Here is a 71,845-nt window from a genome sequence, read left to right on the forward strand (position 1 = left end):
CTGTAAATGCATATTACAAATTCTAGGGTACATTAAAAAATTTTTTTAAAGACCTATAATTGGGTACCTCCCTGGTGGCCCAGTGGCTAAGACCCCATGCTCCCAATGCAGGGGGCCTGGGTTAGATCCATGGTCAGGGAACTAGCTCCCACATGCCACAACTAAAAGATTGTGCAGGTCACAAGGAAGACAGATCTCGTGCCTCAGCTGTCACCTGGTGAGCCACATAATAAATACTTGTTTTTAAAAATGTATAATTGGTATGCTAAGAAAAGAAAGATAAAATGGAAATATAAAAATGGATCAATTAAAATTACAAAGCCAGAAAACAAGTAAAAGAAATAAGAACAAAGAATAAGGATAATGAATAGAAAATAGTAACAAATATGGTAGATATTAGTCCAACTATATCCATAATCACTTTAAATTGTTAACAATCTACTACACCAAGTAAAAGATACAGATTGTCAGAGTGGATAAAAAGCCAAGACCCAATTATATGTGGTCTATAAAAAACACTTTAGATATAATATAGATTCTATATAAATATGATTAAAACTAAAGGGAGGGGGAAAGATATACTCTGCTAACAATAATTAAGAGAGTAGAAGGGACTTCTTTCACTCAGCATAATGCCTCAGAGATTCATCAAGATTGTTTCCTATATCAATAGTTTCTTTTTTTTTAATCCATTATATGGATGAACTATAGTTTTCTTTTAATCTATTTACTTACTGAAGAACATTTAGATTGTTTCAATTTTGGCAATTGTGAATAGGGGTACTATAAATATTCCTGTACAGGATTTCATAGGAACATAACTTTTCATTTCTTTAGGGTAACCACCTATGAGTGCAATTGCTGGTTCATATGGTAATCTGTGTTTCATTTAAAAAGAATTTGTCCAGTTGTCTTCCAGTATGGCTGCGCCATTTTGCATTCCTATCAACAGTGTATTGGAACAACATTCCATTGTATGAGAGCAACCATACAATGGACTTGGTATTGTCAGCAAGCACTTGGTATTGTCAGTTACCAGTATTTTTATTTTAGCCATTCTAACTAATACCAGACCACCTGACCTGCCTCTTGAGAAACCTATAGGCAGGTCAGGAAGCAACAGTTAGAAATGGACATGGAACAACAGACTGGTTCCAAATAGGAAAAGGAGTACATCAAGGCTGTATATTGTCATCCTGCTTATTTAACTTATATGCAGAGTACATCATGAGGAACACTGGGCTGGAAGAAGCACAAGCTGGAATCAAGATTGCCGGGAGAAATATCAATCACCTCAGATATGCAGATGACACCACCCTTACGGCAGAAAGTGAAGAGGAACTCAAAAGCCTCTTGATGAAAGTGAAAGAGGAGAGTGAAAAGGTTGGCTTGAAGCTCAACATTCAGAAAACAAAGATCATGGCATCTGGTCCCATCACTTCATGGGAAATAGATGGAAAAACAGTGGAGACAGTGTCAGACTTTATTTTTTTGGGCTCCAAAATCACTGCAGATGCTGACTGCAGCCATGAAATTAAAAGACGCTTACTCCTTGGAAGGAAAGTTATGACCAACCTAGATAGCATATTAAAAAGCAGAGACGTTACTTTGCCAACCAAGGTCCATCTAGTCAAGAATATGGTTTTTCCAGTGGTCATGTATGAATGTGAGAGTTGGACTGTGAAGAAAGCTGACTGCTTAATAATTGATGCTTTTGAACTGTGGTGCTGGAGAAGACTCTTGAGAGTCCCTTGGACTGCAAGGAGATCCAACCAGTCCATTCTGAAGGAGATCAATCCTGGGTGTTCATTGGAAGGACTGATGCTAAAGCTGAAACTCCAATACTTTGGCCACCTCATGAGACAAGTTGACTCACTGGAAAAGACTCTGATGCTGGGAGGGATTGGGGGCAGGAGGAGAAGGGGAACGACAGAGAATGAGATGGCTGGATGGCATCACCGACTCGATGGACATGAGTTTGAGTGAACTCTGGGAGTTGGTGATGGACAGGGAGGCCTGGCGTGCTGTGATTCATGGGGTCGCAAAGAGTCGGACACGACTGAGCGACTGAACTGAACTGAACTGAACATGTGTTGTGCTAGTTCATGGAGGTTTTAATATGCATTTTCCTAATGATTAATGATGTTGAACATCATCTCATGTGTTTATTTGCTTTGTTTATCCACTAGCAAAATGTTTAAGTCTTTTACTCATTTTATTGGATCATTTGCCTTCTTATTGTCAAGTAAGAAACATTTGAGAATTCTTTAGATATTTTACACAACTATTGCTGGACATACAATTTGCAAATATTTTTCTCCCAGTCTGTAACTTTTCATTTTCCTTAACTGCTTCTTTTATAGCAAAAGTTTTTAACTTTGATGAAGTCCACTGTATCCATATTTTCTTTTTGGACCATGCTTTTATTGTCAAGTCTTAGAGCTCTTTGCCTAACTTCAGGCCATGAAGATTTTCTTCTATTTTTTATCTGAAAGTTTTGTTGTTTTATGTTTACATTTAAATTCATGATCCATTCTGAGTTAATTTTTATATAAGTTGTAAAGTTTGCTTTTCCTCATATGGATGTCCAACTGCTACAACACAGTTTCTTGAAAAAAAGCTATCCTTTCTGCAATGAACTGTGTTTGCACCTTTGTAAAATATCCATTGACTGCATTTACATGTTTACTTCCAAGAGTCTCTATTCTGTTTCACTGATCAATGGGTCTCTTCTGTTGCCAATACCACACTGTTTCGAATACTGTAGCTATGAAGTAAGTTTTAAAATCAGGCCAAATTTGTATTTCTTTCAAAATTGTTTTAGCTATTCTGGTTCCTTTGCTGTTCTGTATAAATTTTAGAATCAGATTTTGTATCTATCTACCAAAAATCCTCTGAAGTTTTGATTAGAATTTAGTTAAATCTACTTATCAATTTGGAGAGAATTAAATCTATATAGTGAGTCTTCTAACCCCTGAATATGGTATGTTGCTCTACTATTTAACTGTTCCTCCATTTCTTTCATCAGTGTTTTATCATGTTTGGCACATAGATCTTATATATGTCTTAAGAGATTTATATTTAAATATTTCATCTTTAGCTATTGTAAATGGTATTGGTTTTAACATTTTTTATTTCCAAATTTTATTTCTAGTATACAGAAATATGACTGATTTTTATGTATTGACCTTACATTCTATAATCTTGTTAAACTCACTTATTAGTTCTAGGTGATTTTTGTGTGTGTGTATGCAAATTCTTTGGTCTTCTTTGCGAATCGGGACAGTTATATTTCTTCCTTTGCAATTCACATTCCTTTCATATCCTTTCTAAAATCATAACCGGATGTTTAATTCTGTCAAATGCTTTGTGTGCATCAACTGCTATCATCATGTTGCTTCTTTGCTTTGGGTAGTGGAATGGGCTGGATAATCGAACATTTAATGTGGCAGCATAACCTGATTGAGAAATTAGTCATATCTGGTTTTCTTGGTTGTGGACACTTCAGAAAAGAATGTGAAATATTTTTCCCACATCCTCCCAGGACGACAGCTGGGACTTCCAGTCCTGGAGGTCACGGAGGATTGGGGCTAGTTTTCCAACTGGGAAATGGGAGTAGCCTTACCTGTGGGGGGCCACTGATTTCTGGTACCTGAGAAGAGGGTGGGGGATCATGAGCATCCACAAGTGGCAGAAGTTGAGATCCAACTGGAACACACACAGCCTCCAGCCTCTCAAGATGGCAAAACCTGGTATGAAGATGGCCATGAAGGGGAGGCAGGAAGAAAGACCACTAAGTGGTCAGCGGTTGGGAGAGGACTCTGTGAGTGGGCAGCCCAGAAGTCTGACTGGAGAAGCAGTGCCCACAGACAGAAGGATCAGCATTCAACACCAGGTACAAGGAACAGAGTCACCAAGGCTGTCTCCACTGAACGAGGACCAGCTTCCCCAGTTCTACAAGATCAGGCTCTTGGTGTGCTTGTCTGGGGAAATTTTTTTTTTTTTTTTGGAGTTTTGTGTGTTTTTTTAAAACCCAGTGAGCCAACAGATGTCTATCACCCTAATATGATACTAAAATTCTTACCAACTGTAATGGTGCTTGGGACCTGATTAAATAAACCGGGAAAAATAAAGAATATTGGCCTTTCTTTCCTATCCAGTATCAGGGGGCAATTCATTCTTTGCTGACATGCAACATCATGAGGAACACTTGTTGTTAAGTCACTCAGTTGTGTCCAACTTTTTGAGACCCCGTGGACTATAGCCTGCCAGGCTCTTCTGTCCATGAGATTTCCCAGGCAAGAATACTGGAGTGGGTTGCCACTTCATTCCTTAGGATATCTTTCTGATCTGGGGATCGAAACTGCATCTCCTGCTTGGCAGGTGGATTCTTTACCGTTGAGCCACCTTGGAAGCCCAAGTAGCTAAATTTTTGTTTTCATCCTTGCTAAGAGGTGGCAAGCTTGCTGGATCAGTCAGCTCGTGGATTAAGCTCCTTGGACTAAGGGACCTGTACCGGACCAAGACAGATAAGGGTGAGGGAACCTGGTTCTAGCCTTCACTGTATCACTAATGAATTTTACAGCTCCCAAACAAGTTTCTTCAACCTCTCTGTGCCTCCGTGTTCTGGTCTATACGATTCTCAAAACGAACGTGTCTTTGCCTCCTGGGAGCCTTCAGCCTGCAGCAAGGGTGGACAAACACACTGGTAAATTAAATGACACATGCATGGAAACTGTAAACACCGCAATATGCTCCCATGTGCTCCAGTCAAACCAGACTGCGGGCCATGTTCCAGAACATACTGTTAGCTTCCACACCCCTAAAGGTTTGCTCCTGCTGTTCCTTCCATCCAAAATGAATGCCCCTCATTTCTGCCTTTTGAAACCCTACTCAGTCTTTGGGAGTCAACAAAAACAACTCTCCTCCACAAGTCTGCTTCCAATCCTTACGCAGAAAACCATCTTTCTTCTCCTGCAGGCATCATATGCCTTTGGCTATAGTCACGGGGAACATTTTACAAGCTCCCTGAAGGCAGAGGCTGAACCTCATTCATCTCTACATCCACTACAGGACCCAGCCTAGGATTCTGCAAGTTATGGTGCAGCCAAATGTTTGTGGAACTAAATTTGGGACCTGGGCCTAGGCTTGGATGAAGTTTCAGGCTATTTCAGGCCCTGAAATGGGTGGGGTAGGGAGGGGAAGGCTGGGGCTGGGAGATGAAAGTCCTGAGCAGGAATGTGGCCTGGGCCTTACTCACTGGAAGGGCCTCTCTGCCCTCCTCCTGTCCCTACCCTGCCCCCCACCATGCCTCCTCGCCCAGCCTCTACAGGAGCAGGGAAACACTGTGTACTTGGGACTCTCCTCTATCAACTCCTTGGGACCCTGAGGACCCTCGCCCCACCCACACCTTCCCTGGTCCCTATAAACAGGGCAAAGGCCTGAGTGGGTCTGTAGGAAACGGTTAGGGTGCAATGGAGCCAGGCCAATGTCCACGCGCCTGGATTCTGGCTTGGGCCCCGCTCTTCGTCTTCGTCTGAAACATTGTGTTGACCCTTTGTCCGACTCTGTTTGGAGTGTGGAAGTGGCATGAGCTCATGATGGAGGCTGAGAGTCTTTCCTCACTGCTGCAGAATGGGACAAATGCTGAGGGTGGGGATGAGGGAGGTTAACTCTTTTCCTGGGGAAGAGGCAAGGCATTCGTTGGGGAAGGTGGGGCCTCCAACCCCCAAAGGGCTGCCAAGGCAGAACACCTGTGCATCATGAAGCAGAAGGGAAGTTTTTAAGGTCTGGACAGGCAGGCTTGAGGGACAGCCTTGGGAATCCAGGTCTGCTAGAGGGAGGCCCAGGAGGATGAAATGGTTAATGGTTTGTTGAAAAACAGGGAGCGTCCCTCCTCCAGGGGCCCAGCTGGCTGCAAAGCCAGGAGCAGAGGCTCCAAGGGTGATGCAATGGGGCCCGCCCTGCACACCAGAGAGGGTGAGGAAGGCGAGTTCCCACCCAGCAGCAGCCTCCACACAACCAGCAGCTGACCACTTTGTCTCCTCCAGCTCCAACAAACTGGCCACAGGCAGGGCCTTTGGGGTGAATGGAGGCAAGACCCTGGCCACTTGAGATTGGAAAGTTGCAGCTTCCACCTGTCCCGCCAGTCCCAGTAGTATCTTTCCAATCAAGGCAGATGCCTCTGCTAGCTCCCAGCAGGGTGTCTAATTGACCTGGCAAGGAGCAGGTAGCGGGCAGTGGGTGGGGAGCCGGTATGTGTGAGAGGCACAGATAGGCCCTGCTGCGCCTGCTCTTGGCACCTCCACCAGCCCACTCTCCATTGCCTTGGGAAAGGATATCTGTCAGGGAGACAGTGTTCTAGAAGCTTCTAAAAGACTCAGGGCAACTCCAAGGGTTGGTAAGTCAATCTGAACTCAGGCTGGACTGCTGTCCTCCTCCCCACCCTGGGGTCTGGCAGTGTCTCAGAGACATGGAGAAGATGACTTTTACTTCTAGGAAGGACTTTTCAGGGTGGGGCACAGGGAGAGAGTAAAGACGAGGGCTCCTCTCTCAGAAGGAACCCAGATTTGGAACCCAGATTTGGTGACCAAGGCCGGCTATTGACTCTAAGCCCCATGAAGACAGGAAGTGTGTCTGTCTCGCTGACTTTGGGCTCCCTGGCACCTAGCAGAGTTGGTGATCAATAAATAACTGACTAGCAGAGACATGGGCGGAAGCTGAAGGCCAAAGCCAGTTTCACAATTCCTGGAGTCTGCCTTTTTGGTAAACTCCTCACCGTAAACACACATACACAGAAAAGTACACAAAGCAGCACAAAGAATCATCAGAACAGATTCCTTGAACATTGTTTGCAATTACTGGATGACTACTTAGCCTTAATTTTTATGAGCTTCAGCTTCAGAAACTAAAAAAAGATACTTCAGACTCTCTGGTCCAACCTAGAAAAAAGTACCTGTGGAAGTCTGGAGAGGCTGCTAGACACACAGTAGCCAGACCCGGAGCCAAGTTGAGCCAGAGAAGTGACAGCTGTTCACTCCTGGAACAGGTCTGGCCCTCCTTTTCAAGGAAGTACAATCCCAGTGTAAACAAGTACTCAGGATCAGCAGTGACAATCCTTTTCTGCAGCCAGCAGGTTTCTGTTTATTCCTATCATTCTGGGAAGCAGGGCACAGAGAGAGTTCCAAATTCTCAACAGTAACTCCATTCCCACCCAGATTTCTAGCCTGGACCCACATCTTAATAACAGACATTTGCACAATACATGCAACTTGTTCAAAGCTCTTTGATATTTATTATTTTGTTGGACTGGATCATCACAAGCCCTAGATGGAGAGCTATCATCTTGTTTTGCATGAGGAAGCAGAGACCAGGAAAAACACAGGATTCCAGTGGCCAGCTTGGTAGTCAAGACTGGAGGCCACACCTCCAGAATGCCTGGATGCCCAGCTTCCCTGCACACGATGCAGCCTCCACATGAGTCAGCCCTCGTGAGTTCCAGGCAATGGACCTCACATGCCCTTACGGCCAAAGTGTGACTTCTCCCAGGCCCTGTTTACAGCCAGGACAATTGACCCCACTGCTTAACATTTTTCCTCCTTCTTTCCAGCAGGACCTGGTGCTGTGACCCTGGCTTGTTGGCTTTGCTTGAAAGCCATTCCCATACTGTTCCTACCCTGACACATACTCTGTTTACATTGCACTGAGTTGGAAAGAACTCTAAGAACAAGAGGATAACGGTTAAGCAAACTCCTATGGCAATATGATGGCACCCTTGGGAAGCACTGACAATGATAAGTATGTAAACAATCTCAGTATGTGGTAATGTGTTTTCGAAATACTGTAATTTGACCAAAATGGAATGACATGTACGTACCAATCACAGGTATGCAAAAGTGCACTTCTGCAAACTGAGAAGAACTGCAAATGAATTTATGGAGATCAAGAGAGTTTCATCTTCATAGGTTTTTCCTTCCTCTAAAGATTATGTTCAAAGTGAGCATAAATAGTAAAATAAATAATACATATGATCATCATAAGCAGAAGAGGAGGAGGAGACTTTCTCCTTGGCCTTGGCCATCGGAGAGTCTTCCCAACAGGGCTGGGATTGCAGAGAAGAGCAGGAAGGAGGCTAGAAGAGGGGAACAGGGAATTGAGGGAAGTAGGAGAAAGGCTCACCGGGGGAGCCAGCGCCCAGAGCCACAGAGGTACAGCCAGCAGTCTTGCCCCGGGCGTCCCTGCAGGGCCAGCAGGGCAGATCAGCAATCCAAAGCCATGTTCCCAGGGCACCTTTCACATGACTTACTATACCTATGGTGCCTCCCAGGGTTGCACAGTCAGGCAGCTCTGGGGCAGAAAGAAGATGGCTAAAGTGGGGCCAGTACCACAGGAGGTGAAGGGGCCCTGGGGAGAGCACAGCCCTGCTCTGGAGTGTGCCAGGCCAGCAGGGAGCAGGCAGGTGTGAAGGGCGCCACCCTAGGATCGCTAGGGCCTCTGGGATATGTGTGTACTGCACACACATATAAAACTCAAACGGCTCAAGTTCACTCCTTATCTCATCAATCTCTCCACCTGACCTGCTTCTCCTCCTCCTCGAGTTCACCACCACCCACCCACAGCTCACCAGGCTCCATAGGATCTTGCTCTCACAGCAGCTCTCATTCCACCCAGCCCTGCCCCACCCACACTGAAATCTTTAAAGTTCTCCTAATATGCCAAGCCTCAGGGCCCTACCTTTTCTCAGGCTATTCCTTCAGCCTGAGACACCATCTCTGGCCTGTCCAGCTGCTTATCTGTCAGGAATCGGCTGGAGCAGCATCTTCTGTATACAGCCTTTCCTCCTTACCCTCCACCCACCGTCACTCCCAGGTGGAGATCGGGATTTCACTCGTCTCTGCGGTCCCAGCTTCTAGTACTTCTCTGAGCACATCTTCAGCAGTCACGGTGTGTGTGTGTGTCAGTTGCTCAGTCCTGCCTGACACTTTGTGACTCCATGGACTGTAGCCTGTCAGGCTCCCCTGTCCATGGGATTCTCCAAGCAAGAATGCTGGAGTGGGTAGCTATTTCCTTCTCCAGGGAATCTTCCCAACCCAGAGATTGAACCAGGGTCTCCTGCATTGCAAGCAGATTCTTTACCATCTGAGCCACCAGGTAAGCCCAGCATTCACTGTAGATTGTATGAATTGAAAAAATGAATGGAGTATAATTTGGGGGGGTAGAAGAATGAATTTGATTAAGCAGTCCCAGCCCACCTATGGTACCTGTGTGCTACCATAATGTGGTGACAGCATCTCCTAGTTCACCTCTCTCTCCTCAGACTGCTCCTTTCTAGAGCATGGCCTCCCTCTGATTTCTAGATCCTTTGGAGACTACTTCCCTTCACCACACACAACAGGTGCACCTGTCCTTGGGTCCCTGCTGTCCTCAAACCTTGGGTCCCCATAGCATCTGCTGACTCTGTGGGGGTAGTGCGGTTCAGGGGAGTAAGCCCTGACTCACCCACCTGACTCAGCATAGAGGCTCAGTTCAGAGAGCTGGGTGGGTAGGCTGGTAGCCAGACCCAGGGCCAGGTTGGGTAGGATGTTTATTTCTTTCACACATAAGCAGTCACAGCCATGGCCTTGTGGGGCCATCTGGGGGAGGAGGAAGCATGCAGTGGTTCTCACCAGTGTCTTGTCATCACACTCTGACTGGGTGAACTCTTTGATCTGCAGCCCATACATGGCAGGTGGGATGGCAACCACCCATGTCCTCTGCAGAGGGCTGGTTTCCAGGAATGCCCTTGGTGGCTCTTGCCTGACATAAACCACCTAGGCCCACTACCTTTCCACCAGGGCAAGGAGTGCTGGTCCTCCCATCTTCAGGATAAGCGCTCTGACTCCCCTTGGTCAGCCTCCCCAACCTCCGTTTGGGCCAGGCACTCAGGTAAGTGAAGTCACATCTGTCGATCTTCTTTTGGCTCAGACTGCAGAGTTACTGCTTCTTCTAGGTCTGGCCCTATTGTCACCATTGTCCACAGCAGCAGCAGGCAATTCTGTGAGTCTAGTATGAGGGAAAACCCGTTACTTTGGTTCAGGTGGAATAAAAGAGAGGCTGAACTTCAGTCCCCAGCCAGCTCTCTAGCAGTCTGAACAATAACATGCATGGCAGAGCTGGGGCTGACACACACAGCTCTCGGACAACAGAAATTTTAAAAAATCAAATCCAAAAGACACCTATGCTTTTTTCTTTTTTCAAATAAGCTAACCTAAGTCACATACTTTTGTATTCATGGGATATGGAGTTTTCACCTCTGTTCTAGCTGGCTCTGTCTCTGTTCTCTAAGGAGACAGCTCTGATCCCTGGACGCTGACAACAGTTTGGGCAAACCCACACGATGAAAGCTACTTCAGGCCATATAGCCAAAGAGTCCTGGGTGGGCAGGCATAGCTCCTGGCCCCAGCTGAGAAATAAGAAGAAAAGTGCCAGTCTGTCACCCTTATGGATCAGTCTTGTATTCTGCTCCCCAATCTCTTTGTCCCTTCTGCAACACGAATACTTCTGAGAGGGAAGTCGAGGGGCCTGAAAGAGTAGGCATAGGCGGGGTTTCCTTGGTGGTCCAGTGGTTAAGACTCTGTGTTTTCACTGCAGGGGGCTTGAGTTTGATTCCTACTCAGGGAACTAAGATCCCACAGGCAGGATGGCGTGGCCAGAAAGAAAAAAAGTATTTACACCACCCACCCGAAACTAACAGAACATTGTAAATCAACTATATTTGAATTTAATTTTTTTAATTAAAAAAGAGTGGGCAGAGGAGAGAATCCTAAAATGGAGATTTGCATAAGTGCATCCTTCCAGACACTTCCACAACCTATTTCAAACAGGCAACCTCATGGGGCTGGGCGGTTGGAACATGGGATTCTCTGACTAAGACTTCTGAGGCCCCAGAAGCAAGTATTTCACACTCTTCCCAACCTTTTGTAAACCAGTGGGGAAAACGTTACTTCAAGCCACAACTTCTTTCTTCAGAGTTGACCTGCTGGATCTCTGAGGTGGGAGGAAGAAGGTGGGATGGGAGGAATTTAGGAAAAGGGCCCTGGGAAGTCTTGAATACTCAGCAGAGTGGAGAGGAATCTGACTTCCCAGTCAATCAAAGAGGGAAGGGTGAAGCGGTGGGATGGGAAGGGAGGAACAGGAGGAAGGGGGATGAGACAGGCAATGGACTAGGGAGCTTTGTGGGGTGGTGGGGCTAATGAGAAGTCCCGGGTGACGAGATGGCCAAAATAACTTTTCAGAACATTTCAGAAATGTGACTTTAAATTGTTTGTGGTGTGATGTAACCTCTCCCTCGTGGCCCACAAAACTTCATTAAAAGTACTGCTACATGTTACAGCATTATTTTTGTGGTTGTTTTGGAATAGGGGTGGGGGTTGAAAGGAGAAGGGACTGTTCTCCGCATTTGAATTGACAAGCAGGAACTAAACAAACAGCCACAAAGACCAGAATAGTGACTAAAACTTCAGATGAGGCAGAAAACGAGAGCCAGAGGTAACCTTGAAAATTTCTGTCCCCCCAGTAATTCACAGAAATCGGGGAGAGGGGAGCATTGGACTTTCCACAGGACGTGGAAGTTTGAGCCAATGTCATTTGAATGTCAAAGGACAAGCGACCTCAGCTGACATTGCCTCACCAGCTGGACTAAGCCTTTAGAAACAGAAAACGAATTAACACACATCTGTACTATCCAGGGCCTTGGCACAGGGTTAGTACATAGCCGGGCCCAGTAAAAGCATAGGAATAGTTCATGAGTGCCCTAGTGCTGCCCTGGAAGCTGGCAGAGTGAAACGCTTGGGGGTGGGGGGATGGAGGGGCACGTCAACTTCTCGTCCCCTCCCCCACCCCTTTTCCTCTCCCACCCTCGTACCCATCATTAGCCCTATCCCATCAGCTCCGCGACATGAAGAACTTGTAAACAGGCAAGGCCCAGCGGAGACGGTGGCAGAGGAGGTCACAAAGTGTTGCGCAGAAACCACACCGCTCTGGTTCTGTTCTGTCCACTCTTGCAGGGTCAAAGAGGCAAACGCTGCCTCTTGGGAAGGAGGTTCTGGTTCAAAGAGCCTGGGCATGGGGCAGTGAGCGAGTGGGCTACCTAGGGCGCGGGAAGCTTCCTAGGACTGGCTGTGTTGTGTAAGGCTCTGGTACTCCTTCCCAAGCATCCCTACACCCTTCTGAGGCCTCCCCTGGCATCCCGCAGTCCAAAGGCCCTCCAGCACCGCGGCAACCTTGCAGGAACGGCGCGCTGCTCTCAAGGTAATGGCGCCACCTGGCGGCATACAAGGGCGCGGCTCACCCCTGGAGCTTCCCTTCACCCGAGAGCGAGGAAGAAAAGGCGGCTTCAGCGGCCCAGTCCGGCGTGGTGACGTCATGACAGAGCGCCATTCTCCCCGCCTCTCCCCCCGCCCGCTGGGAGCTGCCAGTACTCGACGTGGCGTCACCGCCCTCTACCCTTACTTTGCGTCCGTGTTTGCGTGCGGCGGAGGTGGCGGCGCGGGCCGGTCGGAGCTCCGCGTTGCTGCTTCTTCTGGTGCTCTTGTCGCCGCTCTCGCTGTCCGGCTGTCTTGGACCGCGGAGCAGAGGAGGCGCGGGCCGCAGCACTTCAGCACCCGACGCGGCTTGGCGCGGGGCCCGGCGGGAGGGTGGGCGAGCGCGTGTCGGAGGGCGCCGCGCGGGCAGGCGGGCGGGCGCCCGTGAGGGAAGGAGGCGGGGGCGGCGGGTCAGCCGCGGGCCCGGCCGGCCGGGGGATGTCGATGCCTGACGCGATGCCGCTGCCCGGTGTCGGGGAGGAGCTGAAGCAGGCCAAGGAGATTGAGGACGCCGAGAAGTACTCCTTCATGGCCACCGTCACCAAGGCGCCCAAGAAGGTGCGGGGGCTCTGGGTGGCGGCGGGGGTCCGGGTTGGGGCCTCGAGGAGGGGGCGCGAGCCAGCCCCGGCCCCGGACTCCAGCTAGTTTGGGACTTCAGGGGCGAGGTTTCAGGGACCCAAGACTACGGACGGGGTGTGAGGGGTGGAGGGTGAGCGGCCCCAGGCCTATCCCAAGCTGGAAAGGCCGACCCTGACCTCACTTTCCTTTGTCCCTCGGCCCAAGTCCTCCGGGATCTTTTCGAAACCCGGTAGGGCCAGGCCTTAAATTTGCGGCTGACTTATTCTAGATGAAGGGCCTCAGAGACGGGAGTGGGAGAGAGGTGAACGGAGTCGGCTGACCCCAGTGACCAGCCCCAGGGGATGAGGGTATACGGGAACTCTCCCCTCAGGTGAGCGGGTAAATCTGATAGTGCTTCTTTGGGAGCAGTGGCCGGCTTATCCAACAACTGCGTGTGATCTTGGAGGCAAGATGGGGAAAAAAAAATGCGTGGATCTAGCTAGGTCTTTTATGCAGGTGAAAAGCATGAGGGCAGCATGAAATTGAAGCCTAATTTTCATCTTCTGTGGTCGTCTGGTTGCTTCGACACATGTAAGAAATTAACATTTGGAGGTTGGTGACAGCAGACACTGTCATGGATACAGGTTGATCGTAGAGTCGTGTGAATAGATCACTTCGGCATCCCTTGAGAAAGGAGCTTGGGTGGGTTGGAGGGGTGGGTGGTAAGGAGCGATTGCTCATTCTTTACTGCACTTACTGAGGCAGAACAAGTTTAGTCTATTATGCTGTGGGTTGAACTCAAAGAACATCCTTCTAATTCTTTTATTTTGGAAGATTAAATGGCAGCCTTTGGAAGTATTAATCTAATCAGCTCTCTGAGTGGTGGAATTGGGATCCTTGGTGCTTTCTGAGTGTTTGCTGCCAACCACATTTTGATTTTCTACATCACTGGCACCAGTTAACGGAGAACAGGAGAACCTTTGCAGAGAGGTGACCTTTCTGAAACCAGTAAGAACCTGGGTAAATATTTCCCTCCTATATAAAGACAGAGTTTCAAGGCTGTCCCCACCTGCAGTGTTTGATGGGATGCACTGCTGGTGTTAAGCTGCACAAAGCAAGATTTGTAGATAGTGACAGTCCTTCAGGCTGTGGGAGAGATGATTTTTTTGTTTGTTCTTTCTTTTAAGGAAGTTAACCTACCACTCCAGAAATCTAATACAGGATTGAAAAGATAGGTCACCACTGTGTGCTGTAGCTCTGTCTTCCCACAAAATTTAGATCTTACCCAACAGAATGCCTTATAAAACCTCGCAGAAGATCCCTTGATTCTAAGAAGTCTGATTAATCTTATTTTTAGTGCTCTCAGTTCAGCTGACTGCTTTCTTGGAGCAGTAACCCTTTGAAATCCGCACTAGGTGGAGACAAAGTGTACATATGCAGAATGTTTAAGGATAGTACTTGTGATGAGTTAGGGAGAAGAATGGGAACGCCCTGGTACCCTCATTCCCTGAACTCTTCCTCTGCCCGTTGCCTTTTGTCGGTCTAGTGGCTTCAGGGATTAGGCCTCTTTATTCTTACTTGCCTTTATTTTAGTAAGGTTTTATTCCTGCAGGTGCCAATAGCAATAACACAAAAGTTTGTATTGTAGACTAAACTCCATAAAGGCAGAGACACGTGTTCACTATTGTATCCATCGTGCCCTAGCCCTGTACCAAGCATATAGTAGGTACGCAAATAGTAATTGCCCATCTGGCTGGCTAACTGGTAATTGAAATGTCCGTATGGCTGCCTACCAGGAATGAATAACTCTTTTTTCCCTTTTTTTCCAAGGAGGAATGTTGCTAATGTGTATCACTGTCAGGCCAAGTACTAATGATTTTAGAGATTCATATTCCATTAGCTGAAAGGAGTGGTCCCTGCCAGGAATGTGGGAAGACCCTGTTGTAAGTTTCCGTTTGCTGGTAAAGGTACCCCTGTGTTTCTTATTAATCTTGCTCTTTCTGAGCTTTGTTGTTTAGTGTTTGCACAGCACTTTCTATTAAAGTACTTTATGATGACTAATTACCCTTCCGCTAGTGATGATAAAAAAGGCCTTTATTTAGTTAATGGGTTCGTTGAGGACTAGTCAAGGTCACATAGCAAGTCCTAAGTAAACTGTTTTTTCATCACTTTAGCTGAACTGGACATTATGACTTAGGTCACTTTTGTACTTCTGCCATGTGGGATAATGTGAGAAGGCATGAGCAAAGTAAGAGAAAAAATTTTATCTTGGCATGTATTGAATGGTGTGGGAAAAGGCCTCTTCAAATAGTGCTGTCCTTTGCCTGTGAGAATTCAGCATGGCTCTAGACCAGCTAATCCTTGGATCATTCTAAGCCTGAGCACCCTTAGGAAATGAGGACATTTCTGGTGCCAGCCAGAGGCTATAGGTTACTTCAGGGTGACCCTAATGGTCTTCAGTCAGATCAGATTCCTGTGTAACTTGTGAAGTTTTATTCACTTTGGGGAAGTTTGGGTGTCCTTCCATTAAATGCATAAATCGCAAGATTCTAAAACTGTAATCACAAGTTACTCATTTTTGTATGCCGTGAGATCTACCACAGTACTATGCAGATAATATGACTGCACAGTCTCCTATTCAGAGCTTGATCTCAGTATCAGAAAGCCAGCTAAATGGGTCCCCCCTTGAGCAAATGAGCTTCTGTGCCTCAATTTCCTTATCTGCCAAATAAGTGCTTTGTGTTTAGAACATGTGCAGATAGGTAAATGTTGGGAGTAAGCAAAAATGATTTTTAAAAAGAAATGTATTAGTATTCTTATACTCTCTGTCTTTAACGAGCATTTGAAATGACTTACAATACAGGACACATACAATATAAATGAGGAATCCAAACTATAGAAAAAAGGTAAAAAATATTGTTAACCCTGAGGGCTAAGACAATTGATGAGACCGACTGATCATCACATGCAACCCTAAGCTTCCCAGGAGGTGGAGAATGAATCAGAATTACAGTCTTGTTAGCAGACATGGGAAATAATCTATACCAATTCCTCAGAGAGGCAACTTCTGCTGACCCTAAGTTCTAAAGGATATTTTCATGTGATAGTATTAATAGCTATAGTATGATTTGTGTGTTAAGTCTTGTTTGCCAGCTGTCACTGGTGATTTCAGATGGAATTGCCAGGAAAATTTGGGAGAGAAAAGGAGACCTTGAGTTGTAAGGTCCATGTCCGTTGTATCACAGCTGAAAAGGATCCTTGTTTAATGTTGGCAGTTATCAGTCAAACCAGACAAGTCAGCCAGGTCTCCATCTTCACTGGGTATTCATCCCTCTTTTTCTGCTACTTTGTATTACAGTGGTAATATTTGTCCTTGGGCCTTTGGAAATTGGGATTGTGTCAAATTGGGTTGTTGGTTTTTTTTAATTTCCCCCCATAATGTAAACCCAAGCTTGTTGATGCAGCCTCCTGAGATAGACATGTTTCTTTGGAAGGCCTGTCAGAATATCTGTACTTTTGAACATATGGAGTGACTCTCTAGAGTGAAACATTAGGCGTTTGACTAGGATCTATACAGTCAAACCTTACCACCAACATAGTAAGAAGAGAAAAAGAACACGACAGAACTACTTTTGCTTGTATGATATTCTTTGTAGGATATATTTGAATAAAGCATATGTGGAACTAATTCATCAGAAGGGTCAGCTGAGACTTAGGAAGCGTACCAGGTAGAGACCCAGTAAGTAATGCTTAGACATTTAACCTATTAGGTGAAATCCAGATGATTTTTTTTTTTAATCAGGGTTTTGTTGTGGCTAATTCTTGGTGCAATTTTGTAAAATTCACACCAGTACTTCTTAGATTCACTGAGAAGTGATTTGATAGATTGGCATTTCCTGTCCTCTCCACATCATTAGTATCTGTTACTTATCTTCAGAATGACCACTGTTTCAGTGCCAGTCTTTAAATAGGAGTCAGAGGTGTAAGAAGATCCTATCTCTTTTAGATTTCTCTACAGATACTGGTTACCTCTCTTTTTCTTATTGGATTCTGTTCAGTTTGTCAGGCACAGTTTTCATACTACTTTGTTGTAAGTTCCTTTAGATTTTCAGCTTGTAACAGAAATCTGTTCATTGTCTACATTCCTTGCTGTCAGTATTATAAATCTGTACCTTTCGTTTCTTGAGGAGGGTGTCCTCTGGCTCCAGTGTGTTACTCAGTATAATATTCTTGTAATATTGTTTGTAAAAGATATTTCGATACATAGAATCATGTCGATCTTTAGTTGCCTGTGACTCCTAAAAGTTTATTCTGCCACCTCAAGTAGTTATAATCTGTAAATAAACACTTTAATGCTCTCTTGAAGCTGTTACTTAAAGGAACTAGCCAGTAAAGGAGAATCATGTATACCTGACTGTTTCTCAAGTTTGGAAATTTGAATATTAAAATTTTATAAAGAAAGGCCACCTTTACACTGGGTATAATAATTCAGAATACATCACATTGAGGTGGGTCAGAAGCACACCCCTCATGTATGAAGAACAATCCATTCATATAGACTAGAATTTTTTTCCTGAAATCCAAGAATCCAAAGTTAAAGACAGATTCTTACCACAAATTTTCCTTCCAACTCTTGTCAGTGCTGTCAGTGTCTTGAACATGGTAAGTATTTAAAAATTCACATTGATTTCTATTCACATGAATTCTGTTCTGATTCCATATTTCCCTTTGTCTCATTTCCCTTTGTCTCATTCAGGTAGTTCTCTTGTGATCCCACTTTGGTTTCGCTGTTACATAAGACCTCTTAATGTCCCCTTTCTGTTTCTAAAACTGTGAGTAGTAGTACAATGTAAGTTAAGCACTTGATTTTTGGAATAAGGTTTGCCTTCAGAATCTGCCACGTTGAAGTTGTGTGACCTTTGGACAACTTGGGTGGCTTATCCTGTTTGAACCTCTATTTTTTTCTTTTGTAATCTGTGAAATGAGAAATAATGACAGTAGTACAGGGTAGTTGAGATTAGCATTTAATAAAGACTAATTAGTGTATTTATTTGTTTCTAACTAGACTGACCATATGTCCTGGTTTGCCTAGTACAATTCTGGCTTATGCTGTTATCCCAGCCTGCTATTCAAAGTGCCTTCTTACACAAAAGTACCCTGCTTTATATGGAATTTCAAAATACTCTCAAAGAGCCAAAACAAAGATGTTTCTATTGGAATATCTTTCAACAGGAAATTTCCCTGACAAAAATGTTATTTTATGTAGAGCTCAGTCCTGTTGAACACTAGACTGTTTGAGTTCCAGGAGGTACATGGACAGTGGGAGAGCTTAGAGCTTGTAATGGAAATGAGGTGGGTTCTACCCGACCACTGCCCCACCTCTTTCCCTGTAACACACAGTGTACCTCGAATATGGGTGTTTGTCAGACATTGGCCTAGCTGAGTCCAGGAGTTTATTTCCTCAACCTGTAATCAATAGTTTGGGAGTCTTCCCAAACTAGAATCCTTGAATCACATGAAACAATTCCAAAGGCTCTTCTGAGCTGTAACCTTAGCTTTTTATATACAGTCACCTTCAGATCCCATCCCTCTATACCCCAGCTCCCTCCAAACCCACTCAGGTTCTGTTTCTCTCTCCTCTAACAGCCTGCTCTTAATTATGTGTAACTGATTTTCTCATGTAGAAATGTGTGGCCTTTACTCCACAGCAATTACAGACCTAGGGTGGCTCACCCTTTGCCTTTGTTGACAGTAATACGGGTTTCATTTTTGTTCCTATCTGTTCAGTTTTTTTAAAACAATTCAGTCAAGTACTTTAATCTCAGAATGTATATAGTGATTAGTACTGCTTAGCAATGTACGTGGGGTTAATCATTTACTACCCAAACAGGACACAAAGTAAAAAAGTGTAATGAACTGCTGGTAGAAGGTAGTATCTGTGATGTTGGGTAGAGATTGAGAAGGGACTGTGACAGAACCACAGATCTTGGACTGCAAAGCTTGTTTCTGCTTTCTTGTCTTAAAAACCCCAATGCCTCAGCTAATGTGCCTCTGTACTTCATTTCTCGGGCTTAATGGGCTTAAAGTGTTCTCCTTTGCCAGCCCAAACCCGTTCAGTTCTTTTAAAATGGGCACCCTGTTCTTAGTTGTGTGCTAGCAGGGAGGCTTAAACAGGAAGGGTTTGGGACTGCTCACTGTTCCATGCTGTTCATCTTGGACCTGCCTCAAGTTTAGTTCTTTACAATCTGAAGAACTGCCCAGCTCAAGCAAGCCCTGATATTTCCGTGTTTGTCTCTTCTTTCCTAAACCTGTGTGTGTGCAATGGCATTAGTGGGATCCACTGTGCCTGTGTGCTCAAGGTACCAAGGGACGTGCTCACTTGCTGGTCTGCGGTGTGCACAGCTCTGAGCTCTGGTGAGTAGCAGAATGAAGGGGCTGAAGGCCTGGAGTGGATGAGTGTAACCATGTTTCATTCGTTTTGTCCTCCCTAATGAAGCTATTCACATCTCCGAGCTTTGAACAGTGTTAGGATTTTGGAAGTTCTGTTTTTCATAAATGGCTCCACCTCTTTTAGTACTTTTTAATTGTATTAAGGTGAACCTTTGGAGTATAGATTTCCATGGGCATAATGGAAATCACTGTGTCCCTTTACCCCAGGACTGGCTTGACTGCTAGTCAAAGTTTTGGGGCTATGACCTATTCCTATTACAGTTTGAGGATCCTAAAGTCAGAAAAGAGACCTTTCAGGAAAAGTTAAGAGGACCAATTCTTCTCCATCTTCTTTGACCACGTTGCACTGTTTCCTTACTCAGAGGCTTTAAGGGAAACCTTTTGGTGCTCTTATGACGGTTAGCTTTATTTTGGGCGTGTAGAAAAGAGCTCTTTGCTTTGAATTCTCAAAATGCAGCATCCTGTGTCTAACTTCAAAAGAGAGATCAATTAGTAGACAAATCTGTGTGAAAGCTAAATAGTCTTTTGCCAGTTTGAGGGAATGCTCAAACTAGTGAAGTAGTCACTGGATTAGAGACTCTAGAACAGTGATTCCTATCTTTTGAGTCATGGATCCCTTTTAAAATCTTATAAAAATCACTGTTCTTTCCTCAGCAAAATTCCAGAGCACAAAAACTTACTTATGCTTTCAGAGAAGTTATGGGACTCCCTGAAACTCATCTCTGGATCCTGGCTTTAAAAACCTTGATTCAGAAGGACAGGGCTCTAAGCCATGGTATCTTTCTCCCTTACAGATTCAGAAACAGCTGAGATTAAATTTCCAGGCTTGCAGTTTGTCCTTGGAACAAAGCTGAGGTTGTTCGTGTTCTTTTCACCCCCCTCTTTGGGATGCTCCTCAGCTTCCTAAGAGACTCATTATCAATGCCTTGAGGGTTCAACTCAGGAACTTGTGCACACTGAAACCAGCATTTCAGTAACTTTGGGGGTTTTTGTACCTTCTCAGCCCCATTGCCCTCAAATGAACTTTTGATACCCTAAGAATTCTAGAGTTCATTCCATGGCAGTATTTAGAATAAGGGGTTCACATCTTTAGGCTGAGTATCAAAACTCAATAAAGTAATTTGCGCCACTGGGTATCTCAGAAGTAGGTTTGATTTCAGTGTAGTACTTTTCAGACTGTTTTCAGTACTGACTTGATATCTGAACCTTACTTTTCATTTGATTTCTTTAGACCAACTCTATCAAGGACAAGGGCCATATCCCATACATATGTATAGTATGAAGGGCTGGGCTCCCTACAGTGTCAGTAATTGTTTACTGAGTAAAATATTGTGAGATGATTGTCCCTAGGAGAAAGTGGGTTGGACTCTCTTGGTGACTTTGGCTTACTTTCCCCTTCAGCTGGCCAGTGTTGTTTTTCTTGAACCCCTCTAATGTGAAAGATAATGGAGTATCAAGAACTGCAGGTAAGAAATTGATGGGAATTATTGGCAGCTTAGTAAATCCCTTTGTGATGCCAGAAATAGGTAAGAGAATCTTTGGAGCTAAGATGATGAGAACCACAAGACAGTAGGCTAGAAACTTAGAGGTGTCCTTAGACATAATGGGAAAGGTAATTTGAATTTCCCACCAAGTTTTGACCACTTAACATTAGAAACATTGCCCACAGAATACCAGTTGAAACTTGATTTAAGCTTACTCTTAGGGTGCTTGAGATTTGGGGGCCAATAATGAGTTGAACAATTTCATTTTGGAGTCTGTATTGGAATCCTAAAAGTAATAAACATAAGCTCTGTCTGGCAGTGCTGAGTAAACTTGTGATTCTTCTCACTCTGCAATACTGACTGCCCTTTCTGCACCAAAGGCTGAGCTCTGTGCTCAAAAGCTATATGTGCCCTTGTTTTTGAAACACCTTCCTCAAAGTCAGTCTTCAGGGAGCTGGGCTAGTGCTTGCTGTAATGAAGAACTTGGACTCTGGTTGGCACTGAAAATTCTGTGTAGGTTGTTTTTCTATAGTAGGTAACCCAGGCAGGATTCAGGGGAATGGAAGACCTCCAGAATTTTTCAGCTTTGAAAGTAGAAATCTGCTTTGTAGAGGTGGCAGATGTTCACTTGTTCTGGTAACTAATTCAGTTTCCTATGGGTGGCCAGGTGGTATCCAGCCTCCAATATAGTACTTGTTTCTAGTGTCCAGAGCACCAGACTTCTTTGCAAGCAAGACATGAAGATTCTCAATGTTCAGCTCTTATGGAGAGTAGCCCAGCTGGCTTGTCATACTGAACTAGATGAATTGTGAATGTTAATTATACTGATCAATACAGTGACCTTGGTAACAGGCTTGTAGCTGCTGTAGAATCTGTTTACTTCGGGTTTGTAAAAGAAAGAGACCAAGCTGGTTGGGAACATGGTGTTCTAAGTGTAAGTCCAAGCAAGATGCATACTGGACAGACTGACCCTATCACACCCCTTCCCCGGAATTTCCCAGAGGGAAGCATTACTCTGGTGATGGTTTCTGTTCTTTTTTGTCAGATCAGAATGATCAAGGTTGGCAGAGGCTTGGTATTCAGTGTGGTGGGGTAAAGGGTGTTTACAAATCATGAAGGTTAAAGAGAACACCCATGTTGAGGGGCGCCTCCTTTCTCTACCTTGTTTGTAATTAGCAGTGGAGAGTTGATGGGATTAATTTCAACCTTTACTTTCAGGAGAAGGAACCTCTCCTATTTGGAGAGTAGAGGGTTCAGAATTCTGCACATTCTTTTCTGACTCCACAGGGAGGGGATTAGCTGACCACTGGGCATGCTTGGAATGAGAATACCTTGCCAATTTTTACTAAATTTGGACCAACCCATTGTAAAAATATAGTCTCTTCCTTAGACAGGCTCTTTGTCATGTTCTGCTAAACCTCTGTGGATCCATCTAATGGACTGTCCACAGCTGACAGATGGAGTTGGTATTAAAAGCAGATTTTCTACTTCCTTGGCCTTATTTATTTCTGAAGAATACTGTCTAACTCGTTTGTTCCCTGTGTTCCTTGAGTCACTTTATCAAGAGCCTGGCAAACTCCATGTGCCTGTGTTTGCTTTTTCAGATCCTGCTTAGATTGTCTCAGATCAGTCCTCCTTATGCAGTAGGAAGGAATAAAAGGTATCAGTCACCTAGGGAGGTTATCTTTTTTTCCCCAAAAAATATTATTACCTATTCATTACTGGAGCCTTAGCCTAAACCTACTTAATCAGAATGGGGAGGGGGTGTGAAAGTAAGGGGCAAGTGGAGAATGGGATGGGATGTGAATTTTGGTACAGCTTCCTCAGTTAAACTTGAGAGATCCCAGACTTAGAACACTCTTTTAGATTATCTAGCAAGGCTAGTCAAAATTTTGAGATCTGATATTTGGATGGTAATGCAGCTACCACCCATCTTGGATGACTTTGATCTTGAGAGAAATCTTGTGCCCCATGTGAGAGGTCCTAAAAACAGCTTCTACTTGCTCTTCTTTTCCAAGGTGTATGGAGTAAGCCATAACCAGAAATCGTGCCACCCTGTCAGCTCAAGGTGGAGGACCTCCTGTGTCCCCAGACCTGTGCCGGTCACTTAGGTCACACCAGTGAACCAGACAAGCATCCCCGTCTGTCCTGTGGCGTTTACATTCTTCTGAGGTTATTACTTGGGTCACATGAGTCTGGGGTAGTGGTTCTAACAATTTGGAGTTTAGGGCCCTATCAGAGCTATGCTTATCTTCCAGAAAAATTACATATATATAACAGTTTGCATATAAGGGGAAGTTGGCAGCCTGAAGCCCATCCATGGACCCCAGGCTAAAAACCTAGAAAACTTGCCTGGAATTGAGAAAGTCGTGATCGGGATAAAGCAAGGCCAGGAGTCTGGGTGTTTGGACATTTTTTTCTCCTAACAAGACTGGGTTGTGGTTTCTTCCATCTATAAAGCCAAGGCAATTTGCCAAGAATTCAAGGGTGCCTCTAGAAAAAGTATAAGGAATGGTAGAACTCCACAAAACCAATAGCATTTCTTTAGTCTGTGTTGTCTTTGAAATGCAAAGAATGATTTTGACTATCCATCTGCATTCCCACCTCTAGCTTCTGGTTGGCAGAGCTTCCTGCACTCAATAGATTAAAAATCAGGTCAGAATATAAGATTTCCTTAACATGGTTATTTATATTGTGAATTCCTGGACTGAGGGTGATAGTAAAATTATACAAGAGGACATTTTCGTGAAATTCTGGCTTCAAAACTTAGAAAAATCACAGGAGTTGATTGAAGGGCTGAGGCAATAGCCAAAGAGTAAAGATTGGAGGTGATGGAATTCCAATTGAGCTATTTCAAATCCTGAAAGATGATGCTGTGAAAGTGCTGCACCCAATATGCCAGCAAATTTGGAAAACTCAGCAATGGCCACAGGACTGGAAAAGATCAGTCTTGATTCCAATCCCAAAGAAAGGCAATGCCGAAGAATGCTCAAACTACCGCACAATTGCACTCATCTCACACGCTAGTAAAGTCATGCTCAAAATTCTCCAAGCTAGGCTTCAGCAATATGTGAATCGTGAACTTCCAGATGTTCAAGCAGGTTTTAGAAAAGGTAGAGGCACTAGAGATCAAATTGCCAACATCCGCTGGATTATGGAGAAAGCAAGAGAGTTCCAGAAAAACATCTATTTCTGCTTCATTGACTATGCCAAGGCCTTTGACTGCGTGGATCACAATAAACTGTGGAACATTCTGAAAGAGATGGGAATCCCAGGCCACCTGACTTGCCTCTTGAGAAACCTGTATGCAAGTCAGGAAGCAACAGTTAGAACTGGACATGGAACAACAGACTGGTTCCAAATAGGAAAAGGAGTACGTCAAGGTTGTATATTGTCACCCTGCTTATTTAACTTATATGCAGAGTACATCATGAGGAACGCTGGGCTGGAAGAAGCACAAGCTGGAATCAAGATTGCTGGGAGAAATATCAATAACCTCAGATATGCAGATGACACCACCCTTATGGCAGAAAGTGAAGAGGAACTCAAAGGCCTCTTGATGAAAGTGAAAGAGGAGAGTGAAAAGGTTGGCTTGAAGCTCAACATTCAGAAAACGAAGATCATGACATCTGGTCCCATCACTTCATGGGAAATAGATGGAAAAACAGTGGAGACAGTGTCAGACTTTATTTTTTTGGGCTCCAAAATCACTGCGGATGCTGATTGCAGCCATGAAATTAAAAGACGCTTACTCCGTGGAAGGAAAGTTATGACCAGCCTAGGTAGCATATTAAAGAGCAGAGACATTACTTTGCCAACAAAGGTCCGTCTAGTCAAGGCTATGGTTTTTCCCGTGGTCATGTTTTTTCCCGTGGTCATGTATGGATGTGAGAGTTGGACTGTGAAGAAAGCTGATCGCCGAAGAATTGATGCTTTTGAACTGTGGTGCTGGAGAAGACTCTTGAGAGTCCCTTGGACTGCAAGGAGATCCAACCAGTCCATTCTAAGGGAGATCAATCCTGGGTGTTCATTGGAAGGACTGATGCTAAAGCTGAAACTGCAATACTTTGGCCACCTCATGCAACGAGTTGACTCACTGGAAAAGACTCTGATGCTGGGAGGGATTGGGGGTAGGAGGAGACGGGGACGACAGAGAATAAGGTGGCTGGATGGCATCACCGACTCTGTGGACATGAGTTTGAGTGAACTCCGGGAGTTGGTGATGGACAGGGAGGCCTGGCGTGCTGTGGTTCATGGGGTCGCTAAGAGTCGGACACGACTGAGCGACTGAACTGAACTGAACTGAACTGAAAGATTGGAGAAATATGGTAGAAGAAAAAGGAGGGCACAGCTCAGAAAGACAGTTAACTAAGCTGGTAAGCCAGGTAGCCGGCAGAGCAGCTTCCTCCTTAAGCCAAAGTGAATGGATTTGAGACTCAGACAAAAGATTATTCCGTTTTAGCCCTCAAGGGGCCTGTCACTATTGCTTTATTTATCAAATAGAACTCAGGATGAAAAGGGAAGGGCAGATAAGGTTTGGCTTTATTGATACAAGTATTAACATGTCTATCCCTAGAAAAGTTGGTGTTTGACTTGCATGAATGGCCAAACGATTGCCCAGCGTTAGGACAATGTATACCATACTACAGAAATGTGAATGAAATTTCATTTGGGCTATAGGAGAAAGAATTACATAAAAAAGACACAGCCAGATTTAGAGACTGGAGCACAATGCACTGCAGAACCCTATGCCAATTCTCCCTTTACTGCCCCGAAATCTAACCTTCAGTATAACCACAGGCCAAGACCTCTTTAAGGTGGTCTTTACAGGGATATTGTTTCTAAGGGAAACTTTCTAGACCCACATTGAGGGATTACTGAATAAGTGCTGTATTCAAGGCCGTTCACGCCAAACTTCTGTAAATTCGGAGAACAGAGATCGCAGTCCTTCCCAGAGGAGCCAGGAGTCTCTGGATAGTTCCAGTTGTAACTGCTCTAGCATATGGAGAAACAGTTCTGCTGTGTAACCTTACAGCCTGCTCTTTAACATAAAAGACATCTCATTGTTTGTTTAATGATGCATTGAAGCCAAAGCTACCTAATCTAGTGGAATATAATCATACCACCAATTATCTTTGTTTTCTATTTTTAAAGAAACCCTTTAAAATTATCAAAGGAATTTCAGACCTCACTTCCTGCATCTGTTTAGATTTGTTTTGAGGTTCTATTCAGCTTACGAAGCTTTATAGTTAAAACCTGCTCTTAAGTTTTTGGAAAAATTCTGTTCTTAAAAACCATATAGCCAAAATTTTTTTATTGATTCATTAAATGAGTACTTTAAATAATGTCTACCATGGATATGAAACCAAGATCCAACAATCACATATCATATCATGTAAGTCTAGAATACTTACAGAGTTAGAGAAGTCGTACCAGAAAATGGGAAAGCATCAATGACGAAATGTGTTTTTATTTAAAATTTTTACTGGGAGGTCCCCAAACTTATTATAGCTCATTTTGAATTGGGAAAATGCAACCTCACTTGGTCTTTCAGACATTTTACAAAGTACAAGGTGAGTTGAGGTGGGTGGTGTTTGAGTGGTATGCCACAGTTGAGAAAAGAACCTAGTAGACTGTTCTCAATTTTAGGATGTGTGCTCTAACTACGCTAAGTGTTGGTCTGTGAAAGAAAAGTCCTCCCGTCACTATTCTACACAGGATAAGTATTAACACTGATAAAATACAAATTTAAGGTATATTCTCTTTTGCATGTTTCAAAGCACGATCATATCTTATGAAAATAGCCAGCAGTTTTCCAAAATGACACCCCAAAAATTATTATTCAGTTTTAACCATACCAAATTGAAAATCTCCTTGTATAAATAAATACAGGTGGAGTTTTAAAATTGCCTTTGATTCTGATGGTAAACTCTGGGGTCATTTCTTTCATCCTAGTAAAGTGTCAGGATTGTACATTCTCCTCCTCCCCACTCCATCCCCAAAAGACAGTTGGAAGTATATATCAGAGTGGAGCTTTTTGCTTCCACAATGTTTGGGCTTAATTTGTCTCCTCACCCTTTCCAAGTCTAAAGAATGGTATTTCTCAATGGCAATTCATGGACAACTTTAAAATATTTTCTTTGCATTGTTTCACTTGTCCAAAATCAGTCTGAATTTTGGAACTGAAAGTTCTTTTCCCATCCCAAAGCTTACCATGTTCAGAAAGCTTACCATGTTCAGAAAGCAGTAGTGCAGTAGTGGAGTGTTCTGTAAACTAACCCTTTGAAAATAAAGGGAAAGATGCTGCTTCCCCTAGACTATTCCAAAAGAAGGATAATAGTACCATTTTTGGAGGGTTTTTTGGGGGGCGGGGGGGTTGGTTGGTTTGTTGTCTTTTACTCTTTGAGTTTTTGTTCTTGTTTTAATGTTAATGTTGGTAGCAGATTGCCTTGACCAAGGCACTTAACCACCATCCCTGTTCTGTTTTGTCATCTGTAAAGGGTAGGTCCAACAGTCAAAGGATTCCAAAATGTTTTGAAAATACAGATCCTCTATAAGAAAAATCTTAGTCACATGCCACTAATTTTGAAGCAGGTGCTTAAACTAGAAAGGCATAGAAATCCTGGCATTCAGAACCTTGGTTTTCACAATACTATTAAGTGTGAATTTCAAACTTCTAATGAGTTTTACGTAAGAATTCTAATTGAGTGCTCTCAGGTGGTTTTACTTGTTCTTTGTATGTCAAGATTTAAACAAAAATGATGTGAAAAGACATTTAGATTAATGTTATTCTAGCAGTGTTACTGGTAAAATTTGCTGAATAACTTCCTATGCAAAAGTTGATTTTGACTTTTCATTTACTATACAGCCTAAAGCAGGAGACCTTTATCCTTGTGCATCTGTCCGCTTTAGTCATTAGAAAATGGCTAGTCAGGAAGTCATAGATCAGGAAAACCCAGACTTTGTCGTCTGGTCTGGGAGGCAGAGAGTGGAGGGGGATTGTACTGTATTCATTCTGGAGCAACAGGTATCTCTCATGTTTCAGTAGCTCCAAAGAAGTTGCAGCCGACAGTTTCTTTCAGCCAGCTTGTTTCTTATAGGCTATCTAAGGTCATGATTTTAAGCTGAGATTTTTAACTAAAATTGAACATAAACACCTCAAGTTAGAAAGTCAAGAAAGACAGCAAATACTGCCTCTCTACAATTAAAAATACAGTTTTGTTTTTAATGTGACTGATTATCTTTGATAGATTCTTGTCCATGTATTAATGTCTCTACTCTCCCTCTAGAAGCTTAATATTACGTATTTTATTTTTAAGAGCTGGGAAACTTAAGCTTGTGCTGCTTTATCTTTAAAGTGGTTTCACCTTGTGCATTGAACTTGAAAATATCCAGTCTAACTACTGAATGGATTCTGAAAGGTTCCATTGACCCCACTCATCTTTGGAAACAATACCTGTTACCACATAGTATTTAATGTTAGGCCTTTAAAGTCAGATTATGTTATTTAATATTGAATTTTGATGGCTTTTTCCTCCCTTGATGGAAAGCAGTAGATGATGACTAAAAAAAAGTCTTATTAACCTTTGTTGAGTATTAGTCTAGGGTTCTGGAAACTGATCCTTTTTAGACTCAGCTGCTACTTATTTGGAGTTACTTGTATTCTTCTGCCATATCATAGGTGGGATTCACTCACTCAGATGAATATGTGAAGAGAATTTGTTTAAGTTTCTAAGATGCCATTGACTTTCAACTTTATTTAAGCTAGCCTTCCAAATCAAGGAAGGAAGAATTAATCTCGTTCCAACTTGATAGGCTAAGAAATTACACAGATGACATTTATTCAGTCTATGTGGCTTTCCTTCCAAAATGCCACAGACTCCGTCTTCCTTCTAGAACTGTCCACTGATTACTTGCTTTCGGTGTTAACTTTTTTTTCTCATAGCGATTTGTTTGAAGAATACAGATTTGCCTAATTTGTAAGCAGTTGACAAGTTTTCATCTTAAAGAACATTCCAGCATATTTTGCAGTAAGGTTCGCCAGTTTAACATCTTGTACGTGCGTGTACGTGCTCAGTTGTGTCCAACTCTTGCAACCCCGTGGACTGTAGCCCACCAGGCTCCTCTGTCCCTGAGATTTTTCCCAACAAGAGTACTTGCTTGGGTTGCCATTTCCTCCTCCAAGGATCTTCCCAACCCAAAGACTGAACCCACAACTCCTGCATTGCAGGCAGAATCTTTACCACTTGAGCCATCAGGGAAGCCCCTAACATCTTGTGACCTTCCCTTAAAATCAGTATTGGCACCAAAGAGCAATGATGATTTTTGAGTACAACATAATAAGGTTTGTTTATGTCACCAGACTTGGTTTTTCCCAGCATTCAAGAATTGTTGATTCTTGTACTCTATGAACCAATACAAATGATTTCTAAGTGAAAGAAAAAAAGGTGCAGAATATTTGAGCATGCTACCTTTTCAGAAAATGTAGAAAAAAAGAGAAAGTAAGAATATAAATTCATATTTGCTTTCCCCACCTCAAAAATGAACATAAGAAGTATAAACCAGAAACTAATAGAGGCGAGTGAAACAGAGTTGGGGGGATAAGAATGAAAATGAGACTTCCTTGAGTATATCTTTTAAATTTGAGATGTACTTCATATGTCAAAAATAAAATTAGAGAAGACAAGGGAAACCTTAAAATTGTGTATAAACAGACAAATGAACCTAACTACGTATCTGGAAGATTACATAGTCACCTAGAAAAAAAGTACTTCCTTATGCAATACTCTTTGTGAAATATATTCCTTTTTTTTATGAAATATATCCTAAGGACAATAAGAATTTCAATGAAATAGTGACACTTCACTGCAAAGATTATTGTTAATAATAATATTAGTCTTGTAATTTTGAAATTATGTGCATTATAGGCTAAAGCAAATAAGTAAATATGTTATTGCTATTCGAAGTCAGGATTGTCACCAAAGAGAAAAGATATAAATAGGAAAATTAGAAGTTTAAAAAATGAGTGTTAAATTTGAAATAGAAGTATTGGTATGAATTCATGAGTAAAACCAAAAGATTAATTTCTCTCTTTACTGCAGGAACCTAGAAGCACTGACACCTCTCATAGCAATGGGCAGAGCTTGTAACCAGATTTTAGTTTCTAAATACCTTTTCCCTCTGAAAGATGTGAGGGCTTATTGGAGAAATGACTGATTCTAGATTGGAAGCAGAGAAAGAACAGGATAAGCCTGATTCTTATGTCAGAAAGAGAGGAGTCATTTAAAGGCGATCATGTCAGAAGAAAAGTCATTTTAAAGGAAGTTCCCACTGGCCCAGTTTGGGACAATTGGAGCGTTCAGTGCACTCATGCAATTGAGTGTAACATAGATAAATAAAAATACGGATGACAAGTTAAAAAAAAGAAAAACTTCTCTTTGCAAAAGAATGCCAGCAAATATATGTGGAAGGAATGACAGAAATCACAGTTCTATAACCCCCCCCTCCCCAATATAACTGACTCAGGCAAGGATAATGAACAGATGGTAAAGTCACTAGGGAACAGGACATTCACCGGCTGACAAGGATCACCGCACAAATTAACCTTTGCTTGCAAAGGAGAAAATATTCTTTTCAAAGACTGATGTTAATCACTGTAACCAAGGGTTCAAGTTAGTGTCCCTGATAGTGGAACAACCTACCTGACTTTTGGTGCCTCCTGATGGGCAAAGTAAAGTATAACATCAACTATGGAATATTCTTGCCGAATTTAATCTCTCTCTAATCCAACTTCAAAGCTGAACTTTCAGTTCACAGGAGAGAAACAATCTGAAAAATTCAAAATATGGGGGATTCTATAATGCAACTGACCTGGACCCTGGAGGAAAATTATGGGGGTGGGGGGGGTGGGGGGAGGGCAGGGATGGAACTTGTTTAGATTAGCAGAGACCAAAGGAACCTAACAACCAAATGCATTTTGTGAACCTTGATTCCATCCTGGGATGGTAGAGTTGAGTTTGCAACTATGAAGGATATACTTGAGAAAAATTAATTTGAATACAGATTGGATATTTGATGATATGGAACTGTTAATGTTCTTAAGTATTATAATGTTATGGTGTCTGCAGGAGAATAGCTCTGCTAGAAAGTATGCATGTGTGCATATAGAGAAAGAAATCTAATATGAAAAAGGGAAAAGTTTCAGTCTAGACGGAGGATATACAAATGTCCTTTATATTAAATTTTTATGTTGAAAATGATCATAATAAAGATAGACAAAGTGCAAGAGTGGTGATGGCGGGGTGCAGTGCTTGGGTTGGGGAGGAGTTTTGGTGTATCTCTGAAGACATGGGTGTTTCAAGAACCTAGATTTCTTCAGTCACCTATTACCCACTCCCCCAAAAAAATTAACCTGGAGTTAATGATAATTCAGTGTCAGGAGAAAAAGAATGATAGGCATGTTTTCATACAATGTTGGTATTGATGGAAGACAGGAAACTAGGGACTGACCAGGCAGATAGCTAAATACCCTTTGAAACATAGTCTGGATGCATGTTATGTTCTGTTGTAATTTGTGGTTTTCAGAAGATTAGGAAGCCTTTCCTCCTACTTGTTGCCATTTTTTAAACCTATCAATTTTACCTCTAGTTGGCAGTCAGAGGCCTAGACCACTCCTTTTCACTGGTGCGTTTCAGAGATAATATCAGTAGGAAGCCTGTGAAATGCACAGTCTGGCATGAAGAGAGGGCGAGTAGCTTATAGGGTAAATCCGCTCTTTGGCAGAGTTTTTCAAGCTCTATGTTCCTTCCTTACATTTGGAAAAGGAAATGGCAACCCACTTTAGTATTCTTGCCTGGAAAATTCCACAGACAGAGGAGCCTGGCAGGCTACAGTCCATAGGATTGCAGAGAGTCGGACATGACTGGACAACTTTGATTTCACTTAACCATTTAAGTGACTCAACAGCGTGGGCCTTGCTTGGTGTTGCCTCACCCCTTGCTCCCAGCAACATTAAAGAAGGATCAAGTTGAGTTCCATTTTGAAAGGAATGTTTCTTCTGACTGTAGATTGGCTTCTGGCTGTGCTTGCGTGTTTGTGTATGTGAGTTATATTCTATTACTGTTGAGACACTGTTTCTTCTGACTGTAGAATTGGCTTCTGTGTCTGTGTGTATGTATGTTATCTTGCTACTGTTGAGACACAGTGTTTCTTCTGACTGTACAATTGGCTTCTGGCTGTGTATGTGTGTGTTATATCCTATTACTGTTGAGACACAGAGCCAGGTGGAGTGGGGAGGGAGAATTGTGCTGTGATTAGTCAGCTTGCCTACCCTCCCCCCTCTAGAAACTCAGGGCCCGTCTGGGGAAACTGAGAACTTAAGAAACTTGAGACAGGGAAGGAGGAGAGGGTGAGCAGCCAAAACCTACCAAGTCTCAGAAGACTGGTTTCTGCACCAGGGAATGGAAGAAATGACTGGAGGTGGCTCTGGATTTGACTATGTGGCCTGAGATCAATTCCCTTGAGATAAGTTGTTTTCTGGTGTACCTGCAGGCTACAAGTTGAGAAAAGGATGTCCTTCATCTTTGGGAAATTTCTTTTGCCATTATAATTGCAAGTCTGAAAGATGTTCAGATTTATATAGTCCTTGTACCAAGAAGCTAGTGTTTATTGATAACTGTTTCTTTGGATTCATTTGAAATGGGAATCAGACTGATCAGTGGTAAGTATTAAGAACAGTTCTTGGACCTTTTTATCATGATAGCCATATTCTCTTCTTTTCCTCTGAGGAAAAAAAAAAAAAAAGGCAGATGAGAGTAAAGTCTGTAGAAGAAAGAATAAATTAGTCAGAAGATGTGTGGAAAAAAAAGATTAGAAAAGATGTGGTAGGAATCCTGGAAGGTGTTCTAGCATACTGCTTAGTAATTGCCTTTGTTAAAATTTCTAGCTTCTGATAGTCACTTTTTTGCTCAGTTGCCAAGGGTTAGCTAAGAGATGTGCTGACCATAATTTCTAAACAGAAATGATTGCACAGATAATATGCTGGAGACAGTGGGACATTATGTAAATTTGAGAATATCTCAGCAAACCAGTATTGTACCAGAAAAGGTATAATGGCGCCTTTCAAGTAATCCTCAGCAATAAAGAAGACCTAACCCTCTATTCACTTCCAAGCTATGCTTTCTTAATGATGTGTTTTCCTAATAATTGCTGTTTACCTTTGAGCCTAGTTCTTCACCCTTAGGGAGAAACCTTTCTGAGGAAATTAAAAACTATTTGATAAGCATGTGAAATAGCATATTAATAATAAGTTGTCTAGCCTAACCTCTGGTTTTTGGAGGCCTCAGTTAAACAATATCCAGATTAGGCTGTGAAGACTACAGTATCTAGCATGTTCCTAAAGAAGCAGCAAAATTCTATGACAAAGCCATTTGTCATACGGCTTTGGGTTGTTATCCTGTGGATCAGAACACATCTACAGATTGTAAGGGACCATATTTCCTTTCATAGCTCTTTCTTCTAATAGCACCAACAACTTAGTTGGGGCCTCCTAGATGTGTTGACTAAATGAATGTAATACTCTGAGTGTTACCCTGATCACTGTCCGTTGGCCATAGTGTCGTAGTAGAATTCTCGTGGCTGTTAATTCTCTGATTTAGGAGATAAAAAGCAAAATCAGGTGGGACCTGGGAATGAAATGTAACTAAGCTATTTAAATATTTCAACAGATAGACCATGTGTTTGTGGAAGTAAACTCAGCTTCTAATGGTAAAAAATAATATCAATTAGGATCAACTTGATGTTAAAGCTGAAACTCCAATACTTTGGCCACCTCATGCGATGAGTTGACTCACTGGAAAAGAGTCTGATGCTAGGAAGGATTGGGGGTGGGAGGAGACGGGGATGACAGAGAATGAGATGGCTGGATGGCATCACTGACTCAATGGACATGAGTTTGAGTGAACTCCGGGAGTTGGTGATGGACAGGGAGGCCTGGCATGCTGTGATTCATGGGGTCGCAAAGAGTCGGACACAACTGAGCAACTGAACTGAACTGAAGGAAAAGTATACAACTGTTTTTCTTCTCGGGAGTTGTTTTCAATTGCCTATGATTCCTTTTTCTTGCTAAGTTCTGTAGAGCAATTCTTAGCTCACTGTCACCAGACTTACCATGAGATGGTGGTATACCATACCCCAATTTGTTTCTTCAGTAGAACTTTTCTTTACCATTCTCAGTATCACATAGATAAGAGTCATCTTTTAAAAAGTGCTCTGAGATAGTTAGCATGTAAAATTGGCCTGACATTTAACTGAGTTTTTAAGGCACAGCAAGTAGACTTCCATATTTGGATGTATTATTTGGAGAATGGGTCAGTCTGGTATTTTAACCTCTCTCAGATGTGATTGATATTAGTTCAGGAATAGAGCACTGATGGGAATTCTCTGGTGGTCCATTGGTTAGGACAGCAGCTTTCACTGCTGTGGATCTAGATTCAGTTCCTGGTCAGGGAACCAGGATCCTACAAGCCATGTGGCGTAGCCAAAAATAAAAAAAAAGGAACACTGGTATGTTTGTTGTGTGTTTGCTGTTTATGGAGGTATCAAAACACAGAATAGTTCTTTAGCATAGGACTTTTTGGTTTTCAGATCCACTTTAGATTTCAACCTATCTTCTTTCCCCTCCCTTCATCCCCATCCTACGTCATATTTAGACCTGGCAGTCTTTACAGATCTAGATTTGAAGAAATGTGAAAGCATACCAGTTAAAACTTAATAATGGTAGAAGAAATCATAATAAATAGGATGTAATGGAAGCATAACAACTTTGTAGTCATTCTCTGTATTTTGTTTTCACCTAAATGACCATGTTTAGCTTAAATGGAGTGAGTCCAACCCAATTAGAAGGCTATTATTGAGATCTGGTTTCACTAGAGAGAAAACTTGTGATATCTATAAATTGCTTTTGGCAGCACTGTCTTTATTTACAATGTGAAGGTGAAGAACACTCCAGACGGTACTTCACCACAGAGGAGGCAGAGCTTCTTGCTGTGAAGACAGCCAGTGGGGCTTGCAGGCCTGGTGGAGTCTGGCAGAGAAGCTGCATTCCACAACAGCAGCTGTTGATACAGGTTCTCTTCTGCAAGTTATTCAGGGTCGGAGAGAAGACAAGGTTATCGTGCATCTGTGTGTATCTGAATCATCTTACTTGTAAGCACTGAGATTATCAAAATGCTGCAAGAATAGACAGTCACCCATTCATGTCATGGCCTGAGTTAACTTTTTACCCACTTCAAATATGGACCATATTCATTATTTGAGAGTTAAGGTGCTGCAGTGATTAGTAAGCCACTTGCAACAGTCTCATATTTTTAGATGGGAAAGATTTTGCTAAGCTTTAGGCTACTGATGAGCTGTGTTAATACAAGGTGGGATTATGACTGTTAGTTCTTAGGTTGCCAAAGAAATACATTTCTATCTTGACACAGCAGGCTCTCTCTTTGTTTTCTGTTTTAAAAGCTGAAAAGGTTACTGCAGTCCCCTCCTCCACCCTTCCACCCCCAGGTAGGTGGTATCTGAGAATATATCCAGAACCTTTGGAAGTAAAAAGATGAACAGGGGAGGGAATTGTAAAAGCCATTACAGAAGAGAGGCTTCCAAACAGGCTGCCCGTATCAGGAGGAGGGAAGCTGTTGGAGGGGGAGCTACCTCTGCACAGCGTTGAATGGTGTTGATAGTCTCTTGACTGTGTGTTTTTTCTGCCACGAAAATAACTGCATATTGGGTTGAAAGTCATTACCTTGGTCCTGGATTAATCCCTTCAGTAAAACTAGCTTTGCTGACTGCAGAAGTCATGTGAACAGGCAGTAGGAAATCCTATCTAGAAGGGCAGATGCTGACTAGTGGCCACTTCAGTAAGTGGGTTTGTTTGGGTTTGGAAAGGCAGTTGTGTTTTTGACATTTAAGCTATTTAAAGTTTTAGCACCTAAACTGAAAAGGCTGTTTCTTCAGATGCTTAAAGATGCTTATTAATTAAGTTCAGGTGTAGTATATGTAGTTTTGCTTGAGTCTTTAGTATTTATTTTTGAAATTTGATTGGTTTGATCTTATAGAAGAAAGAAATTTGAAAGCCTCACTTATCCCACAGATAATTATTGAATGCTTTCTATGTGCAAGACCCTGGGCTAGGTGCCAAGAATGTAGCTCTCTTTCCCTTCCACGCCTTTAGGATCTGTCCTTATACTTTAAAAAAAAAAAAAGTTTGTGGACTCTGCCTCCTCTATTTCACAAAATAACGTAAAGAAAAACCACAAAATTGAATACCTATGACATCAGTATTATTGTTGTTCAGTTGCTCAGTTGTGTCCAACTCTTTGCAACTCCATGGACTGCAGCACACCAGTCTTCCCTGTTCTTCACCATCTCCCAGAGATTACGCAAACTCATGTCCATCGAGTTGGTGATGCCATCCAACCATTTCATCCTCTATCGTCCCCTTCTCCTGCCTTCAATCTTTTCCAGCATCAAGGTCTTTTCCAATGAGTTGGCTCTCACATCATCAGGTGGCCAAAGTATTGGAGCTTCAGTTTCAGCATCAGTCCTTTTAATGAATATTCAGGATTGATTTCCTTTAGGATTGACTGATTTGATCTCCTTGCTGTCCAAAGGGTTCTGAAGAGTCTTCTTCAACACCACAGTTCAAAAGCATCAATTCTTCAGCAGTCAGCCTTCTTTATGGCCCAGCTCTCACATCCATACGTGACTACTGGAAAAACCATAACTTTGACTGTATGGACCTTTGTTGGCAAAGTAATGTCAGCATGGTTTTCCCAGTAGCCATGTATGGATATGAGAGTTCGACCATAAAGAAGGCTGAACGCCAAAGACATCAATATTCTTTGCTTTGATTCTTGGTATAAAAACACAAATCTTGATTCTGTTGATTACCGCTTCCTTACTTTTTCCTCCTAATTCAGTAATTGCCTTGTTCATATTTAGCTGCACATTTAAGCCTGACTCTTATACCAGATGCTGCCCTAGCTGGAGGGTACATGTGACAGGAGGGGAACCTTTAGCAGAGGTAAATAATGGACAGTTTACTAATGCTGGCTTCAAAATGCCTATAACCAGGCTGCCAGCATTCTGAAGAGACGATTTTTATCTGTAATAGGTTACATTTCCAGTAATAGGTTGCATTTCCAGTTGCTGAAAATTTAGCTTAATGAATTCTCCGTGGGAACCTTTTCAGATTTAGTCAGATTGTGAGGAGAAGCTTGATTCAAGTTCTCAAACTTGAATTGTTTCTCAATTCAGAATCTCAAGTTCTGTTTTTCAGCTGAGGTTGAGGTTTATTTTACATTTCAAAGAAAGGGTTTATTAGTTTAAACAGGAATTCAGGAAGGTCTAAAACATTTAATAGAGTTTTCCTACACTTTAGAAACACTCATGAATTTACCTATAAATAATTTTAATTGTAAACTGTTTGCCATTTATTAAAGCCAGTCTTCCAAGTATCCTTTCAACTGTTATCTTGTTCTGCTTTATTTCATTTAAGAAAGTTTTAAACACAGAGTTTACCAAGTTATTATTTTCTCCTTCTTTCAAATTAGTTGGAATTTATTATGGTGTGTGTTTTTAAATTTTTATTAGGATATTCTAGTATTTTACTGGATATAGCAGGTTCTGGTGTTATTCCATTGCCTTTATAAAGGATAGGTATATGACTGGACTCTGGCTATTAGCACCCGCATGCCCATCACCATTTAAGCATCTCTTCGTAATCTTTTCAAGTAACAAAACCATTGCTAACTTCAGGATAAGATATGCTAGAAGAGAATATTCTGAAATAAAGAAAAAACAAGAAGAAGCCCTAAGAGATTATGCCTGCTTTTTGATAGAGTTGTGAACAAGGGGGTAAAGAGTGTACTTTAATGTGTCAAGGTTATAAGAGGAATGGAATGTGAGAAAGAAGACCTGTAAAATAGACAAATGCTGAACAAAGTTGGATGTTAAGCTTTCTCTCTCTGCTCCCCTTCTCCCCCCCACAACCCCAATTCTGCTGAAACCTTTGAGAAGAGATAGTAAGTGGCATTTTGGGAGGAGTCAGAGAATAGCTACTGCCACCCTCATTTCTGGTGGAAGAATTGCTGATTTAGTAGGAGCCACATGATAACATTAGGGCTTCCTTGATAGCTCAATTGGTAAAGAATCCACCTGCAATGCAGAAGACCCTGGTTCGATTCCTGGGTCGGGAAGATCCGCTGGAGAAGGGATAGGCTACCCAATCCAATATTCTTGGGCTTCCCTTGTGACTCAGCTGGTAAAGAATCCGCCTGTAGTACGGGAGACCCGGGTTCAATCCTTTGGTTGGGAAGATCCCCTGAAGAAGGGAAAGGCTACCCACTCCAGTATTCTGGCCTGGAGAATTCCCATTGACTGTAGTCCATGGGGTTACAAAGAATCAGACACAACTGAGCCACTTTCACATGATAACATTAACTTTTAGGGGAGACATTGTATGGCCTTTAAAAATGAAACATTTCATAGAATCCTGTTTTAAGTTTCAACTTTTCGTCTTCCTCTTACAGCAAATTCAGTTTGCTGATGACATGCAGGAGTTCACAAAATTCCCCACCAAGACTGGCCGGCGATCTTTGTCTCGCTCTATCTCTCAGTCCTCCACTGACAGCTACAGTTCAGGTAGGTGTGAACTCCTCGTTCTCTCTGATCTCTCTTCCCTTTTCAGAGCCTTGAGCTAGTGCTCTACCCACTTCTCTTCACTTATCTGGGATCTGAAAATACCTCATGTCAGCACTGCCCATCTTTGTGCTAAAAGCTGATAACTGAATGTTCCCAGCCAGGCTTGTAGCTGGAGAAGCTTCTGTCGTCTTGAGACTTTCCTCCCCTGATGATTTCTGATTGTGGTTTGTGGCCAGTGCGTGGTTGATGGTACTGGGCTGGTTCCCATTCCCACGTTTACTACCCACATTGAGAAGGGAGAAAATCATTTTGGCTGACAGAACTGGCCTTGAAAAACAGGTATACTTTGGAAGCATAATTTCTGATTTCTTTGTTTAAGATATACCCTGCCACCTATTTTTTTTCTTGCCTTTTAACTGTGTGAATCATCACAATAAAAATTGGTATTTCACTCTTTTTAGTTACTAGGCTACTCTTGATGTTGAAGTATCCTCCCCTGTTAATCTCTGGAGTGGGAGAGTCCAGTTTACATGGCTCCAGCTGTTTCTTTTTAGTTTTCCTCTCCTGTCTTAACCTTATATAAGTAATCTTTTTTCTTTTTTTTTTCTGCTTTGAATTGTGTCCTTCTCAACTTTAGAGGAGGGTATTAGAAAATTACCATGGAAAAGGATATACAATCTTAGTTTGAGTACTGGAGGAAATGGGGCGTATAATCTAACGCCCTCAATGTTCAACTTGAGGAAACATTGTTAAAAGATTAAAAGTCTTGCCCAAGGTCATAGATTGCTGTAAATGTCAGCAAAGGAATTTGTACCAAAAGCCATTTCTTCTCTTTTGCCAGAATCTTGTTTGCATTGTATTATTAACTTAAGGACTGAGCTTGAGGTACAAGGACTTTTAAAAAATAAATAAACAGTTTTGAAAGCTTTTTCTCTGCCCTGTGCCACTACACTGTGTCCCACTATGGACAGAATAAGCAGACAAGTACAAATAGTAGCGTATGTACATGGTTCAGTTTGAAAAGAAGTGAATGTGCACACTCAGTGTGGGCATGTGTGCAAGGAAAGTTCCAAATATAATGGCTGTCATAAATGAAAAAGTGTCTTGGAGTGAGATAGATGCGAAACTAGGTGACAAGCAGGCTAGTTATAGCGAAGAAAGAAAAAATTTTGAAAGATTGAGTTATAAGAGAAAGAAAGTTGAGATGACTGACAAAAGCTTTAAAGAAGTTTTAAAGATTTTGATGGCCATGTTTTACAGGGACCTAGTAGAGCATTTTAAAAAGCTTAGTGATAGAGTTAAATTGTCCTAGTGGGTAGATAATCTTTAGTACTATTTGTGCTAGCTGGACAGAGGAGGGTGTGTATGTCACACTCAGCAAGAGACCTGGTATACTGGCTGAGATAGTGATCAGAAAAATGGAAAAGAAGTGATTTGAAAGGTAAAGAGCGATTGTTAGATATCCTCCTGCATATCTATTGAAAGGACATGTTTAGTTTTTTGTGAGGCTGCTTTTATAAAGTTGAGTATCTTGAGTGATCTCAGGGCTGGCAATAGAACCAGAGCTGCTTCTCTTTTGTGTCATTTCTCTGTTCCTTGGTGCAACCTAATGTAAAATCTCTATAAGGTTTTATAATAAAAGATTATCTTATTGTTTTTATCCTCTTGCATTAATGGTTCTTAGCGTTTGGTCCTCTAAACAGCAATATCAGCAGCACATGGGAACTTGTTTGAAATGTTAATTCCTGGGTGCCACCTGAGACCTACCGAATGGGAATTTCTGGCAGTGGGACCTAACCTTCTGTGTTTCAGTGAACCTTGCACGTGATTCTGATAGATGCTTTAGATACTTTGAGAACTGATTATCTATAGAAATAGCATTCCTTATATGCCCTAAATTACTCTACCATTTTCACCATGTCTGGTTCCAGTCCCAGTTGGGACCAAGTACCCCATGAGCTGGTGCATATTTTGGGATCAGTAGCTCCTTACCACAGGCACTGATGGCAGAATTATCAGGATGGGTGAAAGAGCCACAACACTGAAGGATTTATAGGAGTTTCATTCATACCATTTCTTAGACCTGAAGTAGAACGGAGAGTGATGTAAAAGGTGGCTCCAGTTAAAGCGCTTGCTTAACTTAAATGAGAGTCCTTTGGGGACTGCACCCTGTGGAGTTGGGGCCATTGAGGTTTTTCTTTCCTCATTTCTTTCTTTCCTGGCTTTAGCTGCATCCTACACAGATAGCTCTGATGATGAGGTTTCCCCCCGAGAAAAGCAGCAAACCAACTCCAAGGGCAGCAGCAATTTCTGTGTGAAGAACATCAAGCAGGCAGAATTCGGACGCCGGGAGATAGAGATTGCAGAGCAAGGTAAAGAAAGGGAGTGGGTCGGGGACCAGAAGCAGCCCACTTGCTGGTCGTCAGGATGCACAATTTAAGACTTGAAAGCTAACGAAAGTCTCCTGGGAAACTCCAATATCCTGAACTTTTATATAAACAGCTCTCTCTGTATGGAGCTTGAGCCTCAGGATTCTTGTTCTTGTTCTCTCTGCTGCTTCCTGTTCTCAGCGTGTGGTAATTACACAGAGTAGTTTCTCTTTTCCTCCCCCATGACACCATATTCAGAGATCTGCTTGCAGAATCAGCAAGTCCTGGATCAGTACATAGTGGTTAGTTCTACGGGATCCTACCATTGCTGCCAATCTCAGAGACCCAGATTTCCCAGAAGTAGCAAGTGTTGGGAGGGTTTTCAGCTAAGGATGTGGTGACCTAGGGTCTCTTTTGATCTTTGATCCTGATCTCCCTCTGCTGGATCAAGAGTAAAAATAATTTGACAATCAGTTAAATCTTGTTTTCTCTACCCAGCCCCACTCAAAATAATGTCTCTTTACTTTTGTTGCTTTCACACTGGAGACATGTTCTATACTGGGCAGGAGTACAGAACTCAAAACCAACGGAATAGGATTAGACAGGATAGAAAAACAGAAACAAGTGGCTTCTGCTGATGCAAAGTCTTTCTTTCAGGTCTGATGATTTTACTATGTAGGAATCCATTAACCAGTGACATAAATAACTCCTTCTTCTCCCAAATGAAGGATGACACTCACCTTCCACTTTTGAGAATTTGACTACATATAAGCCCTCTATGGGCTTCCCTGGTGGCTCAGATGGTAAAGAATCTCCTTGCTATGCAGTATATCTGGGTTTGATCCCTGGGGTTGGGAAGATCTTCTGGAGAAGGGAATGGCTATCCACTTTAGTATTCTTGCCTGTGAAATCCCATGGACAGAACAGAATGATGGGCTACAGTCCGTGGGGTCACAAAGAGTCAGACACAACTGAGTGACTAACACTTCCACTTTTCACTTTCAAGCCCTCTACATATAAGGCTGAAACAGTAGAGGAAGAGAGAAATTCCAGGTGGTTAGATGACAAGTCCGTGCTCTTGTTCTTCAGTTGAAGCTGCCAGACATCAAATAAATATGCTTAGAGGGAATTCCCTGGTGGTCAAGTGGTTCGGACTCTGTGCTCTCACTGACAAGGGCCCAGGTTCAGTCCCTGATTGGGGAACTAAAGTCCCACAAGCTGTGTGGCACGGTCAAAAAAAAAAAAAATAGTTTTTCTCCCTTACCTCGCCATATCTCAGCCCTCGATGTTGCTGGGGCAGAAATTAATGCTCTCACTAGTGCAGACCTAGCTCAAACCCTCTGTTCTTTCACAGACATGTCTGCTCTGATTTCACTCAGGAAACGTGCTCAGGGGGAGAAGCCCTTGGCTGGTGCTAAAATAGTGGGCTGCACACACATCACAGCCCAGACAGCGGTGAGTTTGTCGGGAGGAAATGATGGACTTCTGGTGGTGTGTTGAGGAGGGGCACGGTGGTATTTTGTACTTGCTTTTCCTCCCCTATCTAACCTCCAAATGCTAACCATCAACCAAACCTTCAGTTACACTATAACGGGTTTTCTACTTCGATTGTATAGCTTACTTTTAACAAACCTGCCTTAGGGAGATCTAGATTTGCAAACTATGATAGCTATCTAAGTATGTGATTCAGATTGCCTGTTTTGGGTGAAGGTCGATTCCGGTTTATGAAGTAGTGGATTACACCCTTTTGTTACTTCCTGGTGTTGCACCTGTTGCCACTGAGTTCCTAGGTATTGTTCTTTTCTCACTTTGTCTCTTTATACATCTTCGTAGGTGTTGATTGAGACACTCTGTGCCCTGGGGGCTCAGTGCCGATGGTCTGCCTGCAACATCTACTCCACTCAGAATGAGGTGGCTGCAGCACTGGCTGAGGCCGGTAAGTTCAGCTTTTTTTCACTGACGTTACCTCAAAGTAAATATCCAAATATAATTTTTACATACCAGAATTATCTTTACTGTCATGTATGTCTAGGAGCTATAAAACCTAGAAGGTAATAAAAAATGTCAAAAGGAAGGAAATGGACAGTGAAGATCCAGATCCATAATGGAACATTATATAGTCAATTAAAATTATCTTTGTACACATTCACTTTTTTAAAAAGTGATCTTTGTAAAGAATCTAATTTGTGGAGAAATGCCTAATTCTAATATTAAATGAATAAGAACTTTATGTGAGCTATATGAGTATGAGCTCAGCTGGTCTCCTTTCACAAAACTTTCATCACTTTTGAGAGGACACAAGAAGTACCTTGTGTTCATTAGATCTGATAGTTCATTAGATAATTTGGTGTTCAGGATTGCACTGAAAATATATGAACTAGTTATGAGTTCAGTTAAACATAAAACAATTTTTATTGTTAAAATGTTCAAAGGAAAATCACTCTGAAGTTTAAGGTTCTTCCACTTTCCTGTGATCCTCAGAAAGCAACTGTATCTCACTTTTGTTTTTCTTCTTTACTCTTTTCAGATGTTTATTGCAGAAAATTTTAGAGGTTCCCCAAAAAACCTAAAATCCTGCTACACAAAGATAATATCTCCTTTTTTATTATCATATATTATGATATATGATAAATATATTATCATTTCTCATTTTTTATGTTCACTTTTTACAGAGATGAAATAAGTCTCAGTATATATCCTATTTTATAACCTAAATATAACATTTTCAGAAGTAGTTTCCATGTCTCTCAAAAATTTGACAGTATCATTTATAATAGTCATGTGACCATGTGATTTTTACTTCACTGTTTTCCTAATGTTGAACATTTAGGTTGTTTCAAGATATTTGCTAACATAAACAATGTAATGAACAACTTCGTTTTGATTCCTGCTTCATTTTATCTCCTTAGAAGAAAGTTCCATATAAAAAATGACCAAAGAGGGGCTTCCCTGATGGCTCAGTGGTAACGAATCCACCTGCCAATACAGGAGACATGGGTTTGATCCCTAATCCAGGAAGATCCCACATGCCACGGAGCAACTAAGCCCGTGCGCCACAACTATTGAGCCTGTGCTCTAGAGCTTGGGAGCCACAACTGCTGAGCCCATGTGCTGAACTACTGAGGTCTGTGTGCTCTAGAATCCATACTCCAAAACAGGAGAAGCCACCACAGTGAGAAACCCACACGCCTGCAAGTAGAGTAGTCCCTGCTCGCAGCAACTGGAGAAAAGCCCATGCAGCAGCGGAGACCCAGCACAGCCAAAAATAAATAAATCATTTAAAAGAAAAATTTGACCAAAGAGAATAACATTTTAAGGTTCTAAAATACTTTTAAAAATAAAAATCCCTTAAATTCTTAACGATTTCTGGACTAAAGATGCTCTTTTAACTTTTTGCCCTTCCTAAGTTGTTTTCTTTCCGGAGTAATTTCCATAGCCTTTTTCTCTTCAGATCTCAGAGATGTTGGTATAAGACACTCCCCAAAGGAGGAATCAGCTGATTTGTTTTCATCTCTACAGGAGTTGCGGTGTTTGCTTGGAAGGGCGAGTCAGAAGATGACTTTTGGTGGTGTATTGACCGCTGTGTGAACATGGATGGGTGGCAAGCCAATATGGTAATAATGCATATCCATCCTATACTTTTGACAATGGATTTCTTTCCTTTTTTCCCTCAAAGCATGGTTCCCTAAATATGTTTTGGATGTTTGGTCTTACGCACTTACTTTGTTGCCAAGATGGTTAGCTTAATACCTTTTCAAAATGGGTCTCAGTACTGAATGGAAAGGCGGGGGAAGGGTAAGACCAGCTGAACACGTGACTCAAACACAGCAGAATGGAATAGAAGAACATGATACGGTATCTCTTTGGAGTAGAATTATGGTTTCTTCCCTTCCTGCCCCAGCTCTCCTTTTGTGTTCAAAGGGGCTGTATTTCAGGGCTCTAGACTAAAAATGAGTCTGTGATTAGCCTACTACTACTCTTCACTGTAGCCTAGAACAAACTTAGGAATCCTTTTAACCATTTTACACCAACAAATTTGACTGTGTTTCCACTATCTAAACCTGCTCTAAGGAGCTCTGAGGAGTGCTCTTCCAAAACATATAGGGCTCTCTTACTAGTGCAGAAAGTGGGTTCAAAGTTCCCCCCAGCTCTAGCAGCCTGAATGCCCATAGAAGTCTTCTGGCTGTTCTATAGATCCTGGATGATGGGGGAGACTTAACCCACTGGGTTTATAAGAAGTATCCAAACGTGTTTAAGAAGATCCGAGGCATTGTGGAAGAGAGCGTGACTGGTGTTCACAGGTAACAGATTCTGGAGTAGCTGCCCCTTGTGTCCTTGCCTCAGCAGATTCTTCTGGCCTCTTTTAGGCTTTAGGGCTGTGTTTCAGACTTGTAACTTAAATGGGAGTGTTTCCATTAGATAAAACTTTTGAGTTTTTACCTTTAAAAAATCAAGGAGACCCTAAAAGAAGTTAATTTCAGATTCTAGTTCAGACATTTTCTCACCCATTTATTCCACTGTGATTCTCAATCAGTGCTGGGAGATAGGGAGCAAGTATATATCTTGAAAAACTGTATTCAATTTTAGATTATACTTTTATATTTGAAATAAAAAATCTATTGTAAAACTATATGTTATACATATTATAAAAAATAAACCTGGGCAAAATATGATTTGCTTGTTGTAATACCTAAAAAATACCTGAGAGAGTATTTCTCATTTGGGGGCACCTTGCATATGCTTAAACACACACACGCACGGAACCATATCAGAATCATTAATAATCTTTGTCAGAAGTGGGTGTGGGTTTTTTTTTAAAGATTGAGAAAATGCTTGGTCTAAGGCATTAAAATATATCCCCTTTTATGGAAGAGAAGTAAATTTCTTAAATTGAAAGATTGTCTTATTTTTTCTTCCAAAAAAAGGAGTGGGAGTTGGGGAAGAGAAAATGAAAAGACATGAGGAGGGATAACAAGGAAATATCTTGTTTACTGATATTCTTGGGCAATAAGTAAGACTGGGGAGGTTAGCACAGAGCTTGAAGAGAATTAGGCAGACTTTGCCAGTTACTGTGTTTTACCAGCTAACTTTGTTTTTGTTTTTGTGGCTTTCTTCTCCCTTTAGGCTGTATCAGCTCTCCAAAGCTGGGAAGCTCTGTGTTCCAGCCATGAACGTCAATGATTCTGTTACCAAACAGAAGTTTGATAACTTATACTGCTGCCGAGAATCCATTTTGGATGGGTAGGTTGAAACGTATAATTATTCAGATTTGTAGGAGATAAATTTGGGTTGGGTTATAATGTTAGTCTGATATCATTCCAGTTTTGCCCCCTGGTCTTCCAGTGGCTTTAAAAGTTTGTTAGAGGGGTTCTATCTCATACTGAGCCCAACAGGCTTCTAGTTGAAGTTTTCATGAGGCTTTGCCCCACACTTATTTTCAGAGGGACTGTGTTTCAACTAATAATGTTTGAGTTGCTGCTGCTGTGAGTTGAGCCCTTGCCTATTTCCACAGCCTGAAGAGGACCACTGATGTAATGTTTGGTGGGAAACAAGTGGTAGTGTGTGGCTATGGTGAGGTAAGTAGCTGGGCCTCACTGTCTGCCTTTCCACAGGCTTGTTACAGATGTTGAGTGAAGGAGATTTGTGTTGTCAGTGTAGAGTACTGATAAAGAGTTTAAAATATGCTTTTAGATAAAGTATCTCAAAATTGTAGCAAGTTCTTTATTCACACTTACAAATACAGACATATGGAATGAATTGAGTTTTCAGATTGCACCACTTTGTCTTATGATATGGAATGTTGTCATCATTTCCCCCCAGTTATAACAGTAACCTTTTATGAGACTTAAGTTAAATATGTAGCATTTTGGCCCCACAGGTGGCCAGTGAAGGGTAGAATCTGAAGTGGCATATAGTTCTGTAAACTAGAACAGATGACGAGATTGTATTTATTGTCATAAACAATGATCCTCAGAAGTTCCTGAGCTGCTAGACTGTCTTGAGTTAGGTACTTCTCAAGTGACAGTTAATCAGGTTTTCCTAGAATAAGAATCTGAAAGTAACCTTCAGACCAAACTGCTCTTCCTTGGTCTTGTTTCCCTGATGGTGATATGTTTATTTCCTTTATCTCTTACTGTCCCAGTCTCCAGCCTTTGCTATGAAATGTCTGCTAAATCACTTCTCTGATCACAATATAATCAGGGTCAGTTTCTCCTCTGCTTGGATTGGAGCGTCTTTGCAAGGATTTGGTAGATGATTGATGGGTTTAGGGAGGTTAATTCCCACCTCCCAGAAAGCCTGTCTGCCCAGATGTGTGCATGCTGGGATCAGTTACTTGGTCGTGTCCAACCCTGTGGGCTATAGCCCACCAGGCTCCTGTGTCCGTGGGGTATTCAGGCAGGAGTACAGGAGTGGACAGCCATTCCCTTCTCCAGCAAGAGTACTGAAGTGCATTGCCATTTCCTACTCCAGGGGAATCTCACAAACCAGGGATCGAACCTGCATCTCCTGCGTTGCAGGTGGATCCTTTACCACTGAGCCATCAGGGAAACCCATCCTAAATACCCACGCCTTAGTGGACCTGACTTCTGTTTTACATCTGCAGGTGGGAAAGGGCTGCTGTGCTGCTCTCAAGGCCCTTGGAGCAATTGTCTATATCACGGAAATTGACCCCATCTGTGCTCTGCAGGCCTGGTAAGAACAGAGTGGTAATACCATTAGATTCACTCCAGGTACTTTGTATTTCCAAGAGTTTGTGATTGATTGTATTAACTAGTCCTTGGGAAAATTCCTCAGAGGAGGAGACAGCTATGATTGCTCTGTTCTCTCCATTGTAATCATAGGGCACTCAGAAAGCTTCTTGGTATTTTCCCTTCTGGATGGAATCCTGGGGAGTCTGAAGGGGCCAGAGTGTATATTTTAGCACAGCTTATCACTTAGCATTCCAGTGAGGTAGCCCTAGATCTAACTTCAAAAACAAATTTGGCTCATTTTGTGACCAGCTTCTGTCCCACTTTTGCTCATAGTATGCCTTCCTTTTCTTCCAGCATGGATGGGTTCAGGGTGGTAAAGCTAAATGAAGTCATCCGGCAAGTTGATGTTGTAATAACTTGCACAGGTGAGTGTCAGAGTTTTGTGTTAGTCAGTCGGTCATGTCTGACTCTATGTGACCCCATGACTGTAACCTGCTAGGCTCTTCTGTCCGTGGAACTCTCTAGGCAAGAATACTGGAGTGGATAGCCATTCCCTTCTCTAGGGGATTTTCCCGACCCAGGGATGGAACCCAGGTCTGCACTGCAGGGAATTTCTTTACTGTCTGAGCCATCAGGGAAGCCCAGCAGTGCTTTGGTATACATGAAAGGGTATTAACTGAGGTTAAATCTTGAATGTGATCTAGTTGACTTTCATATAAAGTAGGTAGGACCTGTGTCCTACATAAAAGTCTGAGAACTAGAGTAAGCAGTCAGAACCTTAACATATTTTCCGGAACAAAGAGCCTTTTTTCTTGATGTCTTTATGTACTGCTTGATCTTAAAATGCAATAACTGAACCTAAAGAGCTGTTATGCAACACACACTTCTTTCCTCACAGTGTATACATGCTCTTTAGTGCCAGGAGTTCTCTTTCCCATGTTTTAACTAAAGTCAGTCAGTACCTTTCCCTCACAGGATCTCTTTCCTCAGCTACTCTATTTTACTTTTAGGAAATAAGAATGTAGTGACACGGGAGCATTTGGATCGCATGAAAAACAGTTGTATTGTATGCAATATGGGCCACTCAAACACAGAAATTGATGTGGTAAGGTTTCTCTTACCTGTTACTAGACCTTTTTTCCTTCTTCCATTATAGCCAGTCAACTGCGCTCTCTTCCTTTCAGACCAGCCTCCGCACTCCTGAGCTGACATGGGAGCGAGTACGTTCTCAGGTGGATCATGTCATCTGGCCGGACGGCAAACGTGTCGTCCTTCTGGCAGAGGTGCACATTCTGAAGGGTTCAGGCAGCACAGCAGTGTGCTTAGCACCCTTGGGGGAGGGGCGGCAGGGTAAACATATTCGGCCTGTTTTTCCCTGAGCTCTATCTTTGGATAGGAGTATATTTCTCAAATATAGTCTGGTCCCCAAAATAGAATCACTCAAAAAGTATCTACTTTTTACTAAACAACACACTACTTCCTGACCACAACTGATTCATTAGTGTGTCAGACTCAGATGGACTTAGAGAAAATAAGATAAAACCTAGAGTCCTGATTTGGAACTGTACTTCTTCCTCTACCAGCTGAGTCGAGAGGGGTATAAAGTCCTTTCCTGCATTTGCATGGCTTTTGTGATGTGACAGGGATCACACAACTCACCCCAGGGCTCTGTTTCAACATTTCAGGGTCGTCTGCTCAATCTGAGCTGCTCCACGGTTCCCACCTTTGTTCTGTCCATCACAGCTACAACACAGGTACGTTATAGAACATCAGCCTAGCCTGCACGGAGATGATTGGATCTGGGCCTGGATCCGAGTTCCAGTGAGAGCGTGGCCTCCTATGTTCTTAGCAACCTGTTTTCTTCAAGTTACAAGTTGTCAAGATTTAGGCTTTCTCAAGTATAGAAAATAATCATTAGGTCAAGTCAGTGTTTGTGTTCCTTTGCGTTAACTATTTTCATTAGGAATACAGTGTTCCAGCTTAGTTGTATTTAGTCTGTTCCTTTATTAGGAACTAAACAAAAGCACCAATAAATCCTCTTATGATGTGTGCTGGAGTTTATCACAGTCGGAGTCCTGGATGCTGCCACTGTGGTAGTTCACTAAGTACTTACCCAAGACCCTGTTAAACCTAGTTTTATTTTAATGTCCCTAAGAAGTGTTTTTGTGTTTTCTGACCCACTTTTTCTGCCTTAGGCTTTGGCACTGATAGAACTCTATAATGCGCCTGAGGGACGATACAAACAAGATGTATACTTGCTTCCTAAGAAAATGGGTGAGTGAAAACAGAAACCTGTGTTGATCCCTAGACTGTTGCGTAGTTTGGTAAAATGAGTATCATGAAAAGTATTGGATTTAGAGTCAGGATTATAATCCCTCTTCTGGCACTTAATAGTTTCGGACCTCAGGACAAGTTCTAATCTCCATGAGCCTCAGTTTCTTTGTCAGTAAGGTGAGAATACATACATTGCAAAATTGTAGCAAGAAATACAGCTAATGAGTAAAGGTGGTTTAGCACAGTGGTTTAGGGTAGATGCTCTTAACCCAAGTAGTTTATGAAGTTTAGTAAACTTAACTACCACTGATTACAGCCTGGGATCAAAATGGAAGAAACAGAAACCAAACATAGGGTTTATTATCCATCCTCTATGAGACATATAAACAGTCTCCTGTCATTCCAGCAGTCAGCTGTGCTGTATTCACATGACATAATGCATCATCCTCAGATCCTTACCTTTCCAGATATGATGCCAATCTCCCCTCTCATTCGTCCGCCCAAACCCCTGTCCTCTTAAAGCTAAAAACCACCTTGTTCTTGTCCCTTCCAGCAGCTTACCTCAGATTGCTTTTTGGTTTTTAATTCATATTCATAAAGGTAAAAGCCCAGGAAGCTTATCTATGGAAAACTAATATAGTTGTGCCAGCTGCCTTAGAAATCCCTGATCCAAAGATTTGAGGCCATTGTGGATCTTACCCTAAGTAATTGTTAATGATTTAACTCTCTTGAACTCACTAGGATCCACCTTGATTCAGAATTTGACTATAATTCAGCTAAGGAAATTGTTACAGGAAGCTGAGGGTATTACGTGGTATGTTGGCCATTGAGGTGAACCCAGAAGCTTTGCCAGAGAAGAATGGGGCAGTACAAGTTGCTGTATTTTGTCACCCTGGCAAATGGCTTTCTTATACGTTCTGGTTGTACTGAAAGATACCTAAAAGACTACTTTGAGTGGTTTTTTTTAATTAGGCAAATATTCCACGTTAGATTCTTTCAGTGTTATTCCAAGCTTTGTCCTCTCCCTCAGAAAGCCTCAGATGAAATAATGGGAGGCTATGCCCCGAGAGGCATATTTTATATGGAGTCTGCTCCCTGCTGCTTTGTTCTTCTTAGATGAGTACGTTGCCAGCTTGCACCTGCCATCATTTGATGCCCACCTGACAGAGCTGACAGATGACCAAGCCAAATATCTGGGACTCAACAAAAATGGGCCATTCAAACCCAATTATTACAGGTAACTTGGGGGAAAGTAAAGGAAAAGATGTTCTCCCCGATATTATGCCAAGCAGACTTTTCTAAATAGTATTATAGCTGATTTTGAAATGTACAAGAACTCCGCCCCACACTAAAAAGTAAACAGAAATTATTTATCTAGTAGTAGATGTAAGAAGTCAGCATTTTCTAAAATTTTGGAGGTTGAGCCTCCCCTTCAGAGATTCTGATAGAGTTAGTCTAGAATGGGGCCCAGCCTTATTTTGTAAAACTTCTTCAGATTATTCTAACATATTGTCACATTGAAAGTCACTGACTTCTTAGGGAGCAGGAGAGAAAGCTAGAGATGGCATTGTTGGAAATCCTGTGGAAGCACGGTGAGAAATGATCCCTGGGGAATGACTGCAGGAATCCCTGGCCTATGCAGGGGAAGACCCTAGAAAGTGTTCTCTGTTTTTGATTCTTCTCTTGGAACTCTCATGTGGAAGAAACGAGTGCTAACCAGTCATTCTTTCTTTACAGATACTAATGGACCATATTACCAAGGACCAGAACACATGAACCACACAATTCTAAAAGAAATATTTTTAAGATAACTTTTATTTTCTTCTTAATCCTTTCCTTTTGATTTTTTTTTTCCCTATAATTTCTTTCTTGTTTTTTTCATCTCATTATCCAAGTTCTACAGACCACACAGGAACTTGCTTCATGGCTCTTTAGATGAAACTGAGATTAAAGGTTTCTCACCCTAGTCACTAAAGAAGGATTTTACTCTCCCAGCCCAGAAAGGTGATCCTTTCTTTTCCATTTCTGGGGACTTAATAGTCTTAATTGGGTACCTTATTAACAGGAGATGCTAAGGTACCGTCTGTGTGGAACAATCTGCAATGTCTAAATTGCCTTAAAAGAGCCCATTTCTCAGCTGCTGGAATCAGTGCTGTTTCACTTCTTCAGAGGAGCAGGGATGGTACCTACCAGGCAGGTAGGTTAGATGTAGGTAGTGCATGTTTATTTCCCCTAGGTGTTCCAAGCCCTGTTTCCTGTGTAAAGGTGGTATGTTTGGTTCAGAGATGTATACTAGTGAGTGTTGCTTGTTAAGATCCAGTAGGCCCACATGAATTTAGTACAGCCCTTCCTCCACTTCCCACCAGACCCTCTCATTTTTCAGGTTTTTAACCAGACTATTCTGTTAAGTTGAATTTTGTCCCCTAGCATTTATTTCTGTTTTTGTTTTAGGGTTTTTTTTTTTTGTTTTTTAAGTAAGAAAAATGTTTAGTCTTAATATTGAGGAGCTGCTTGAGTGATTAGTTGTTATCAGTTTATCTTTTGAACCTTTGGAGCTAAAAGTGCAGAGTTGAGTCTAGAGAAATGCTGATTTCAAACTCTGATAATCCCAGTTTCTAGCCCATAGTTCATAGCATCAATGTACTGGGGCCATAATAGTGGATTTTATCAGCTCTGCCCATCAGCTTGTGCTGGAAGCAAATTTCTTTGAGTCATTAGTCAGTATACAGCACTGAACTCTCTTTAAGAGCAAATTTCTGATCAGCTGTGCTTCTGCAATTTAAAATATTTAAAGGGAGGTAGGTGTGGATGGGAGGAGGAAGGCTAAATTGGGCCAGGGTGAGGAAGATCAGCTCTGTTTAACTTGTCTGGGACATTAGGCCCCATATAACTTTAGTTTTACAGAAGCAGTACCACTTTTGATTTACGCATTACAGAAAATGTATGAACTGAGACTTCAAAGGGCAGTTTGTGCATAGAGTAATCGGTATGTCCTGGCTCACGTTCTGTAAGAATCCCCAGAAAGGCTCTCTCAGAGATCAGAGAGATGATGTATTCCCCTGCCATGAACCCTGCTTACCAGCATTTCTGCATGGTCAGATGAGCTGTATGCTCATGAGCTTTAAGTGCATAATTATCCAGGATTCTAAATCCTCAACTTGTTCTAGCTTGTGATCCTTCAGAGTTGGGTCAGGCATTAGTGCTATATACTAGAAATTTTCATTTCCCTATTGCTATTGATCAGAGAGACAGGCATTAATTAAAAACAGAAATATAAGAAAGAAAACCTTCCACCCTGTGACTTCCTATCAGGGGACAATGATCTTGCCAAAAATTTTTTCCCTTTCCTTTTTCTCCCTACCCTGCCCCTTCCCACTCCTTGCCAGTGCAACCATGCTTTCTTCTCTGTAGATGCTTACAGTTCAAGCCCTTTTCCCAGGGCATTTAACCAGCCAGTCAGAACAGCACATCCTTTAGGGGAGATAACCTGGCCAACGGTGGTATCCATCATGTCAGCTCTGCTGGAGGGAAGGGGCTCAGGTCCTGCTGCCCTCTGGCCTGCCCCCTGCTCCCATATCTATTACTGTGTCCATAGGAATACTCGGTAAGGGCTCCGTCTCTGTCAAGCCATGTAACAAAGGACACTGTGGGAAAATGTCTGGGTCAGAGGGAGCATGTGGAGAGCAACTTAGGAGGAACAAGTTTATTTTGTATTGAATGATTTTTAATGAATGCAATATTAATCCTTGCAGATGAGCAATAATCATTAAAGTCAATTAAAATGATAAGACCTTATTGGAATCCTGTGTCATTCTTGGTTGAACAACACCTTCATTTAGACTCTGTATTCTAAGATGAGACAAGTCATGGGTCAGTTAGCAATATCTAAGAGAGATTTTTTAGAACCTAGTATGTAGAGGAACAGGCTAAATGAAGAGTTCCTCAGTAACATCTTAAATTTTGTTTCTGCTCTGTGCCCAGCATTGGGCCTGAACACTTTGACTCTAACTTCATTCCTTCAACTTGCTGCCTAAAATTCAGGCCTCCTCAGGTACACAGTCCCCTTCATAAGACCCTGTATCTAATTCTTCAAAATGCCTCCAAATTTATGTAAGTTTTAGCCCATCCCCACCCCACACCCATACCTGTATCCATCTCTGAAGTAGTCTCCATATTTTCTGATTTAACAGTGTATCTGTTAATATTGTTCAAAAGTAATACGTTCTCTATTTTATTAAACTGATCCCAAATAATGTTGACGTTTGCAGTGCAGATTGGTAAAATGAGTGTTTTTAGTTCTGCAAGGTTTTATCCATGCACATAAATCCAAATATAAGATAAACTTCACGTTGCCTAGAGTTAAACTTGAAAAAAACTGTTTCCTGAATCTGTTTGATAACTTTATAAAAAGTTTATTATGATGGGAAAATATTTGGAAGTTAAGTGTTTGAATATAAAGAATTTAAATGAACTGTTGACTGTGCAGTTTTATAAAATTAATTCTTCAAAGTATCTTATATTGCTTTCCATGCACTAGGATCTGTTGTGGGATACAAGTGAAAATGAGGATCTCTTCCTTTACCCACAGTTCAGCATTAGGTAGGGCTGCCATCCAAATGCGTTCCCAGCCTGGGATGTGTGGGTGAGAGCTGGGATGTGGCCTAGTGCTGGGAGTCCCCTTGCGCTTGGGATGGGGAGGACATCCATGAAGGAAAGGGATGTCTGTGTTGGATTGTGTAGGAACAGGGAACTTGATTAAACCGGAAGAAATACTAAGGATAATGGAAGCCAGCGCTCTGATTTTTAGAGGAGTTGTTAGAATCAGAAAGGGAAAAGACTAGAACAAACTCTAGTGTTGAGTTTGAATAGGAGGTACAAGGTTTTGGTGTGAACTTATGAATTTCAACATAAAGAAATATGTATGTACATATTCTTTATGTATGTACAAATACATACATATTTGGGTGTATGTACAAATTCCCTGACTCTGTCTGCTAAGTGAGCCTTGGAGCAGCAGTTCCCCTCTTCCTCCAGTGCAGTGTATGCTCCTGGCATCCAGATTCAAGCACTACATTCTCCACTTAAAGGAGTGAGGACTCACTCTTTGGAGAAATGGCTGATTCTATGGCTGTGCAGAAGTACATGAAGAGCAGGAAATCAAGGAAGTACTCAAAAAATGATTGCATCTTGAAAGGACACAGAAACCGATCTTTAAGGGACTTACACTGGGCAAATTCGGAAAAATCTGAGCATCCAAGTAATGGTTTAAAAAGCACCGAATAGAAGAGGAAACTGTAAGTCTATACTGATATAAATGAATCAGTAGTTTAATAATAAAAATGAGATACATAAGTAATTTCAGAGCACTTCTCCATAAAATACTTCTTAACACATTATTGACCAGTGACATACTTATATATGCCTTTTGTTACCTGAATGTTATTGACCAGAGATGACATGTTTTTAGAGGGTGATACAGTTAACATTACCATGAGAAGTTGCTAGAGCTTGAAATTGATCAAGGGTTCATGATACAACTTAACAATTGTCATTATCATTCACATTTTGCTTCATTAGGTTTTTGTTCCAACCTTGTGTATATTATTAACACAAAATTATTACTGTAAAATTTTCAAAAGTGATGCATCATGCACTTTTTGCAGTGAACTTTATGCAGATTCTTTCTCTGATTGTCCGAGCAGTAATAATTTTGTGTTAATAATATACACAAGGTTGGAACAAAAACCTAATGAAGCAAAATGTGAATGATAGTTCTTCAGAGTCTAGTTCTGATTCAGACGGTCCTAGTGGGATTCAGATTTCAGTGTCCATAATGTAGTGTCTATGACTGCTTTCATTCACAATGGCAGAGTTGAGGAGGCACAACCAAATGGCCCACTAAGTCCGAATAGTCCTCAGTGTAAAAACTTCGCTGACCCTAGGCGTAAAGGTTATGTTAGGTATAGAGGGATAAAGGGAAAGATGTGTCTGAGGCATTTACTGCTGCAGCTAAGTAGCTTCAGTCGTGTCCGACCCTTTATGACCCTATGGACTGTAGCCCACCAGCTCCTCTCTGCTTGGGATTTTCCAGACAAGAATACTGGAGAGGATTGCCATGCCCTCCTCCAGGGGCTCTTCCTGACCCAGGGGTCGAACTTGCATCTTTTATGTCTCCTGCATTGGCAAGCAAGCTTTTTACCACTAGCACCACCTGGGAAGCCCCCTGAAGGCATTTGACTTGCGTTCTATTAGGTAAGAAGAGGAAGTCTCTGTGAGAGCAGAAAATGAGAGAATGAAAGCATCAGAAAATAGCATTAAAACATCTACATTACCATATGTAAAATTAGATAGCCAGTGGAAATTTGCTGTATGATGCAGGGAGCTCAAATCCAGTGCTCTATGACAACCCAGAGGGGTAGGATGGTGTGGGAGGTGGGAAGGAGGTTCAAGAGGGAGAGGACATATAGGCGATTTATGTAGATAGATGTATGGCAGAAATCAACACCATATTGTAAAGCAATTCTCCAATTAAAAATAAGTTAAAAAATGAGAATACACACCTTTAAATATACATGACATTCTAAAAAAAAGAATATCAGAGTATTCTAGTCTAAGTGAATGCATGCTAAGTTGCTTCAGTTGTGTCTGATTCTTTGTGACCCTATGGACTGTAGCCCACCAGGCTTCTCTGTCCATGGGATTCTCCAGGCAAGAATGCTGGAGTAGGTTGCCATTTCCTTCTCCAGGGAATCTTTCTGACCCAGGGATTGAACCCGTGTCTCCTGCATTGGCAGGCTGATTCTTTACCACTGAGGCACCGTGGATTAACTGCTTTTTCTTCCCTGGTGATTCAGACGATAAACAATCTAGGATCAGAGAGTCTCAGCAAACCATTAAATCAATTTTTAAATATTTTAAGGGATTTCACTGGCTGTCCAATGGTTAAGGCTGCACTGCCAATGCAGGGAGGCACAGGTGTGATCCCTGGTCGGCAACTAAGATGCCACATAACCACATGGCCAAAAGATAAATAATAATTTTAAAATTATTAAAAATTTTGTGACTCCAATTTAGAGTGTGTAATCAATTTAAACTTAGTAATCAATTTTAAGTTGCAATCAATTTTTTGTATATATGCAGTTTTGGAAGTTACACAGTTGGAACTTTTAATAATGGTATTTTATTTTGTTTTATTGTTTTTGTTTGTTCTCCACTGCAACCACCAGATGGCGAGTTTTCTCACATTGTCTGGTTGTTGCACAGGGTCTCTGGCCAACAAAGGATAATAGGTTCACAATTCCTTCTCTGAAACTCCTGTGTTTTAAAATTGAGAATATTTCAGATTTTTAGGAAATACACAAATATATAATTCATTATGTTATACCTCTTATGGGGATGTGGAACAGCATTCCATAGACAAGTTCAGTTGCTCAGTCGTGTCCAACTCTGCAGCCCCATGGACTGCAGCACGCCAGGCCTCCCTGTCCATCACCAATTCCCGGAGCTTACTCAAACTCATGTCCATTGAGTCGGTGATGCCATCCAGCCATCTCATCCTCTGTTGTCCCCTTCTATTGCTGCCTTCAGTCTTTCCCAGCATCAGGGTCTCCCCTCCCCAAATCAAACCTCCAGAGAAGACCACAGCCTTGGCCAATAGCTTGACTATGACTTCAGGAGAGAACTTGACAAAGACTCTCCACTTGACCAAACTCTAGTCAGGGTCCAACAGCCTTTCTTCTTGACTAGGCCTTGACCTTGGCCCCATCTTGCATAGCTCAGTTGTAACAAGGATCCAGCTAGGTCACTTTAGCAAGAATCCCTTCATCCTTGCTATCTGATCATATTCCCCATCCCCTACCCATGCTATCTGATCACCCTGGCCTTCATCAAGAATTCTATTCGACTAACTTAGCAAGAATTCCCCTACCCTTGATGTCTCCTGTGAGTAACTTTTCACACACTGACCCCTTCATTCCACTTGTTGGCTACAAATTCCCAGCTATCTTTGTCATACTTGGAGTTGAGCCCAACCTCTCTTGCCTATTCCAGTAGCATTGACACCTATCACAATTGTTCTGAATAAAGTCTTTACATTTTAACAAATGTCAAGAATAATTTTTTTAACAACCTTGAGCTGGAGGCACCCGGCTAAGCCATCCCCAGACTCTTGACCCATGGAAACTATGAGATAATAAATGGGTTTGTTGTTGTTTGGTGTGTTTTTGTTGGCTGCGTCACGTCTTGGTTGCAGTGTATGGGCTTACTAGTTGCAGCTTGTGGGCTTAGTTGTCCCTTGACATATAGGATCTCAGTTCCCCGGCCAGAGATTGGACCCGCATCCCCTGAATTGGAAGGTAGACTGAAACCACTGGACCACCAGGAAAGTTGTTTGTTGTGGCAGTCTGAACACAGGTTGGAAAAGAATTTCCAGACACAAGGCAGAATGAGAGGAGAATAGAGTTTAATAGAGTGGGTGATGCTGTTACAGCAATGGGCCAGCTCAAGGGAGAGCTGATGTTTTTCGTGGGCTAGTCGCCAATTTTCATAGCCCCGAGAAAATTCCTGCTGGAAGGGTAGCACTAGATGATTCGTTAGGGTGCTGTATAGGGTGAGTACTGCGGTGGGTGTTTTTGACTAATGGGTCAAGAAGCCGACTGGTGGTGATGACGGGGACTTTGGGCAATGATTACAAAGGGGATTAGTCAGTTTCAGAGGTGACCTTGGTTCTGGGCTCTGTGTCTATGTCTTGGCACAAAGCCTCGCACCTGTGGCCTTGGCATAGGACTCCACACTGTTTTAATCCTCTGTTAAAGTAATTTGCTGCAGAGAACTAGAAACTAATGTGTGGTGTATCCTGGATACTGTGATGCACTGCTCAAAATCCCCCTCCAGGACTGCGGCTCTTATTCTTCTACTGCCAGGAAAGCTGGCTGCTGGTAGTTCACAGATGTATGAATGTGCAGCACCTTGCCCAGTATCTGACACCCTACAGACACACTGCTGCTGCTGCTGCTGCTGAGTCGCTTCAGCCGTGTCCGACCCTGTGCAACCCCATGGATGGCAGTCCACCAGGCTCCTCTGTCCCCGGGATTCTCCAGGCAGGAATACTGGAGTGGGTTGCCATTTCCTTCTGCAATGCATGCATGCATGCATGCTAAGTCGCTTCGGTCGTGTCCGATTCTGTGCCACCCCATGGACAGGAGCCCACCAGGCTCCTCTGTCCACGGATTCTCCAGGCATAAATACTGGAGCGGGTTGCCGTTTCCTTCTCCAATTTAATCATTAAGTCATGTCTAACTCTTTGGAACCCCGTGGACCATAGCCCACCAGGCCCCTCTGTCTATGGGATTTCCCAGGCAAGAATACCAGAGTGGGTTGCCGTTTCCTTCTCCTTTATAGACACACAGTATGTGCCAATTTCCTTCTACAGAGCCCAGCTGGAACAACTACTATGTTTTGACAGTACCTACAATGTTGTAATAGCTCACACCTGAAATTTCATTTCCTCTGGTTTCTTGAACCATGGCCGTTTCTGGTAAAGGAAAGGCCTTCTCATCATAGGCATCACCTCTTGGTAATAAAAATAATTCTCTTTTGAAAACAATGATTTATTTTTAAAAAAGGTTTCCCATAAATTAGCTCATTTGATCCATAGCCTCAGAGGGAGGTGGTATTATCCTCATTTTGTAGGTGAAGAAAGAAGATTGGAAATTCATCAAGGCACTTCTGCAACTTCTACCCTCTACCGAATTGTTTCTCTGAAAGTGTCTTAGCCAGTGAGGGAGGGGGAGCTCACCAGCTCCGCTTAAGCTCCTTCACACTGGAGATTCCTTTTCCTACCAAATGCCACGTGGACTACAAGGAGTTTTTCCCAGGGTGAAATGAGTACTCTCTGGAACTCAAAGTGAAAGTGAAGTCACTTAGCCGACTCTTTGCGACCCCGTGGACTGTAGCCCACCAGGCTCCTCTGTCCATGGGATTCTCCAGGCAAGAATACTGGAGTGGGTTGCCATTTCCTTCTCCAGGGGATCTTCCCAACCCAGGAATCGAACCCAGGTCTCCTGCATTGCAGGCAGATGCTTTAACCTCTGAGCCACCAGGGAAGCCCCAGGAACTCAAAAGTGGTTCTAATTTAAGTAGCTCTCCAATGTAGAATTCTGGTGTTAGTCACAGCTTGGAGACCCTGCTTTCATTCAGGAAATATTTCCACACAACCTGGGACAATTTTTTTTTTTAATATGCATGTTACTTCTCAATATTGAGTTTAAACAAGCAAGAAAAACTGGAAATAACCCATATATTTATCAACAGGTGATTGGATAAACAATGGAATACTATTTATGTACTCTTGATATCAGGCAACAAGATGAATGAATTTCAAAATAATTATGTTGAGTGAACGAATCCAGACAAAGAATGCATATGATATGATTCTGTTATTGTAAAACTGTAGAACATGCAAACTAATTGGTAGTGTCAGAAAACTTTACAGTGGTTAACTGGGAATGGGAGAGGGACACAGGAATGAGTAGGAGAGAGGATTACCAAGAAAATTTCTGGGGGTGGTGGATTTGTTGTCTTTTTAAACATTGTTTTCCGCCGGCTGCACGGGGCCTTTGTTGCTGTGCTGTCTTTAACTGTGACCAGGGGCTGCACACTGGTTTTGGTGTGCAGAGGTCTCTTTGTGGCAGCTTCTCTTTGCTGTGGAGCACAGCTCTAGGGCTTGTGGGATTCAGTAGTTTTGGTGAACAGGCTTAATTCCCCGGCAGCATATGGGATCTTCCCAGACCAGGGATCTGAACCCATCTCCCCTGCATTGGCAGGCAGATTCTTAACCACTTGGACCACCAGGGAAGTTCTTGTCTTGAATATGGTCATGATTTTATGTGTTTATGCATACGTCAAAACATACCAAATTGTATACTTCAAACATATGTGGTTTATTGTACATAAATTATACCTCAAAAAATAGCACCTTAATAATAAAATTTTCAAAAACACAGAAAAGTATAAAGAAGGAAATGAAAATAAGTTTTTACCATCTAGAAATTAAACCTACTACAATTTTGTGTATTTCCTTCCAGTCTTTTTTTCTATAGACAAACACAAGCACAAGAGAACCAACTGTACATTCGATTATATCATAAGCATTTTCCTATGCCTCTAAAAATTCTTTATGTTAAACATAAATATTAATGACTTCATATTCAATCTTTTGCTTGACTCATTACTTAGCTGTTTTCTTATTGACTATTTTCAAATTAGGTTGTACCAACTTTACACTATTGAAAGTATCACTGCCTGGAAAATCATCACACAATATCTTTGTCTAAAGTTTTATCTCCTTAGAACTCATCACTAAATGCGGAATTACTGGGACATCCCCGGTGGTCCAATGGTTAAGAATCCACCTTCCAATGCAGGAGATGCAGGTTCAATCCCCAGTTGGGAAACTAAGATCCCATATGTTGGGGTGTAACTAAGCCAGCGTGCCACAACTACTGAACCCTTGCACCAAAACTAGGGAAGCCCCTGTGCTACAAGGACCCAGTGCAGCCAAAAATAATAAAACAATTTTTTTAAGTGGAATTCAGTTCAGTTCAGTTCAGTTCAGTTCAGTCGCTCAGTCGTGTCCGACTCTCCGCGACCCCATGAATCACAGCACGCCAGGCCTCCCTGTCCATCACCAACTCCCGGAGTACACTCAAACTCATGTCCACAGAGTCGGTGATGCCATCCAGCCATCTCATTCTCCGTCGTCCCCTTCTCCTCCCGCCCCCAACCTTTCCCAGCATCAGAGTCTTTTCCAGTGAGTCAACTCGTCTCATGAGGTGGCCAAAGTATTGGAGTTTCAGCTTTAGCATCAGTCCCTCCAATGAACATCCAGGATTGATCTCCTTTAGAATGGACTGGTTGGATCTCCTTGCAGTATAAGGGACTCTCAAGAGTCTTCTCCAACACCACAGTTCAAAAGCATCGATTCTTCGGCGATCAGCTTTCTTCACAGTCCAACTCTCACATCCATACATGACCACGGGAAAAACCATTGCCTTGACTAGACGGACCTTGGTCGGCAAAGTAATGTCTCTGCTTTTTAATATACTATCAAGGTTGGTCATAACTTTCCTTCCAAGGAGCAAGCGTCTTTTAATTTCATGGCTGCAATCAGCATCTGCAGTGATTTTGGAGCCCAAAAAAACAAAGTCTGACACTGTTTCCACTGTTTTTCCATCTATTTCCCATGAAGTGATGGGACCAGATGCCATGATCTTTGTTTTCTGAATGTTGAGCTTCAAGCCAACCTTTTCACTCTCCTCTTTCACTTTCATCAAGAGGCTTTTGAGTTCCTCTTACTAAATCAAAATATTCCTTATTCTGAATGTAGCTGAAATAGTGTACTGTTTAAAGGTCTAAATTTTTCCCCAGGTGATACAACTTGTGGTAATAAGTCTTGGAACTTCATCAAAGCTTCTAAGCTTTTGGTCCGTCTTAGAACGTGACCAAACTGTGGTCACTGAAACTAGATGTCAGGTGTTCGGTTATGTGGGGCTTGCTGGTATTATCTAAGAATTCTCTCAACTTTGGTCCTTTTCCTGCAAATTCCTTAGTTTTTCCTATCAGCTTGAACCAGCTCAGCTTGGATGAAATTTGAATTTATAAAATATATTACTGGATTTGAAAAGGAACAGGACCAAAGGACAGGAACATAGGTAGGAGGAAGTACCAACATAGCAGCTTGGGTTTTTTTGGTTTTTTTTATTTATTTATTTTTTTGGTTTCTTTTTTTTTTTAATTTATTTATTTTTTATTGGAGGCAAATTATTTTACAATATTATATTGGTTGGTTTTGCCACACGTTGACATGAATTCGCCCCAGGTGTACATGAGTTCCCCCTCCTGAACCCCCAGCAGCTTGGGATTTATTCATTATTTTGCAACAAAGACTTTTAAAGCAACTACCAGGTGGAACCTTGGCAGAAATCATACAAAAGTTGCATCATAATGACTTTCCAAGAACTGAGCAGCCAAAATGTGGTTCTGGAGAAACAGGGATAAATAAAACGGTTTTAAGGATTTCACAACACAGTATCAGGTAATTATAATTACTACACATCACCTCTAAGATGTCAAATGGGCATCTCAAATATGACAGGTCCAAAACCGACATCTTGATCTTCCTCCAAACCTATTTTCCTCTGACTTCTCTATTTTAATAAGCAATACAACCACCCACCCAGTTGCTCAAGCCAAAAATTTAGGACTCATCCTTTATTCCTTCCTATCCTGCTGCTAAGATTCCAGTCTTTCAGCAAATCTGCCTACACAATACAGAAATACCAACCATATCAACCCAATGTTCCAACCTGGCGTAAGACACCATCATTTCCATCTATATAGTCTCTGAACCTGTCCACCCTCACCTACTCTGGAAACACCCCAATCCTTTCTCCAAAAGCAGCAGCAGGTCAACACTTTCTGATGGTTTTCCATTTTACTTAAAATAAAATCCGGACTACTTTCTATGCTTTTCTGGGCCCCGTGTTTATCGGCCCCTGCATCTGCATGGCCCTCATCTCCTACTGCTCTTCTCCAAGCCACCTAGGAGGCTCTGCAGTTAGCTGGTCCCTCTGTCTATGTTACCTCCACGGATATCGGCATGGCTCTCCCTCACTTCTTTCAGAACTCATTCAAAATCATTCTCAGCCCCTCCTTTCCTGAGCAGCCTACCTAACATAGCCCAGTTGTACCTCGATCACTGTCACCTTTCAATGCCTTACACTTCTTTTCGTTTCTTCTCAGCACTTATTTGTGAGCGCATTGTCTGGCTCACCCACGGGCTCTATGTTATAGATCATTTCACTTTCTTCATTAGTGTAGGAACTCTCGCACTTCCTGAAGTCTAGGAGACATTCATTAAATGTTTGTTGAATGAATGATTAAAAGAATGTCGTAACTGTTTCATTGACTTACTCATTCGTTTCCCACATCTCCCCCACGTGAAGGTAATCTCCACGAAGGCTGGGATCGTGTCCATTTTGTTCTCTACAATATCCCCAAGCCTTAGACAGAGCTGTGAAAGTAACAAGTACAAAGCGATGCTAAAGGAAAGAGAGGGGTTCCACTAAACTGGCTGAGGGACTAACGGAGGCTTTGCAGATAAAACGATCTCTAAACTAGAGGAGATCGATCCTGGGTGTTCATTGGAAGGACTGATGCTAAAGCTGAAACTCCAATACTTTGGCCACCTCATGCGACGAGTTGACTCACTAGAAGACTCTGATGCTGGGAGGGATTGGGGGCGGGAGGAGAAGGGGACGACAGAGAATGAGATGGCTGGATGGCATCACCGACTCTGTGGACATGAGTTTGAGTGAACTCCGGGAGTTGGTGATGGACAGGGAGGCTTGGCGTGCTGTGATTCATGGGGTCGCGGAGAGTCGGACACGACTGAGCGACTGAACTGACTGACTGACTGAAACTGGAAACGAAACAGAAACTGCAAGAAGGGTAAGAGTTCACAAACAGAGAAAATCTCGCGAGGTGTTGGGCAGTCAAGATGGCCCTGATATTTGCCGCCACACTTAACATGGCGACCAGGGCGCGTTCCGGGAGGAAATCACGCGAGAGTTGCATCAAAGCCATAGTCCGTGAATTGAGCCGGGGGTGTGGAGCCGCCAAGATGGAGCCGGCAGCCGGCACTCCCGGCCCGCTGATCATGAACAACAAGCAGCCTCAGCCGCCGCCACCTCCGCCGCCTGCAACCGCGCAGCCTCCACCTGGGGCACCGCGGACCGCCGGAGGCCTCCTGCCTGGTGGCAAAGCCAGAGAGTTCAACCGCAACCAGCGAAAAGACTCGGAGGTCAGGAGCTTCGGGGGGCGAGGCTAGCACCAGGCGGGCGGCGGCGGTGGACCCGGGCTCCAGTTCGGGGCCACTTTCGGGTCCAGGCTGGGTTTCCTGGACGGTTCGGCAGGGGAGTTGTCATTTACAGCGAAAGGAGCAGGAAGCAAGGCTGGCATCCTCGGGGGTCGGAGGCGTGAAGCCGGGGTCCCCGCCCCGAGCTCTGCCGACCGGGAGACCCTCCCGGAGCCGGCGTCGGCTTTTCTGAGGCGCGGGCTGTGGGCGCGGCCTCCGGGCCCCAGCCCCTGGGAAGTCCGCCCCCTGCCCCATTTCTCGGGTGAAGAGTCTGTGATCTAGAGGGCGGGGCGGCTACACCCCCGACTCCCTACTCACCTCCAGCTTCTGGTCCTGTGGGTTCCGCGGCGCAGGGTGGAGGGCGTGTGTGGGCTGGAAAGGCACCTCCGAGAAGGACTGAGCTAATTAATTAGCACCAATAGTATCAATACTACGCGCCTGTCGGTCGCGATGGTTGGAAAGGGGAGCAGTCTTGTTCTGCTCTGAGCTTAGCCACTGCAGATTCAGGCCACGGTTAGACAGTGCCCGGTGGTTGGTGTGCCCAGTCCGCCCGATGCTGAACTGTTAAAGATCAGAAATAATTTAAACAGGCGTTGAGGCTCAACATCTCTCTTATTTGTGGGCTGTTCCTCCCATTCCGGAGACACCGTAGTCTGGAGCTGACTAGTCACCTCACCCCGAGTTAAAGAATTACTCCCACTGCATTCCATTGTAGAATTCATGAATGAAGACACACACGTAGCAGCGTTTTAGGGCTTCTTAATCAGCATGTTCCCAGAGCACTTACTAGGAAATTTCTTTCACCTGAGACAACCCTGAGGCTGATTAGCAGTCAGGTGCTTATTAATGAGAGGCCATTTTTTCTTGTCCAGATGTAATGTATCAGGTCATACCTGAGTGATGATGCTATCTTTATAGACACCTGGAATCAGTACCTCTCAAGCTCTTGGTTTTTGTTGGCAAGAACAAACCTCTGGTAAAATATCAAAATTTGACAAGTTCCAGTCAGATACACTTTGAGCTTGAAGTGAATTATTTGAAAAAGCAATGAAACAGACTTTTTAGTAGCTCTTGCATGATGGGCTGATTGCACATCAGTGGTGACTTCTTAATAATTTTTCAAGTATGGAGGATTTTAAAAGTGGTAGGAGTGACTCCACTTTCATCATCGGAGGCATCATAGTTGTTAAATAGTTAACAATTTTCCTAAGTGTTTCCATTAAATGTACTTTCTACCCTTTAATTTCTATATAGATTCAACACATGGAAGGTCACTCAGTGAACACATTTAAACTGAGAGACCTGTCAGAATCTATTTTCTTAGAAATACTGATACAGCTCTTTTTTGAGTCAAAGCTGAAATCAGTAGGCTGGGAGCCTGAGGCATGCCTGCGTAACAGGGAGGCAGGTGTTTGATGAGAGCCTCTGTGTGCTACATCATTTTGATTAGTCCTTAAAAAACCTTCAAGATAAATTTTTGTCATCCTCATTACATAAATGAAGAAACTGAAGCTCAGGAACTTAGGAAGGTGTGCAGTCTGTTGCCTCTGAATAAGAAGTAGAGTTATTTATGTTATTCATGTTTGAGGGTATGTTATGTCATTCTGTGGGTGGTCATTGTCTTCCCAAGTAGATTGTAATTAAGCTGAGGACTACCTTTTTCTTCACCTCTTCTCTGTTCCGAGAACAAGGCTTCCCAGATGGTGTGTTCTCAGTACTCACATATTTCCAGCAGTAAAAAGATTTCTTTGCCATAATCTCTCCTATGTGTGGGAGGGAAGCCATTTCTGTTCAGCTGCTGCCTTCTCTGTCAGTTCTTGCTGAAATTTGAGAGAAAGGCAGTAAGACTGAGGGTGTCAATACTTAACTTGTACTGAGCTGTTGATAACGCACTAGCCAGAAAGAAACGAGGCTTCTAAAATCTTAACACCATGTGGAACGATCATTTTACTGCATGGAACGCATGGAGCTTTAGTGTTCATTTATCCAACAAGTACTTATTTGAGTATACGCTCTTCATTCAGTCATTCATGCCAAGAACTTTGCTGAGCATTGTGAAATCACTGATGAGAAGAATGGACACTAAACAGATGCACAGGTGCGTGTGTAACTATGAGTTACGGTAAGTGCTGTGAAGGAGTAGTGCAAGGTACTCTGAGAGGGCTTGGTAGGGAGAGCCGAACTAACCCAGAAGACAAAAACATTGTGATAAAACGTCAGAAAAGTGAGGGCAGTGATGTCCTGTAACACAGTGGTGTCTCTGGAAGCATGTGTGTTTGTTCCTGTGAAAAACACTCACGTTGATCTTTTACATAACTCTCCTTTTCTCAACAGGGCTATTCTGAGTCTCCAGACCTGGAGTTTGAGTATGCTGACACAGACAAGTGGGCTGCAGAGCTCTCAGGTAAGGCAGAGGCCTTCTATTATTTGGTCTTTAATAAAATTGAGAGTGAGTGTCATTTTGGAGTTCCTTTTATATCCTAGTTAGTACTAGTAATGGTATGTATATATAAAACTTGTTATTAGATGCCAGCCCTTCGTATCTCATAACTTTGACTTGTCCTTTACTTTTATGAAACATCTCCACATGGTCAGCTCAGTTGGCTGTGGCCCAGTCCCACTGTGGACATTGATGTTCTTTGGCCATACACAATCCCCCTGACAGTGGTCTCGCCTCGAACAAGGAGTCCTGAGGAATGCCAGTGAGTGGGTCTATCTCTGTGCCCATCTGTTGCCACTGCTGCCCATATGTAGTATGAAATCAGCCTGAGCTGCTTCTCAAGCCTCCACAGTACAGGCCCTGTTCTCACACCACTTGAGAGAGCCATGTTCATGGTGGCAGTCAGCCTTTGGCATGGCATGGTGGGATCACTGCGCATTGGACTGGAAATGTCAGGCTTTATGCCTCGCTGGCATCTGGTTATAAGGGTAGTCAGCATTCTGTTGTGCACATTAGAGCACTGAGACCCCCTTAGTAATTAGATAGCATCGTCCAGGAGTCAGTATGACTCAGGGACAGAGTTGGGCCTGGAAGCAAACACCTGACCTTCTCTGCTGCTTGTGACCCTGCTATGGGACTTGGACATGGAGAAAATGACCTTTTTTCTTGACAGAGCTCTATAGCTACACAGAAGGACCAGAATTCCTGATGAATCGAAAATGCTTTGAAGAGGACTTTCGGATGCACGGTGAGACGATTCCCCTACTTCTTGGCTCCTTTCACCCTGCATCCTGAGAGCTGCAGGTTTCTGTTAGTCATCTGAATGACCTCAGTCATCCTGGAGTGGCCTGAGAAGCCTGCTGAAACGTGGTTATTCAAGGCCGGATGTGACATGTAGGGTGGGCTTGCAGGTACTCTGGTGGGGACTTTTCAGAAGTGTATATCATGGGGGGAACTTTATGTAATTAAAATTGCACCCAAAATAGCAGTATTTCAACCACACTTCAAATTCATGGGGCGGTGGTGTGACCTCCCTTATTTATCTTTCTGAGCTTCTGGTCCTGTGGCAGTCCTGAATTTGATGGGTTAACACGGTGTCTGTTGCATTAGGAGGATTTTTCTGGGCTCCAGTCTAAGCAGTCTCTCTCCCGGCAGTGACAGATAAGAAGTGGACTGAGCTGGACACCAACCAGCACCGCACCCACGCCATGAGGCTCCTGGATGGCTTGGAGGTCACTGCCAGGGAGAAGAGGCTCAAGGTGGCTCGGGCAATTCTCTATGTTGCCCAAGGTACTGAGTGGACACCCAGGGACCCCTGACACCAGCTTCAGTGATACTGCCCAGTCAGACGCGGGGAGGGGCACAGCAAGCCATGCCTTGTGTCTGTTGCCTGGTCAGATGTGGGCAGGGACGAGTGAGCCATGCCCTGTGTCTGCTGCCCAGTCAGATGCGGGCAGGGGCGCAGCAAGCCATGCCCTGTGTCTGCTGCCCAGTCAGATGTGGGCAGGGGCGCAGCGAGCCGTGCCCTGTGTCTGCAGGCACCTTTGGGGAGTGCAGCTCAGAGGCCGAGGTTCAGTCCTGGATGCGCTACAACACCTTTCTGCTCTTGGAAGTGGGCACCTTCAACGCTCTGGTGGAGCTTCTGAACATGGAAATAGAGTGAGTTCTTCTGAGGGGCTTAAGTAGGGGAAGGGGGGCAGAGCTTCCAGAACTAAGCAGTTTTGAGGGTTAAATGGGCCACATGGGGCTCTGTTCTGACCAGCCAGTTTGAATAATAGGCGGGATGTTGACCCAAACCTCAAAGACCAATGAGGGGCCCCACAGCTCGCTTACACCAAAGAGCTCATTAGACAGTGCCCAGGCCTACAGTGTTCCTCCAAAAAAAAAAAAAAAGTTCTCATTGTGAACCTGCACAGCCTTGAGTTTCCCCTAAGCAGGAGACCAGGCCAAGTCTGACAGGTGGGCTCAAACGGCACCTGCTCTAGCCTTTGTCTCCACTCGTCCTTTGTTTGGCGGACAGGTCAGCTGCTTCTCATCTAAGGAAAACACCGTCAATAGTAAAAGCACTCCTTGGGTGCTTGCATGTCCCAGGCATTGTTCTAAGGACACTGTACATACTAATTCATTAAGGACATAGCTGCTGTTACTGTCCCCATTTTGCAGATGAGGAAATTATGGCATGGAGAAGTGGAGTGTCCAAAGGCACATGGCTCGGCAGTGTTAGAGCCACGATTGCAACCTTGGCAGTCTGGTTCAGGGCCTGAGTTTTTGCCCGCTGGGTCCTGTGGGCTCTTGTGTAGTCTAAGTGCATCGCACAGGGCTTTATCACCTTGTTGGGGGAACCACTTCTCTTCCAGCCTGGGGGAGGGCGCTGACTCCCGTCTCTCCCACAGCAACAGTGCTGCCTGCAGCAGTGCGGTGAGGAAGCCAGCCATCTCTCTGGCTGACAGCACGGACCTGAGGTGAGGCAAGCAGCACATCTGGGCTCCCTGAGTGGTAGCCGGAGGAGGAGGGCAGGGCAGGCGGCGGCGGGCGCTCTGGGCTTCCTCGCTGTGTGTGCTGTTCTTCTGCACACGCTAATCTGTGGATGTGATGGGCTCAGTGTATGATGAGTAGGCCGAACGGAGGGCTCCCTGGGTGGGCCCTGGGATGAGACCCCCAGAGGAAATCCCAGGTGAAGCCGCTTAGTAGAAGTGTGGCCTCCCGCCCACACTGCTGCCAGGAAGCCTGGTGGAGTGGCTTTTTGTACTGGGATGAAGCATGCGATGTGGCTTCTTGTGTCAACCAGGTACAAGCTCTGCTTTTCATGTTCAGCTTGATGCCCATCTGCATGGGGTTAGTCCTGACGACTTCAGGATGTTTCCTGGCTGTGTCCAAAGTTTAGCAGCTGCTAAACAGCAAGATCACCTTTCCATTTTTGTGAGGATTAGAATCCACCTCTTTTTGTGAATTTGGAAGTTTTCAGATTAGATGCTGGTGGTGTTCCCTACTGTAGTTAGGGTCCCTGGCCATCGTCCTGCTCACTCCTGTTTCTACTCCATCACGGGGTAAACACGTGCTTGTTCTCACCTTGACCATCCTCTGCTTTGTCTGATCCAACACCCGCTTCCACAGCTCACTCCTGCCTGTGTTTTTCTCATTCCAGGAAGCTTAGGGTAGTAAATGCTTTGGGCCATTCTTGCTCATGTTCATCCATTCAGTAGCCATTTATTAAGCATCTGCTGTGAGTAAGCACTCAGATCCTAGAAACACAGAATAGAAGGTCTGGTCCCAACCTTAGCACCAAGGACAAAGAAGGAAACATCACAAGGTGTTTGTGGGACCGAGTTTCCCGTTTTTTCTACCTTGCAGTCCCCGCACCCCTACCTCCACCCCCACCCCAGCCAGCCTTTGTGTACAGGCTTTTCTCATGTTGGGTGGGATGTGAGGAAGCCAGGGGTGCTCCCTTGATCCCCCATCCTGCCCTCTTATGAGCTGCCTCTTGTTCCCAGGGTCTTGCTCAACATCATGTACCTGATTGTGGAGTCTGTTCACCAGGAGTGTGAGGGTGATAAGGCCGAGTGGAGGACAATGCGACAGACCTTCAGGGCTGAGCTGGGTAGGACTCTGGGGGCCCTGGCTGGAGGCCCTCCTGGGAACGGAAGCTGGAGGGCTTTGGGAGGGTCCTGTTGCTGCTGATGGTCCTGATACCTTGCTGTCCCCCAGGTTCCCCGCTGTACAACAATGAGCCATTTGCCATCATGCTGTTTGGGATGGTGACTAAATTTTGCAGTGGCCATGCACCTCACTTCCCCATGAAAAAGGTTCTCTTGCTGCTCTGGAAGACAGTGTTGGTGAGCACTTCCTTGAAGGGAAACTCAGGTGTTAGGGGACAGGGGAGGAGGGAGACTTTCACTGTGTATCCTTTTGGATATTGAATTATATGAATACATAACTGCTTTAGTTTAAAAAAAAAAACTCTGAAAGAAGAGTCCTGAAAGGAAATGACAAAAAAGTGTCACTTTGGGCTCACAGCAGCCAAAGAGGACTGGGCGTTTGAATCAGAATAGGTGGTTGGTTCCCTGGTTCCTGGAAACTGTTTTCTGCAATCATGGAACACCTTCTCCCCAGACAGGCTGCTCTTGAACCTGGAGCTTGTAAAGTGATTCGAGGCAAGATTAGAGCTGATGTAATGGGGCCCCTCAGTCAGATGTCACTGGAAAGAAGAAAGGGTGAGCCCTGAGCCTACATTATCCTCAGGGTATGGTGTAAAAGCTTACTTTCTTTCTAGCTAGGGAAGGATTGGGTCCAGGAGAGCAGGCTGGCCATCACCCTTGGCTTGGGGGCCATGCTCAGTAGCCATACCCATGCCAGATCAGGAGCCCTTTTTGCTAGGAGGAGTGACCTGGGAGGACAGAGGAGCTGGAGTCTGTACTCTTGCTCTCCCTGAGCCCCACCTTCCCATCTTCCATAATGGGCCAACTCTACGGAGCCAGAGCTCTGAGTTCAGGCCTCTTCAGAGTGGTCTACACATTTCTTCTTGGCCAGAAGCCTGTTGGTTGCCTATGAAGCCTCATTGAAACCAGAGAGGAAAGTAGTTGAATTGCTCAGAAACAATGAAATGAAGCAGCCTAAAATCACTGAGCTCTA

General features: G+C 43.1%; 2 protein-coding genes across 3 annotated transcripts in view; both read left to right on the plus strand.

Annotated features, from left to right (window-relative positions):
• The first annotated feature begins 12,489 nt into the window (after positions 1-12,489).
• AHCYL1 (adenosylhomocysteinase like 1) lies at positions 12,490-51,103 on the plus strand. The gene is given in 16 exon segments (XM_088835557.1): positions 12,490-12,899; positions 38,416-38,527; positions 40,756-40,899; positions 42,251-42,351; positions 42,730-42,832; positions 44,416-44,510; positions 45,091-45,197; positions 46,021-46,137; positions 46,409-46,472; positions 47,501-47,589; positions 47,943-48,013; positions 48,599-48,728; positions 48,730-48,871; positions 49,274-49,342; positions 49,784-49,862; positions 50,979-51,103. Coding segments are annotated over 16 exon segments (1,668 nt in total). The 5' UTR covers positions 12,490-12,779.
• A 13,400-nt stretch (positions 51,104-64,503) lies between these two features.
• The window catches only part of STRIP1 (striatin interacting protein 1), a 17,692-nt gene continuing 10,350 nt past the window's right edge, over positions 64,504-71,845 (plus strand). The window contains exons 1-8 of one of the 2 annotated variants that reach the window (XM_088835558.1): positions 64,504-64,722; positions 67,111-67,180; positions 67,890-67,964; positions 68,372-68,506; positions 68,755-68,875; positions 69,610-69,678; positions 70,708-70,814; positions 70,922-71,049. In XM_088835558.1, coding sequence (XP_088691684.1) covers positions 64,543-64,722; positions 67,111-67,180; positions 67,890-67,964; positions 68,372-68,506; positions 68,755-68,875; positions 69,610-69,678; positions 70,708-70,814; positions 70,922-71,049 — 885 coding nt within the window. In that variant the 5' untranslated portion in view covers positions 64,504-64,542. The remainder of the gene's footprint in view (positions 64,723-67,110; positions 67,181-67,889; positions 67,965-68,371; positions 68,507-68,754; positions 68,876-69,609; positions 69,679-70,707; positions 70,815-70,921; positions 71,050-71,845) is intronic. The other variant, XM_055403766.2, reaches the window with a different exon arrangement.

Source organism: Moschus berezovskii, chromosome 4, assembly GCF_049115385.1.
Source record: "Moschus berezovskii isolate FMDL1 chromosome 4, NW_MosBer_1.0, whole genome shotgun sequence".
Taxonomy (NCBI): Eukaryota; Metazoa; Chordata; class Mammalia; order Artiodactyla; family Moschidae; genus Moschus; species Moschus berezovskii.